The sequence below is a fragment of the Salvia splendens genome, chromosome 8 (assembly GCF_004379255.2).
Source record: "Salvia splendens isolate huo1 chromosome 8, SspV2, whole genome shotgun sequence".
Lineage (NCBI taxonomy): Eukaryota > Viridiplantae > Streptophyta > Magnoliopsida > Lamiales > Lamiaceae > Salvia > Salvia splendens.
Window position 1 is genome coordinate 10,447,734 of NC_056039.1, and position 71,763 is coordinate 10,519,496.

Sequence of the window (71,763 nt, forward strand, 5' to 3'; positions counted from 1 at the left end):
TTTAATCTATTGGTATGTAAGGTGAGATCTAATAAATTATGAAGAGTATGAAATTTCAACAAAAACCAGAGACCTAGTTTGTCCTCCTTATATTAATCATATCACTTGTTTCTTTGATTTTTTATTATTAATATATAACAAAATTTAAACTCATACTCCCCCGTTCCATGTTAATCTCTACATTATTGTCTCTCTTATTTTACCCTTTTTCCACTTTATCTATATATTAGTAGTATTATATTTTGAAACGAGTGCAGAAAATGAAACGTCTCTATTAAGGCGGAATGTGAGGAGTAACATGATAGATTCGAATATGAGACATTTAACTTTCAATATTAACAATTGTAGCACTGGACCATTATATACTTTTTATTTACTATTCCATTTCTTCTCTTAAATATGCATGCATAATTGGGTTTATATACAGTCAATAACCCGTATGACTTTTCGTTTGTAATGAACATTGTGATTCGGAGACCAGTCAATAACTCTCTTTAAGGCTAGCTAATTAATGCACGTGATATTTTCAAGCGTGTAGAAGCTTAGAGCATCCGCAACGCGTGCCGTTGCGGTGCCTTATTTCGTTCCGGAGGAACGGAACCGCGGCGGCACGCGTTGCAGCCGCCCGTGTCGTCGCCATTCCGTGCCGGTGACGTGCCGGGTGCCGTTCCCGCGAGACGCGGCACGACACGTTCCGCCACGCGCCGAGGCGACGTGGCGGCCTCCCATTCGACGCGTGACGCCCACTCGCTGCCCCGCGAGTGGGCGTCGTCACGGTGACGCAATAATTCGATTTTTTTAAAAAAAATCGAATTTAATAAAAAAAATATTTTTATTTATAAAAATTGTTTTTTATATTTAAAAACAATTTTTACAAATAAATGAATACTAGAAATTCGTATTAGCCCATATATATTTGATGGGCTTGCGAATTTATGAAACCCATTCTTGGTTGTCTCTCTTTTATAGAGACATCCTTGAATGTTTTTTGTTCCACTTTCGATGTGGGACAAACTCATCTTGGTTGTCTCTATTTTATAGAGACATCCTTGAATATTTTATGTTCCACTTTCGATGTGGGACAAACTCATTCTTGATTATCTCTATTTTATAGAGACATCCTTGAATGTTTTATGTTCCACTTTCGATGTGGGAAAATCTCTTTCTTGGTTGTCTCTCTTTTATAGAGACATCCTTGAATGTTTCATGTTCCACTTTCGATGTGGGACAAACTCATTCTTGGTTATCTCTATTTTATAGAGACAACCTTGAATGTTTTATGTTCCACTTTCGATGTGGGAAAAACTCTTTCTTGGTTGTCTCTCTTTTATAGAGACATCCTTGAATGTTTCATGTTCCACTTTCGATGTGGGACAAACTCATTCTTGGTTATCTCTATTTTATAGAGACAACCTTGAATGTTTTATGTTCCACTTTCGATGTGGGACAAACTCATTCTTGGTTGTCTCTATTTTATAGAGACATCCTTGAATGTTTTATGTTCCACTTTCGATGTGGGACAAACTTATTCTTGGTTGTCTCTATAAAATTGTATTTTAAATTATGTCAATTTTTATTTTTTTAGGATTTTAATTATGTCTTTTTCTATTTTTTTGAATTTTAAGTTGTAATGTTATTTTAATTTTATTAAAGTGTGTTTGTTTTAATTGAATTGAGTTGGAAATAAAAATAAAAAATGAAATTGAATGAATAGTAATTTAAGGAACGGTTAAGGAACGGTTAAGGAACGGAGGGTTGCAGGTTCCGTTCCTTAGTTAAGGAATGGAGTAAAAAAGTACAGTGGGGCCCGCAAATAGTAGTTTAAGGAACGGTATAGGAACGGTATAGGAACAGCGTTGTGGATGGCCTTAGGATATTTTGTCCATCCTTTTTGTTTATGTTTTGCTAGATGAAGGATTATGTCCACCTTGTTGATGTAATTGTTCAACCACTAACGCGGAATCTATAAATAATACTTAAATAATTGTAAAGAGATTCTATTTAAATAAACTTAGTTTTATCAAATTAGAAAATAAAGTAGAGATTGAATTACGATGTTCCTATACAATAATCTTGTGTACGAGAGAGGACCACTAGACCATCTCTCTCTATATGCAACTTTTATTTATTGATTAGGTTCACTTATTTAATTTAAGTTCCGTTTGACTTATTCCAATTGCTATAATGCATTTCGTATTTATATTAAGTTAGAGATGAATAATATTAAAAAAATCGGTTGAATATTGGTGAATTTTAGTAAAATATATACTACTTATAAAAACAGAGTGAATGAATTGTGTAGTGGAATGACAGAGCGTGAAGAAAGGTGTTAGAGAGATTTTCTGAATCGTGAATAACTGGATATACTGAAAGGCGTGAATAACACTTTCAGATCAAATCAATTTGGTGGTTCTACCAATATTTGATCGGATACTATTCAGGTTTAGAAGTTTCGTATGTTGATTCTGCGATTCTCTTTGAACCGAAAAAAGATAAAAAAGAAGAGGCCTGAAATGAAAACATCGTGTCTCTTCACGAATCATTGCGTCTCTTCCATTTCTTAACTGATTTTAACAGTTTTTAAGGAGTTTTGAAAATTGCAAATCAGTCCTTCGACTATCAGAAATTATATTTTCGGATGAATTTTCTACACAACAACTTTAATGGAAATAAAAAAATTCCAAGCTCGACCCCAGCCAGGGGCTCTGCCCCTTGGACCCCGCAACTCGGGGGCGCTGCCCCCGAACCCCGGTCTAATTATAATGAATTCAAACAAGCGTGCACTCAGCACTTCCAAACTTATATGATGTCTCATTATGATAATATTGATCAATCAAGTTAATCCAATTACATTAAAATAAACCAACAAAAGGGACGTAAGTCCAAATTAGGGTAGAATTCTAAGTGAAGAGAAGATGACAAAGAATGAAAAGCGGTAGGTGGAGAGAGTTTTGTACAAAAATGGTTGGCCCCGATTGCACTGCACCACGCCAGCCTACATACGCCCCCACAGCCCTTTCAAAGGAGCAATTCAGATTCATTCTACTCTCTTTGCTGCATTTACTCGATTTTGTCGCATTCTTTAGGCTGTTTTCCTTTTCTCTTATAGTACTCCCTATGTAATATGCATATCAAAGAAAAATTAATGACTTCAAATGAAATCATACTCATGTTTTAACTTTGAGATGTTTTTAGTCTATAATGTGAATGAGAATCCCCATAAGCTAAGAAACCCAGACCTTTTAATTTAAAGGTATACACGACATACATCCTTAAGTACGTGCGCGATGCAAACTCTCTATATTTCAATTGGAACATCAACAATAATGACATATTTTGAAGCATTGGTAATATACTTATAAACACAATTAATAATCTTACGTCCAGTCTAGTCAAATTTAAAAGCTTTTAGCTGTGGGGATGCCCTAAAATTCTACGTCAAAAAAGCAAACAAAGTACTTGTCAGAGGTTCACCTTTCCCTAAAAACTCATTGTGAGGACTTTCAACGAACAGGAATGACAGGCAATTTTCTTTGAGAAAAGAAACAAAACTTTTGAAATAAAAAAAGATTACTCAGTTCATAATTTATTTATTTCTTTTTAAAATATGCCTTTAGAATCATTTGTATGAATATTCACATGCGATCTGCTTTTTCATTTAATATATTCACTTCACTTCTAATATTCAATTGTTTTTCTTGAATTTAATTTGTTCAATATTAGATACTCCTATTTGAAGATGATTAACTAATATATTTAATTCAATAAAAAAATTTATAATTAACTTTTAGAAAGTTAAATGGGAGTTGGACATATTTTAATTTAAACGCAAGACACACAAAAAATGCAGTGAGCTAGTACTTAGGCCATCCGCAATGGGCGGACGATGGCACGCCCGATGGCGCGCATCGTCCGCGCCATCGATCGTCCGCGCCCATTGCGGATACGGACGATAGGTCGCGGACGATCGTCGCGGCCGATACTAAGGGCGCGGAGGATGGCGCGCCCGATGCCTATCGTCCGCGCCATCGTCCTCCCCATTGTGGCGTACACGGACGATGGCCGCGGACGATAGGCATCGTCCGCGCCATCGTCCTCCCCATTGTGGCGTACACGGACGATAGGTCGCGGACGATGGCACGCGGTTTGGTTTTCTATTTAAAGAGCGTTTGTCATTCATTTGTGCATACCTCTACATATTCTCTCTCACAAATCCAACCAATATGAATCCCGGCGACGACACCAATAGTTCTAGTTCCTCTGATGAGTCCAGTAATAGCATAGATATAGCATTAAATGCAGTCGTTGAAACGGCGATGACGCATTGCTATGCGTTGATGCAGCGCCAGGCGGCAGCGGCAGCGGCCTCTGAGCAAGTCCATAGACCTATTCGACATAGGTCGTATATCCGACGCGACCACGCGGAAGCTCACACACGTCTGGTTGAAGACTACTTTGCCGATCAACCGCGATGGGGCCCGGCTGTTTTTCGGCGCCGATTTAGAATGTCGCGGTACCTGTTTCTCAGCATTGTTCGGACATTGTCTTCACGTGATGAATTCTTCACGTTTCGGGAGGACGGCATCGGCAAACCCGGCCTTACACCATTGCAAAAGTGCACGGTTGCACTCCGTCAGTTGGCCTATGGCACCACGGCGGACCTTTTCGACGAGTACCTCCACTGCGGGGATTCTACAGGCCGCGATTGTCTGAAGCGCTTTTGCCGGGGGATAGTAGAGGCTTATGGCGACACATATTTGCGCAAGCCGACTGCCACTGATTGCCAGGGTCTGATGCAGATGCACGAGACGGCGCACGGGTTTCCTGGGATGCTCGGGAGCATCGACTGTATGCACTGGCAGTGGAAGAATTGTCCGACGGCGTGGAGAGGCCAGTTCACAAGTGGATACAAGGGCAGCCACCCGACGATGGTCCTCGAAGCCGTCGCTGACCATCGGCTATGGATCTGGCATGCTTACTTCGGCGTAGCCGGGTCGAACAACGACATTAACGTCCTCAACTCGTCCACCCTCTTCACCGATCAATGTAATGGCAACGGCCCGGCCATCGAGTTCACTGCCAACAGACGCCAATACCATATGGGGTACTACTTGGCCGATGGCATCTATCCACGGTGGCCTGTTTTTGTGAAGACGGTTAGCTGCCCAATTGGTGAGAAGAGGGTTTTATTTGCGCAAAAGCAGGAGTCGGCGAGGAAGGATGTCGAGCGGACATTCGGCGTGCTCCAATCACGGTGGGCAATTGTGAAAGGGCCGGCTCGTTTCTGGTTCAAGGATGTCATCGCCGATGTCATATATGCGTGCATAATCATGCACAACATGATAGTCGAGAATGAAGGCGGAAGCATCACCGATTGGAATGAAGATGATCGTGCATCTAGTTTGGCCGGCGCGTCGACCGAGCCACCCGATAGAGGGTTACCGTTAGGCTTCAACGAGGTTCTATCTAGACAGGCCTCAATGCGCAACCAACAGGATCATGCGCAGCTCATAAACGACATGATCGAAGAAGTGTGGGCTCGCAACCGCCGTTGTTGAGTTCGCGTTTTTTTAATTCGCATTGTAATGTATTAATTTTTATTCAATGAAATGAAGTTTTTGAAATTCGTATTTTAATGTATTAATTTTGTTAAATTCGTATGAGTTTTGTAATAAATATTAAAAAAATGATGATGTGGCGCGCCATAGGGCGCGCCTTAGGGCGCGTCTTAGGGCGCCCCACTGCAGGTGAGGAGGTAGGAGGATAAAACTGCTGACGTGGCGCGCCATAGGGCGCGCCTTAGGGCGCGCCTTAGGGCGCCCCATTGCTAATGCCCTTAGGCCATCCACAATAGGAATAGCCCAGCAATAGCCCAGCCATAGTCCAGCCACTGCCACATCATCAGCACTAAAAATTCTCCTGCCACATCATAAATAGCCCAGCTATAGCCTAGCCACATCATAAATAGCCCAGCCACATCAATAGCCACATCACTAATAACAATTATATAAACTGACATAATTAACAATCACACAATATACAGAATTTAATTTACGAGACATATACGGGAAAAGTTTAATAATACTATTAAAATTTAAAAAAGTACAATAATTTAAAAAAAGTACATTAATTTTAAAAAAAATACATTAATAAAAAAGAGTGACAATTCACTCCTCGTCTCCGTCGTCGTCGCCTCCGTCGCCACCATCGCCGCCGCCACCATCGCCGTCGCCTCCGCCGCCTACGCCGCTGCCGCCGCCGCCACCGGTCTCCCTCCGTATAGCCTCCAACTCGTCCTGCAGGCTCATGAGCAAGGTTTGAAGCGCGCTCTTCTCCACGGGATCCGTCGCCACCCGCCATTCGGCCATCGTCTTGATCAACTGAGCGCGAGCGAAGAATTTGAGCTCCTGGGTGGATTGGCCAAGGGGGGATGCCGACTGGACCTCCTGGGAAGCCCCGGCGTTCCCTCTCGCCGCCTGCTGAGCGCGCTTGCGCCCAATCGGGCGAGGTCGGCCACCGACCGAACGCGGCGTGGGGAACTCCTGCGTCGTCTCGGGGAGGTCGTGGGAACCTTCGCTGCTGCCGCTGTAATCGCCGGTGTAGTTCAGTCGTTGCTTCTTCGGCCAGCCAGAGTCGACACCTACTCGGAACTTCTCGGACTCGCTCAGTACAAGATAGCAGTTCCAGTAGGTGAAGTCCTTGTATAAACCCTTCAGTGGGAAGGCTTTCTCCGCTATTCTCCTGCAGTCATCCTCCGTTTGGCCACTGCTCATCATGCGGAGTGCGTTGGTGTACAAACCCGAAAATCGGGAGACCGCCGCCCTGATTCGGTTCCAGCCCTTCCGACAATCCTCCCCGTTGTGGGGCCTCCCCTCCGGGCAAAATCTCTGGTAGGCTGCTGCTATCTTGCCCCACATGTTGACGATCCTTTGCTCGTTCGAAACGAGAGGATCGTCGCAAACACTCACCCACGCCTTGCTGAGCGCGACGTTCTCGTCGTCCGTCCACCTCCTCCGTACCTCCTCCTCACCCGGCTGCGACGACTCGCCGACCTTCTTCTTGCCCTTCTCCTTTGGGGCGCCACGCCCCGGCACTGCCCCCCCTTGAACTAGAGTCTCCGGAGCTCCGAGAGTATCAAACCCCAACTCATCTAAGGAGAAACTATCAAACCCCAAGGGTGTTTGGGTCGATGTGTGCGAAGACCCAGTCGAAAAATCAAAACTGGGGCGATAGACATCCCCTGCCGTCGCCGGGGACCCCCCAGGAGTCCCCTGTGTAGCCGGTACGACCCCCGGAGTCCACTGTGTCGCCGGTACGACCCCCGGAGTCCACTGTGTCGCCGGTGCTCCCCCGGGCATCATCTGCATCCCGGGTACCCACCCCGGTATCGGCGGAAACCCCCCCGGCGGACTCCCCCCCATTGGGGCCCCGGGCATCATCTGCTGCCACGGGTACATGTTGTAGTACCCGGGCACCTGACCCCATCCACTTCCCACAGGGATCGTCGGAGTTTGTGACCCGCTACTCCCGGAACTAGGCTCGTTGTTGAGATCCATTTCCCGTTGTTGATCTTGAACAGAAATTAAGATAGAGAGAGTACTCGTTAAAACAAGTGGTGCGAATGAAAATGACGAGCAAAACGCGTATATATAGTGTTTCGGAAAAAAAAAAAAAATTTCGCGCTAGGCCGTGCGCTGGGCGATCCAGGCGCTGCAATAGCACCGAACGGACCGCCCAGCCGACCGCCCAGCGCCACGCGACCGCCCAGCGCTGCGCGGTTTCTCTCTCCAATCGCCCGCTGGGCGGCTGCAATAGATCGCCCAGCGAACCGCCCAGCGCCGGCGCTCGGCTGGGCGGTCGCTGGGCGCCTATTGTGGATGTCATTACTAATTGTCAAATCACGTGTGGGGTCAAAATTTTCTACCAGAAAAATAAATTAAATAAGTAAGTATTTCGCTTTCAACTTTCTTTCCATAAAACGCCTCTTCTTTTCCCACCTCTGACATCTCCATTTCTGCCATATAATACATACTTACATATATACATACATTTCCTCTCAATTTAGTTCATCGTTCGCTGCGAAAAATCTTCCTCCGCGATTTCTTTTGTTTCTTTTCACGACGATCGTCGCTCTCTTCTTGGAAAGGTGACGTCATCTCTCTCTCTTTTTGGTACAATCTTCGTTCTTTGCGCCTTGACTCTCTCCACAATGATTTTGTCTCATTCCTCCTGTTCGCTCACGAAACTAATAAATAAATCATTTTCTTCTTTCTCTCTCAGGATTGATTTCGTCTCTTCATTTCTTGACACGTTTTCTCCAGTTAGGCTGAAGAAAAGCTCAGGTATTGAGCTACATTTTCATGCCCTGCCTAAAACCTATTTTTTCTTCGTTTTATGTGTTTTTGAACTGTGAAATCCAATTCTTAATGCTTCATTTCTATGCTACTCTGTTTTTTTTAACTCTATGTGTAGAAGATTGTTGCAGTCTTCACTTTAGGCGAAATTCACAATACATTTTCCTCTTGTTTGACCTAAAATGTCATTTTTAATGATTTTTGTTGCCGAAATTAGCTACGATTTCTTTTGTTATAATTGGTTGATTTTTAGAGTAGATCACAACTATGGATATCTCTATTTGGAAAAATATCAAAAAATAAAAATAAAAAATTGTGGCCTTTGTTCATAGATGTTCAGTTTCGGTTATTTCTGTTTTCCTCCAAGCTGGAAATAGAGACGGATTCTTGAATTCTAATTTGTCGCCTATAATTAAATGTGATATTTGCTTTCACCTCCGTATTTTGTATGCAAACAGTCCTTTTCATGCTTTCGGCGGCTGATTCATTGTATAATGAAATGAATCCAACTTGCTCTTAAAATTATATTTCCTTTTTAAAAAAAAATCTTTGATCTCAATTAATAACTCAATGTGCAGATCTGTAACTATGTTGTTTATTTTAAGTTTTGCAAAAAATAATTCTTTTGAGCTCAAAGTAGTAGGGTGGGAGAAGCTCAAATCATGTATATCTTCATCTATAAAATAATGTTTTGGTGGTCACTAGCATTTATGTGATGATAATAACAACGGCGTTTAGGAGGCCCTTGAATTTCTGTTGCTTTTATGTATGTATTGGCCACTGTTGCATTTCTATAATGTAATGAGTGGTGTTGATTTTGATTTGATTAATGCTACCCGTATTTTCGTAGGGCCATAGTTTGTGGTAGCATTTGTTTTTCCCTTTGTTTCTACTCATGCATTAACAACGATTCTATAGTTAAGTTCTACGTGCAGATTGTTTTAGTTATCACTATTTCATCTCTTGATATGTGCTAGTGGCGAAACATCGTTGTTTATCTATTTATGCTGATAAGATATAAGATATCTTGGTGACTTGACTTAAGCTAGGAAGGTAGAAAGAAAGATCCATGACCAAGACTTTTATCTTCTGATTTTTAGTTCCCTTCCAACTATTTGCATTTGAATTTAAATGTTTTCTGATTTCTTTTTATGCAGCAGTGACATCTGTAATCTGAACTGGTCTTATTTGATAACAAAGGGTTGGTTAATTGAGTGAAAGATTTTAAGACTTCACTTGCTCGGGCAATATTTCGTGGTGTATATTTGTGCTTGAATATTGGATAGAATGGACCTCAATTCTGGCAGTACGTCCCCGGTTCTCACTGACAACACAAGGTTAGGCATTCACTCCGGTCTGCTGCCATACTCGCACAGTGGCTCTGCTTTCTCCCCTCTCTTCCTTACCATACCGAGGAAGAGGCCTGGACTACTTGATGATGTGAAGTCCAGTCTGCTTGATACTATGATATCTTCATCCCCGACTCATAATAAATTATTGAAAGAGTCCAACAACGACTGGATGGTATAACTATTTATGTTTCTGTTGATCTTAGTCCAAGCTTAATCTTTAGAGAAGATCATTGATGTGGTTTTCTCGTTATGTAATTTTTATGTTGTGCTGCAGTGCAAGTACCCGTCAGCGCTTGCATCTTTTGAGCAAATTGCTAAAAGTGCAAATGGAAAGAGAATAGCATTGTTCTTGGATTATGATGGAACGTTATCTCCAATAGTCGACAATCCTGATTGTGCCTTCATGTCGAACGCTGTGAGAATCTATTTATGTAACCATTATCTCTATATAATCGTTCCTTGAGTTGTTACTAAACTAGCACAGCTTCTTTCCAGATGCGTGTTGCTGTCAGAAATGTGGCCAAGTATTTTCCAACTGCTATAATTAGTGGCAGAAGCCGCGACAAGGTGCTTTGATGTCTTCCTGTTAAATGTTAATAATGCAGTATCAGCTATTTCAGTAAAATGGTATCTGACCTCTTTATTTCATTTTTTGTTGCACTGTTTTGTTCAGGTATTTGAATTTGTAGGTCTAACCGAACTTTATTATGCTGGAAGTCATGGTATGGACATCATGGGCCCAGTCAGTCCTTCCCACGGTGACAGCACTAACTGTATCAAATCCGTAGACAAGAATGTATAAGTCTTCTCATCTTTATGTCATAACTCGTTTTAAATCTGTAATGGATCTAACATTTATGATGTCACTTGTGGTAATAGGGCAAGGAAGTTAGCTTGTTTCAGCCTGCTAGTAAATTCTTACCCCTGATTGATGAGGTATATTCTGCTTAAACTATTTAGTGATATGCGTCCTTTCATGCAATATTGGTTATTCATCGAAATGAAGTGTTTTCATGCTATGCTAAACCCAGGTGCACAAATCTCTATTGGAGATTACCAAAGATATAGTTGGTGCAAAAGTTGAGAACAACAAGTTCTGCGTTTCTGTACACTACCGTAATGTTGATCAGAAGGTAACGTGGTATCTTTGTCTTGGTTGTGCTATTAAGTGCTCTTACCTTGTGTTTCTTAACTAATGCCTTTTACGTTTGGGTTGGCTTGAACATCTACAGAGTTGGAGCATAGTTGGTGATGCTGTCGAGGAGCTTCTGAAAGGGTATCCTCGTTTGCGGTTGACACATGGTCGAATGGTATTTCTCGCAAGCTTGACTTTATATTCCTGCTCACATATCTCTTTTTCTAACTTAATGTGTTTTTACTGTATTATATTGGTATGATATAGGTCTTAGAAGTTCGACCAGTCCTTGACTGGCACAAGGGTAAAGCTGTTGAATTCCTGCTAAAATCACTTGGTGAGTGGAAAATAGAAACCAGCTGTGAAAATGAAGTCTTCTTTTATCAACAATTTAATTTACTGTAAATCATATTGTAGGTCTGACGAACTGTGATGACGTTCTCCCCATATATATTGGAGATGATCGCACAGATGAAGATGCATTTAAGGTAACCTTGAACTTATCAAAGCTTAACATTCATTATAGTGATAAAATTGTGTGAAATCTTAACTAGACGGAAAATTTCCACAGGTTTTAAGAGTGGGTAATCGAGGTTATGGGATCCTAGTGTCGCCCATGCCCAAGGAAAGCAATGCATTTTACTCTCTAAGGGATCCTTCTGAGGTATTAGTGGTTTCCTAATTATTTTGTGTTGTAGAAGATAGTATTATAAGCTTGTGAATTAGGAGTATAATTTAATAATGTGTCGAATTAGGTGATGGAGTTCCTAAATGCGTTGGTGATGTGGAAGAAGAAAAGTGTGGTATAATTATATTGGACGTGGTAGTAAAACGGATGGATAAATTGGGAAGATATTCTTTGTTTCTTTTTTTCATCGGAGATTTAAACGGGTTGAGGAGCGGAGATGCTTGAAGCTATCGGGGTTTCTTTATCCTTGAGTATTCGATTTTCCAGCACCAAGGATGTCCTCACACCCAACTTATGTTGTAAGCCTCCCAAAGGGTTGCCTCTACCTATGTAAGGAGTTTATTGATACATTTGTTCGTTTATCCGTTTTTATTCGTTTCAGTTTCACTCCCTTCCTATCTATTGGTTGTGGTGTAGTAGGAAAGACATTTTTAAGCAAAATGCATATGATCCTTGTCAATGTTACCAGTTTGGTTTCTTTAATTTGTAGAAGAGGTTAAGATATGATTATGTTTCCAAGCTATACTCTGTTTGAATGTGATGTGGATTTGCACATAATGATAAGTTGGTTGCAATTTGCATGTTTACATTTACATAGTGGTCGATTTTGACTTTTCAGCATCGTTTACCCAGACCCCAACCTTAATAACCTGGTAATTTGGTCGAGAATGATCAAATGACACTTTTTTAATGTGCACTTCCAACTCAAAATTAACAAGAATCAGTTTCAATTATACCAGAACGAAGTCATATAGTCAATTTCCACCCATCTTTTTGTTATACATTAGTGTCTAACTCATATTTTCTATTGCCCCTAAATTTTGGAAAGCCTCACTGCAAAAGTTATCAAGATTTGATATATTTGCAAGACTTTAAAAGTGAGGCAGTGAGGTCAAGATTGCAAAGTAAGTATAAGTTTGCGAATTCATTAGATATACCGAATATATTTTTATGTACTATATATTAAACGTACTATATTTATATAACGGTATTGCGTATAACATACCGAAAAGGAGAACATACTTCCCATTTTGGGATTTTTTTATTAGAAATGAGTCACTCACCCCTTAAAAGGGCTTATAAGGGGAAGGGTTATCCACATCACCAAGTCGATGTGGGATAGAATTTAGAGAATTTAACACGCCCTCTCACGTGTGGGCCGGAAAGGACATCGGTCTTCCATCACGTGGGTAGGCAATGCATGAGATAAGAGAACCATCATCGATGTGGGCCGGAAAGGACATCAGTCTTCCACTCGTGAGGTAGATAAGAGATAAAGAGAAAACCATCATCGACTTGGACCTGCTCTGATACCATATTAGAAATGAGTCACTCACCCCTTAAAAGGCCTTATAAGGGGGGGGGGTTATCCACACTTATATAGAGGAGCTAGGTTCATCACCAAGTTGATGGGGAACAAGAATTAAGAGTTTCAATTTAAGGGGTGAGTGGCCCATTTCTAATATGGTATCAGAGCGGGCCCAAGTTGATGATGTATTTTATCTCTTTATATCTTCTCTTGCCTACCCACGTGATGTAAGTCCGATGTGTCATTCCGACCCACACGTGAGGGGGCGTGTTAAAACTCTTAATTCTTGTCCCACATCGACTTAGTGATGATTCTTGCTCCTCTATATAAGTGTGGATAACCCCCATTATAAGGCATTTTAAGGGGCGAGTGACCCATTTATAATAATATATAATCGTACGAAATCGAATTTCAAAATAACTACATGTATCCAACCAAATTGATCCATTTAATCCAATTATCCAGCTTCACTATGGTTTTGATTTTTGAACAATCCAATGTGGGGCATCTGATTTTTTTTTATATATTTGGAAATACGATAATAATGGTGTTTGATCCCTAAGACCAATTTCAATCATACATCAAAACTCATTTTTGATGTAAAAATTATCTCCAATCATATACCAAAGTCAATCTCATTTTTGGTGTTTTATACGGATTTATACCAAATATAGTGTTACTGCAAAAATTTATGAGATATTGCAAATCGATCCATTATTATTTAATTGTGTGAATTAAAACATGAAAAAAAATATAGATGCTTCATTTAAAAAGTATTTGACTTGATATGCCGTAAAAAGAAATAAAATGCTCCTCCGGACTTGCACTAGTTGATCAGTTGTGGGAACAAATACAAATTTCGAGTCTTGAATATTTTCAATTTTATATCCATATTGTGGTATATTTTTCGTAATTGTGATATTTTTAAATATGTTTTGATTTATGTTTTAATTTTATCACAACATGCGAAGTGTATTATTAATTTTTAAGTTAGTGTATTTTTTTAATATAAAGTATATTTAATATATAATAAGAAAGTTTATTTTATTATTTAATTTAATTTAAATTTTTGATAGTATAATGTTGTGGGATTTATGTGTAATTCAAATAAGTATGCATGTGTAATTGAAAAGGTATAAAAAATAGGTAGACATGGAATATTCGTTTGGATTTGAGTTTAGTGTAAATGAATGAAGTAAAATTACTTTTGGTGTTAACATATACTCAAAAATAAGTTTGAGTTTGAGTTTGGTGTAAATAGTTGAAGATGACCTAAACTTTCCTATTATTGACCCGAAATTACATCCTACATATGAAACCACTAATTAGCATACTTATAAATTGTTTTGACTGCTATCCAAATCATGAGTATTAATACAATTATTTAGCCAGCATTAGTTATTAGACAATTCAGTTCCGAATAATTGAATTCCCACCTCAGTTTATTTTATACGTGGCCTCTCTGCTCATCCTATTACTCATTTCTGAATGAAATGAACCAAATGATTCGACAAGATTTAATCGGTCGCTTGGACATTATAAATTCCAATCCCCCCACCCCCCCTACTATAGAAAGATCAGCTCATTTTACACTAGTCAATAATTAATTAGGAAATTGAACGCACATATCTTATCCAATCACGTGCCTTTCGCTACTCTATACATAAATAAATACTCACCAACATCCCGCCCCCATTCAACCACCGTGCCGCCAAATGGCCACCACCTCTTTCCGTTATGATGTGGAAGGCGCGGCGGCCGCGTACGCCCCGATTCCAGCTGGCCCCGAAGCGGAGCGCCCCAAAACCAAGAAACTCTTCTTCCTCAGCATTTTATTTACATCAATTTTTTTAATTCTTTTGATCATCAACCAAAAGCCGACTCCTCAAGCTGAAAAGCTCGATGTCTCTATTGCCAAAATCCCGCCGTCAAGAGGGGTGGCGCAAGGGGTGTCGGAGAAGGTTTTCCGGGGTGTGAGCGGCGGAAACCTGAGCTTCGCGTGGAGTAATGCTATGCTGTCGTGGCAGAGGACGGCCTACCATTTTCAGCCTCAGAAGAATTGGATAAACGGTAATTAATATAAACATAACTAATTTCAACCATTCACGCTCTTATGCTATACCATGATTCATTTTATTATTAGCAGAGTATTTGAATCAAATAAATATTTAGTATTTTGTTTTAGTAAAATATGCGAATTAGAACTTTAATGAATTCACGGACATGACTTTGAGCTCCATGTGAGTTATAGTTATACTTTAAATAAATGCACCTACTTTATATAGTAACTGAAATGTTTTAAGATTAAATTGTGTTTATTATCATGTAATTTTGAATCTGATTGAAGTTTCATTCCCCTTCTTCTGATATTTGATGCGACGCTTGTGGATTGGATTTGGTGACGCTGGTGGCTTCTTCAAAAGATCCTAATGGTACGTAATTTTCTTAATCATGATTATACTCATTATTATCATTAAGTTTTATCGATCATATACTGCATTTAGGGCGAGGAGAATATAATAATAATAATAATGTTTATTATTAAAAATTGAATAATAATAATAATAATAATAATAATTATTGTTATATTATTTCTGGTTTCCTGAACCTTTAATCATTGTCGAGACAAGTAGAAGTTTCAAGGAGAAATATTTTGTGGTGGGAATTAAAAAATAGGAGTATGAGAAATAATGAGAAATAAATGCTTGTGTCTATAATTGTTGTCGAGGGGCCAAAATAATTGGAAGCTAGGGTCCATCTATTACAGCGTAGATGGTGTTTTTGTGAACGGATATGATCTCCATGTCTCCATAGCCTTGTCTTAAGCTTCTAGGAGTATTTCATAGAAAAATATTACAAAATAATAAATAAATTATATATCAGAATTAGTGATTAATCTATTATCTAATGAACGATTATTAATAAAATAATGGAAAATAGTAGTACTTGGAATTAATCATGAACATGAAATGAGATGCCAAAAATTGGATAGAATCATTGACGAAGAACCTATTTTCCGAATTAGCCACTCCCAATACCATCTCAAGTTCCATCATCACTTTTTATCTAATAAATCATCAATGAATAAGCTTTTTAATTTGTTTATAAGATATACCATTTACATGCAATACAGAGAAAGCTTGGCTAAATTTTTAAAAAATAGTTATTATAGTATATATGACTGTTAAATTATGTACTACCATTCCATTTTATAACGTGCCTAAATTTGTTAGATAGTTTAGAGAAATTATCTACTCTATAAGGAGCTTCTTCTGGATGAACCTTGCTACCATTCAAACTTGACATAAATGACTTGATAGAAAACTTGTATTTTTAAAATGGCCTATGTTGGGAAGAAGGTTCATCTAATTACTAGGAGTATTAGACACTCACATATATAAGTCAAAATAACCGCTCAACCTTAATTAATTAGTATAAATCATGAATTCAAACTTAATTAATACTCCTCTTTGCCTTAAATATTTACAACTTGTTCACGTAATTAACGTGATGAGAAAATTTAGGTCTAATTATGCACGCGCTTAATTTTCAATTCTTTGGACTTAGCAGATGTTAATATCTGATTGGGCGGAAGCTACCTGCCACGAAAAATATGAGATATGAATTCCTTAGGTACATCAATAAATCATTTCCGTGTAAAATTAATGTTACTTTTAATAAAATTTAGGTCCATCTAAGTTTCATTTACGTCTTTGACTCGCTGATGCAGTTATTTTTTTCCCATCCGTTTTATCACATCACATTCAAAGAAATTGGCTCGTGTCACATTTAGACGTATTAAATTTTCGATTTTAAAAAACAATGAAATCAAAATAAGACCTAAGTGAAATAAATAATTTTGTAATTATTTACTTGTTGATCTATTTTCACTTTAATACAACTATAATATGCAGCCCCAATATCGACAACATATATAACAACACGTTTTCCTATTGATTATTGATTAAACAGGTCCATTATTCTACAATGGATGGTACCACTTATTTTATCAATACAATCCGGATTCAGCTGTATGGGGCAATATCACTTGGGCCCATGCTGTCTCAAGGGACCTTATCCATTGGTTCCACCTCCCATTTGCAATGGTACCCGACCAATGGTACGATATCAACGGTGTCTGGACCGGGTCGGCTACCATCCTACCTGACGGTCGGATCATCATGTTGTACACTGGCGACACACGTGACGAGGTCCAAGTCCAATGTTTAGCCTACCCAGCCAATCTATTGGACCCCCTCCTCATAGATTGGGTCAAAGACTCTAGTAATCCGGTATTGTTTCCCCCACCAGGCATAGGTAGCAAGGACTTTAGGGATCCGACAACGGCATGGCTTAGCCCGGGTGGCGACAAGTGGCGTATCACGATTGGTTCTAAGGTCAACAAGACCGGAATATCACTCATTTATGAGACCAAGGATTTCATAGAGTATGAACTGTCGGAGGAGTATTTGCATCAGGTTCCGGGTACGGGCATGTGGGAGTGTGTTGACTTTTACCCGGTTTCTTTGACCGAGGAAAATGGGCTTGACACGTCGGCTAATGGGCCGGGTATTAAGCATGTGCTGAAAACAAGCTTGGATGATGATAAGAATGACTATTATGCCCTTGGTGTATATGACCCGATAAAGAACAAATGGACACCCGATGACCCGGAAATTGATGTGGGCATTGGACTGAGATATGATTATGGGAAATATTATGCGTCAAAGACGTTTTATGATCAAAATACGAAGAGGCGAATCCTGTGGGGTTGGATTAGAGAAACTGATGCTGAGTCTGTCGATTTGTTGAAAGGATGGTCTGGCGTCCAGGTATTATTATGTCTTGCTACTATTTTTTTCTAGGAAACTGAACACCACCTTAACAAATAAGACGCAAATTTCACTAATTTGAGTTGCCTGCAGTCAATACCGAGAAGCATAGTGATGGACAAAAAAACTGGGAAAAACATACTTCAATGGCCAGTTGAGGAAGTGGATAGCTTAAGATTAAGCAAAGGTAGTGTTGAGATCAATGATGTGAAGCTTGCACCAGGAGCTCTTATACAACTTGCACTTGACTCCCCCTCACAGGTTAATTCATAAAACTCATGTAATAATATTTATAATAGTAGTTATATTGTGTTGATTGGTTAAGCTGATGCATGTAGTTGGATTTGGTGGTGACATTTGACATTGATGAGGCGACAGCCTCGGTCTCGGCTTCAAAAGACAACATGAGTTACGAGTGCTCAACGAGTGGCGGTGCTGCTAATAGGGGAGTTTTAGGGCCATTCGGTGTGATAGTTTTGGCAGATGATATACTATCGGAGTTGACTCCAATTTACTTCTACGCCGTAAAGGGGTCTAATGGCAACACTCAGACTCATTTTTGTGCAGATGAGCTCAGGTTACTTCATTTATTCCAATTTTGCTTCCTCACATTTGTATGCTCATTTTGACTATATAAACAGAGGGGAAAGTAAATGCTACTATGAAATCTCATGTGCATATATATAATGACAATCATAAAAAGTACAGTAAGTGTTAATGAAAAAGTTAAAAAAAATCCATTAAAAACATAGGTGAACAAGTTGGAGGAGCTGAGTATTGAATTGATTGTTACTAAATACTCATTAATTAACAGTACATGTTTAATTGTATTGGATGTAGGTCTTCTAAAGCTAACGATGTTGAGAAGATAGTGTATGGAAGCGAAGTCCCTGTGCTTGATGGTGAAAGGTTATCCCTCCGATCATTGGTATGTCTCAAAGTTGGTGTTTTCCAAAATGCATCCACATTGTTGTCATAACAACTTAGAAATAATCAACACAAAAAAACAATTTGAATCAAAATGTATGAGTTATCTTGCTTCTGTTCATAATATTTTATCATCTATTTGGTTTGTTAATGAAACATTCTAGGTTGATCATTCGATCGTGGAGAGTTTTGCTCAAGGGGGAAGAAGAGTAATTACATCAAGAGTCTATCCTACAAAGGCGATCAATAGCGCCGCACGAGTTTTCTTGTTCAATAATGCTACAGAAGCCACTGTTACTGCATCAATCAAGATATGGAAAATGGATTCAGCGGATATTCATCCATTCCCATTTGATCATATATGAATATATACGCCCAATAGCCTAGAGAGGCTTAACAGAATAATAGTGATATGATGCATCATGCTCACACATACATATGTTACCACATAATTGATTCTGCTGGATTTTGTTATATACTGAAGGTTTGCCAGCAGCTCTTGTTATATTTATCAAGCATCATCTGAATAAACTTATTGAGAACTTTTTTTTTTAATTTCTTGGTGTTTTGGGTCAATTAGTTCTGCAATATTAATGAATTTTTTTGTGATAAAATATTTGTTCACTTACTTGAATAATTACTTTTGTTCACTTACTTGAATAATTACAAAGTAATTGCTTATTTCATGATAAAATATTTGTATTCAATGGGTATTGTTACTATAAGTATACAATGTTATACTCTCTCCGTCCCACAAGAGTATGCACTCTTACAATTGATAAAGTAAGAGAGATATAGAAGGAAAATGTAATTAAAATATAGTTAGTGGAAAATAGATCATACCTCATTAGAGAGAAAAAAATTCTCAAAATTAAAAAGTGTATACTCTTATGGGATGGATGGAGTACTAAACTGTAAGACATAAATAGTGTAGCAAAATGTAAGCACGTGATATTGAATATGAGAACTAATAGTCAATCTCTACGTCCCAGGATAAGTGATACACTTCTATTTTGCACGAGTTTTGATAAATTGATAGTAATAAATAGTTAAAGTGGAGAGAGTATCGTAAGAGAAAAAATAACATAGAGAATAGTTCTCTACGTTATTCTCTTCTAACTATACTCTCTCTCCAAAACACATGCAAAAAAGAAGTGGCTTACTTACTATGGGATGGTGGGACTACTGTTTAATCAAATTGTAATGATAAATTATTTCTATTGGTGAAGTGGAGAAGATAATCGCCTCACTCGGTGTATGCGTATGCGTATGACATCTCGCTTTCAAATGAGGAGACAATGCTAGAAGATAAAGAGGAGGATGGTTCTATTGGTGAAGTGGAGAAGATAATCGCCTCACTCAATGTTGTTCAAGTGTCATCCCAAAATGTTGTTGGAAATTGTTTGGGCAAGAAAGGAGATGGTGCTTACACCGAATTGCCCGTAATTGCTTGTGTCAATGTCGATTTGAATGTCGGTGATGTTCCAAGTATGAATTATCGATCAACATCGCTTGACAAAGATGCAAGATTGATCCCTCCGAGTAATGACATGCCATGCTTGGGCATTCTGGGAGGCGTGGACAAGCTTTTCGATTTGGCAAGGAATTTTTCCGCCAAAGTTGGGTCTCCTTTGTTGATTTTTTATGGAAGTGAAGAAGGGAGACGTTCAACTGTTCGGTGTTTGTTTGATCCAGGAGGAGTTGCCTCACCGAAGCTTCTGCTTTCAACTCTCCTTTTTGCTTCGTGGTTCCCACCTTGAGGACAAGGTGGATTTTAACCGTGGGGGAGTTGATACGAACCTCTATTAGTTTAGATATTATATGGATTTAGCATATCTTTTTCTATATCTTTGTTTTCTTGTTCATTAAGTCAGTAGCATTATAAATAGGATAGACTGTTATCTTTTTTATTCATTCAATCAATTAATGAAATATTTTCTCTCCCAAATATAACGTGTGTTTTCCAATCCTAATTTTGGATTCCCTCTGCCGATCCTAATTGGACGCCAGAGTATTCTATCAATCGCCGAGTTATCTGCCCGACGGGAGCGACTCCCGCGCACAGAAACTCTACAATCGTCCGCCGAGTCTATTGGCCGCCGGAAATTTATCTCCACCGCCGAGCGAAACTCGCCGCCGGTGCTTGTTAAGGGAAACGTCCTTAACATATACTCCCTCCGTCTGCGAATAGGAGTCACGTTTTTTCATGTTAGTCCGTCCGCGATTAGGAGTTCCGGTTTATTTTTTACCATAAATGGTAATAGAGTCCCACCTTCCACTATTTCACTTCACTCACATTTCATTTAAAACTAATATATACAAGTGAGACCCTATTCCACTAACTTTTTTCCACCCACTTTTCTTAACATTTCTGAAAACTCGTGCCGCCAAGAAATGAGACTCTTAATGGCGGTCGGAGAGAGTAAGTTGTAAATAAAATTACGTGTAGGAATAATGTACTCAAATATTTCAAAAATTAGAATAGTTTATAATCATCCAATCTTAACATAATTTCATATATATTTATTCTCATTTTAATAGTATTAATTGCTATAAAATTTGAATACTGATATTTATTAATGAATTTTCTTAAAAATAATTGCAATAAAATAAATTCGAATAATAATACTTACTAGTACTATTTAATAAATATTAACATAATATTTCATGTAATTCTAAAAATATCAAACGAATATATATATACATACTCCCTCCGTCCCATTCAAGATGGTCACCTTTCTATTTTAGTTTGTCTCATTCAAGAGGTTCACTTTCTATAGGTAAATAAATCTCTCTCTCCTCATTAAAATATTCAACTACGTTTTTCTCTCTACTTACTCCACCTAACAAATCCTCCTAAAATCCCATGCCACTTAAAAATGTGGCCATCTTGAGTGGGACGGAGGGAATATGAATTTTGATTAAAATACTTTCTCCGTTCTATTAAAAATGAAACGTTTTCCTTTTTGAATTGTCCCTTTAAATATAAACGTTTCATAAAATGGAAACATCTCTATCTCTACTTTTTCATCTCTTTTAATTTACTCTCTCTTCATTGACTCACAAAACAACACTACATAAAAACCAGTGTAGATTCCTAAATGTTGCATATTTAACGGGACAGAGGGAGCATCAAATTTGTAAATAGTTTAATCATATAAATGAAAATATATTTTGATTTATAATATAGTAGTATATAATTAAAAAAATACTCGCACGAAAAAATAATTTTCACTACAATCCAACCAAACCCGGTCCAAGCCAACCCACTTTCCCGGTTGTCCTAGGCGGGGTCGGGTCCGAATTTATAGAAAGAAGCATGACCCAGTTCACTTCCCCGATGGGCATGTGATGGGTCGGGCCCTAATTGGCCTGGTCCAACAACTCTACTTGGAATCTCTTATAGAGGGCCAAAAGGGATTAAATATCTATTTCATCAACATTCACCGTTCAAATCACTTCATTTAAAGAACTCAACACAAATTAGCATAAGAAATAAAGGACGGAAGACAAAACAACTAGAGAGTGATAAAAGTATCAACTTTGAGATCTTATTCAGTTAAATTTAAGCATGCCATATAATGTTATCATCCAACGTTAGCCTCAGAATCGGCACATATATGGTCTACAAGGTAACATTGCCTATCAAACATACAATGAGCACTTTTACGTGCCCTGAGCGCTCAACCTCTCCCCATATTTCCCGCAAGGGTCAGAAATATCATTTGAAATAAACAAAACATTTGGTGTTATATCTTACATCAATTTATTGAAGTCTCTCGTAGAGAATGGCAATGTTATGAAAGTTCGTACCAGCGATAAAGTCGTAGATACATTGAAGAGTATTGGTACCTACAAATTATCAATGAACGACCTTTTACGTGTGGTCAAGATGAGGATTGATAGGCATTGCCGGAGCTGAGCCGAAACATGGATAGCAGATCTGAAGAATAATCACTTCAAAACTTCATGGACGGTGATTGCCTTCTTTGCCGCAATATTTGTGATCGGCCTCTGCATTGTTCATTCAACGTGTGTGGTCATATAGTCAAAAAATAATCAATATACCACTTTCCCAATATTTTCATTGTATAAATATTGTAGGTCTGACAATATCATTATAAGCTTCAACAAATTAATCAATTTCTATTATTTGTTTAACTTGGATATTTTGAACATGGAAGCTATTGAAACGCATGATGTAAAAGTATTGCACAACAACATTGTTGATTTGATATTATTTTAATTTTGGAATTTGAAACTATTTTTGTTCATGACTTTATTTGATTAAAATTTCTTATGGACTTGCTGGATATCATCAAACTTTTTTATTGATATCGAATGATTCGGTACATATGGTAAAAAACAACAAAGTTTAATAAGTCTACAAAATCGTAAATCAAAGCCATAAACTTTGTTGTCAATTACTAACAAACCTTAGATTTCTATTTTAACCTATCTATAGACAAAATAATTAAAACAATAATTAAATAACAAAACATGAAATACAAATTAGGAAAATTCCGTCAGACGAATTTCGATGTTGTCGATATCCTTGCCTTGATCCCTAGCCTTGGAGATGAAGTGAGATGAAACTATGAACTTTATGAATATAATGATTATGTGTGCTATGATTCCCCTCAATGAAGTATGGGATCTTGGAGACTCATTCTCAAACTTGGTAATAATTTCAGCCGAAAAAGTCAGAAGCCACCTGGCTAACCGTGCGACACAGAATCTCAGTGGACTGCTAAGCCATGGCCTGCTGATTGCTGTCAGGTCATCTCGGCTCGTAGTTGGCAGGTCGCTGATCTATCCTTCGGCGGGCGTTATTCGTGTTTGTCTCTCGGCGCATGCATTTCCAAAGCAGGCCATTACATGTGTCTTAATGGGTGCTTGTTGGTTAAGCTACCGCTGACTTGTGCTCAGCGGACCGTTGGCCATGCCCAGTTGCTCCGTTTCGTGGCATGGGTCATTTCTTCACCTTTTAAAGTTTTTTTGCCAAAATTGTGCATTAAAAACATGCAAATTTAGTGCTTATCAATATTCTACTTATTAAAATATTGAATTTCTCCGGCGTAAAACATACTCCTTCCGTCCCATAAATATGTGCACTGTCCATTTTCGTTCGTCCTATAAAAATATGGGCATTTCCATTTATGTTATCCCAATTTATTACCCTTACACATTAAGTTATTTACAACTTATACCACCATTGAAACACTAATAATAATGAGGGTCTCACTATCCACTAACACTACTTTAACTACCATTTTCCCTCTCTTTTTTACTTTACTAATTATATCTTAATTCTCATATTATATGCCTATATTTTTATGGGATGGATGGAGTATATATATTTATGTAAGTACTAGTATATGCTTACAAGGCTTAGGTAGCAATTTATATTAAGCTCAGGCTAACCTAAAATATTCGATAGTTATGAAGGTATTAAAGTCTGTTTAAGTTTAATACATTTAATTTTGTTAGAAACTTGAAATCAAAATTTAAGTAGCCATGTTGACTTGACTGGATTACGCATTTATTATCTTTCATTGCTATTAGAATAGACGATAGGAAAAAAATGTAAAGTAAATGAAATTAATTTCATGTGGGCTAAAATATGCCCAGGGCGAATTAGGACTTCATATATGAATAACAAATTATCTCATCCATTACCAAATTCATTTAATACAGTTCATCACGCCAAACAAGTTTTACAATTTCAACACATTTAGCAAAGCAAAAAATAAAATGAACACAAAAGAATCAATGAAAGAATAGTGCTGCTTAAGCACAAATGTAAATTATCAATATAAATTCTCATCAAAGCCCGGCGGTGAAGGGCACGCCAGTCGCCGGCAGCCAAGACCGGCCAGCGATGAAATTCGCGACGGTAAACCTCCCTGCCTCGGTGGCGCTGGTGATGACCCGGTATCCTCTCCACCGGACCCTCCGACCCGTGGGGGAACCCGGACCCGAATTCCTATACTCTCCATAGTACAATGTGTTGAGAGCGAAGTTGCCGTCCCATTCGAGCCAGCCTGCGGGGTCCACCAAGGAGCCCAGGTAGGTCTGCATGAAAACCGTCCTCGAGTACTCCTTCCACGGCCGCCCTAGGAACGTCTGGAACGACCCGAGGACGGGTACTAGGTCCGCGGCCGCCATGACCCGGGAGTCGTGGATGGAGATCCCGGTGTTCTGGTTCGGGTCGGTCCGGCCCTGGGCGGTCACGGCGATCTTCTGGCTCGCCATGGGGCGGCGGGCGTAGATCATGCAGTTCTGGAGGACGGCGGCCGCGTTGCCGAAGATGAAGTCGACTGTGCCGTAGATGTAGCACTCCTTGTAGAACTGGCGCTGTGAGTGGACGTACAGGGTGTCTTGGTACCCCTCGAAGCCACACCGGTAGAACACCGAGAGGTCGGCGCTCGACCGCATTGCCACGGCCTGGTGGTTCTGTGGGCCCGCCGTGTTGCGGAAGGTTATGCCGCGGGCGATGAATCCCTCGCCGGTCACCGCTGAGAGATTCAACCATATACTAATTCAGTATTTCATAAATTAATTGTATACCATAAATAATATTACATGCATTGCTAGGCACAAATTAAGAAGAACGTTACTAAATTGCGGTCTTTTCTCCTCATTGCTTCTAGAGATGATTGGAAAAGATCAACATGACTTCTTGTCAAGTATTCGAAAATCATGAATACATTTTCAAACTCATTAATTTGGCAGGCAATTTCAAACTGAAAATGACTTAGTTCCATCTTTGAAAACTGAAGTCTAGCTAACTGTTCCATATTTAAAGTTAATTAAGTATAACCGAACTTTCTTCTAGCGTGTTAGTTGCAACTTAAAATTTTGTACCTTAATATTGTCCTAGCTAGAGCCGTTATCACTTTCAAACTTACACATATATAATTAAACATATAAAAAATGCAATTGTGAAGAAACTTACCGACGGTGGCGGAATTGAAGGTGGTGGAGCCTCCTCCGACGCTTCGGCTGCCGGTGATAATAGTATACCTCATTCCATCGCCGGTCAACATTATATTCTTCAACTTGCTACCAATCTCCAAATTCTCCCTATAAACCCCTCTCCTCACATGGATGACAAACCTCCCGCTCCCGCTCCTCCTGGCCGCCACGTCCAGCGCCGCCTTAATCGTGCGGTGGTCCCCGGACCCGTCCTGCGCCACCACCAGGTTGGGCCTGACGGTAGAAGCCTGCAGCAGCCGCCTCCTGTCCCCGGGCCGGACCCACCCGGGGAAGCCGCCCTTGTAGTAAGCGCCCGTCTCGTGACTGGTCTCATTGCTCTCCCCGAGTGCCAGCGTGTTGCATATGAGCTTCGACACGTTGTTGGACATGAGGGGAAGAACAAAGTCGGTGGCGCCGAGCTCGGTGAAGCCGGTGCGGCACGTCTCGAGGTTGGTGAGGGCGGTGCTGAGCCAGGTCTGGGTGTCGAAGTCGGTGCACTTGGTGGTGGGGTCGACCGTCTTGTTGAGCTGCTCGATGGTCTCTTGGTAGAGTTTCACGCAGTCGGCCCACGCGGCCTTCTCGCGGCTGCTGCGGCACTTGCTGCCGAGGGCCTTGGTGGTGCCCTCGGCCGTGATGGCGCGCTCCAGGGCGAGCTGCACGGCCATTTTGCGGAAGTCGGATTTGTGCTTTGGGAGGAATTGGCCTTTGTTTTCGGACATGAAGTGCTTGCATGGCTCCGGGTAGGGGGTTTGGTCGCACCACCACGTGATGCCGGCGCCGGAAGGGATTTTTACGGTGGAGGGGATTTTTATGGCGGCGGTGGATAGGAAGAAGGAGGAGAGGGAGAGGAATAAAGGGATTAGGAATTTGAGGTCCATTGTTGAGGTATGCATGTCTATGAGTTTGAAGTGATTGTGATATTTGTGGGGGGAAGAAGACTGGTTATATATAGTTGAATTGAAGAATTGTGACAGGTTGTATAGTTTGATTATTATGTAGGAGTAGATGAGAGCGATAAAGTTGACATGAAATATTCAAATCCAATAGACGTGTTGTTGGCCTTGGAATATTGAGGGATGAAACTTATTAGTTCATTTAAATATCTCTGGCTTTAGAGCATCCACAACCGTGCTCTTGCCAGCGGCACGGTTATGGGCCCGGCCCCACTTTTTCTGTCTGTTCTCTGACAAGAGCACAACACCCACAGCTGTGCTCTTCCGCAAGGACGAGCACAATTAATTTAAAATTCAATTAAACAATAACATTTCCATAATAATAAAATTCATTAAAAAAACCTAAATAAAATTACAAATGACAAATAAAATAAAAACGACATAATTAAAAGCCTAAAAATTAAAAATTACATAATTAAAATACTAAAAATTAAAAAAACCACTACTCGTTGCCGAATTTCATCCACATGTGGTTGATTAGGTCTTCTTGTAACTGAATGTGGGTTCGGGTATCGCGCACTGTGTGCCTTGTCTCGATCCTCTGGCCAACCGTCGTATGCTCACCTCGGCGTGGGGAAGACCTCGCTGTTGAGCTTCCGGCATTCGGGCAATTCTTGCACCTCCAATGCATGCAGTCAATGCTGCCAAGCATTCCGGGAAAGCCATGGACTGATTCGTGAAGACGAAGCAACCGTTGGCAATCATCGGTGCTGGGTGCCCAAAGGAATTCATCCCCGAAAGCTGAACGAACGCCCTCGCAAAAATTCTTTAGACAAAGGATTTTCAGTGGACTCACTGATATGCAAATACTCGTCGAAAATGTCGGCTGTTTGCCCAGTAGCGAGTTGTCGGATGGCACACGTACACTTCTGCAACGGCGTGATACTTTGCCGGCCGGCTGCATCTGGACCTGTTTGGAAGAATTCAACATGTGCGGACAATGTGTTGACAATTCGCATGAACAAGCGCTTTGACATGCGAAAACGGCGCCTGAAATAATCTGTCGGAAACCGCGGCTGGTCGGCAAAGTAGTCGGCAACGAGCCTTTCGTGGGCTCCCTCCCGGTCACGATGGATGTAGCGGCGATTTGATCTAGTTCGTTGAGGAGGAGGAGCGGGGGTATTCGCCACGACATATGCTTCGTAAGCGGCACGATGTTGTTCGTAGTATTCTTGTTTTTCGCGATCCGCTTCAGCCATAATATGGGTGAAATCCATTTGAGGTTTGAGTGAGGGATGAATGTGTTGATAGTTTGTATGAGAATTATGAATGAGAGATGAATGCGAGATGATTTGATGTGATAAATGGATGATGAATGTGTGTATTTATAGATGATTTTGGGGAAAAAAATAAAAAAAATAAAAAAATTTAGAAAAACGGGCAAAAAAACGGCCATATTTTTGGGATTTGGAAAATATATTTTTTTTATTTTTTATCATTATTTAAAATTAATTAACGAATTTTTTAAAAAAATTTATTCAAAGGCAACGGCTATGCCGTTGCCCAATCGTGTGCCGCCACGTCGACTGCTCGTTGGCACAGCGCTGCTCGATGCATCGAGCAGCGCCGTGCCAGCGGTGGCAAGCCTCGTCCTCGCTGCTGGCACGGACGGCGGCCTTTTTCCCACAACCGTTGCGGATGCTCTTAGACTTTGGAATTTGGTGTAATTTCATGTTTTAAATTATCTTATTATTTCGTTTTCTTTTTCTTGGCTATGTTTCTTTATCTTTTGTCTACCTAACTCCAGCAATTTTGTTGTGTTAATTAAATGTTTCAGACAACTATAGCTTGATTTATTTTTCATGTTTTTCTAAAAGCATAATTTAAATATCCATTTTCATTCTATGCATTTGACGTAGCTAGATAAAATATATGCTACATAAATACCATTAGATTAAATGCGGAGGAAATGTAAGTGGTGAAGACCTTTGTGCGCAAGCATGTTCAATATTCTAAATTTTTAATTAGTACACGATAATTCTTTCCATTTTGATAAACTTCAATTAACTAAATTTTGTAAATTTTTATAATAAAACTTCACTTGCGGGGGGGCCCCAAACCAATGACCTTCATCACATTTAACGAGTTATAATAAAACTTTAAAATGTAGTTTTTGCAAATAAACATGTCATTATATGATATATCTAACTGAAAGGGGTAGGGTTGAAGAAGTGATAGTCATGAAGATAGTATTAGTGATGCTTAATCATATGGAGTAGTATTATACACCTCATTTCTCTAAATAGTAAACAGTCTCTTAATTAAAGATTAATTAAACATAATTAGAATAATTTCAGATAAAACGGTGTGGAGCATGCAAGCGTCAGCAATGGAAGAAAACTTCTTTTCTAAAATGAACAATTTCTATGTAGCTTCCTCTTCAGAAAATTTCTCATCCACGTGGAGTCAATTCTTTGGAACATCATCGCGCAATCCACTTTTACAAATTATTAGTACAAAATATCTATTGTTATAGATGCTTGATACTCCCTCCGTCCCACAAAGATTGTCTCATTTTGACCGGACACGGATTTTAAGAAAATGTACTGAAAAGTGAGTTGGAAAAGTTAGTGGAACGTGGGTTCTACTTTTATATATTAGTTTTATAATAAAATGTGAGTAGAAATAAGTTAGTGGAATATGGGGTCCACTACCAAAAATGGTAAAAAGTGAAATGAGACAAATTTTGTGGGACAGACGGAAATGGAAAAATGGGACAATCTTTGTGGGACGGAGGGAGTAAGTTGTTTATTTCAATCTCAACTTGAATTTTCAGTTGCCTTAGAGCATCATTAATCCAGCTGGCCGGACCGCAGTTGGGTCCTGGCCAGCGTAACGCAGCGTTGGAGGGGAGCATTTTCCGGCCTGGGCCAGTCCCGAGGACGCAGTCGCGGCCCGGGGCCGCGCCTGAGGTTCGTCCTAGCCGGCGATGGAGCTTCCGGGGCCATGACCCGTTGCGTCCCGGCCCGGCGTTGGAGGGGGTTCGGGCTGGTCCTGGGCCCCAAGTTCTGAATTTTTACACATTTGGAAGAGGAATAAGAGGGAGGGGGAGAGGAAGAAGAGGGAGGAAGAGGGGTGACGGGTTGACCATTTTGATTAGCATATTTTTAAATTTTTTTTGCACTTTTTTTAATATTCTAATTTTTGAATTTTTACAATTGCTCAACGCTTTTAATTTTTAAAAGTAATATAGGCTAGAGTTGTGAATAGTGCAATTTAATAGTTGTGGTCCGGGATGGGGCCTACAGGGTTAGAGCAGGTGTGGTCTGAGACTTAAATTTAAGGGAATGCTGACGTGGAGGGGACTTAAGGCCTGAATTGTGGATGGGGTCAATGATGCTCTCGGAGGAAAAGTTCCATTCATATATCGAATTTGTAAATGAAAATTATAAACCGTGTGCAGAAGAACTTAGTTTACTTATTCTTTCTTTTGTTTCCAAAAAAGTTTCATCTGGGTCTTTTAAGTTTTAACAGTATATTATAAAAAAATTCAGCTTTCACGCGTGGACAATATACTGCAGTGAAATGAATTGAATAAGGGTAAAAAGTATCATCTTAAATTTTTTTTGCAATTCTTTCTATGATATTGCCTCATAGTACTACAATAAATAATGAGCCACTCACCCCTTAAAAGGCCTCATAAGGGGAAGGGTTATCCACACTTAGGATCATCACCAAGTCGATGTGGGACGGAATTTAGAGAATTTAATATTTTTATAGTAAGTATTCCCCTTCTTATGACAATTACAAGTAAGTACAAATTAGTAATTTATAATAATAGAATATAGCATCGATCTTTATTTAGATTTGTCCTATATTTACTATACCAAAGAATATAGAGGAAAATATGAAGTCGCACGTTGGCAATAATTTTGGTTTATTAGTAGTAAATGATATGCGATGAGGAGGCGGCGCCAAACGCTAACGCGTACCAACTAAAATCTATTCTGTTTGTTTTGTATGAAAACCTGAAACAGGCACGTAAATAAGACGTGCACCCAATAAACCACCATTATATTCATTCAGTGTTGGTATTTCTTTTTTATTTTTAGTTACAACTTACAAACTTTTCAAATATTAAAACAATTCCTACCTTATCTACTTGGACCATGTTTCCCCGATTTTATCTTTTCTTTTCAAAAACCGCAACTTTGCATAAAGTGATAAAACAAGTTTTTGGGCATCATAAAACAATTTTTATTACAAGTCCATTAGAATTATACAAGTACAATTTGTTTACTTATTTAATCATCATTCCGCATCGGGCTAATGTCATGTGTTCAAATCATTACCACTTTATATAATACGACTTCTCTGCTGCATGAATTTTGACTATTAAATATTAAGCCAAAGCATACTTTATTGGGATTAATAAAAAATAATAATTTATGAAAAACCCCTGTTCATATTTTGGAACATATATGACCAGAGAACTTACGTCAGGTTGTAATTAGATTATGCTCATTACTTGGGACCATGTTGTTCTGTAAATTATAATTGGTCAAATACCCCAACTTTATTGAAAACATTCTATTTATTGTTTCTCAAAGATAGATTTAATTAATGGATTACTTCTTCCGTAGTTCTTCCTAATAATTAATCAGGTACATCGGCCAATGAATTAAATAAAATAAAAATGAGAATGACAATGTCTCATGATGAGTATTTTAACAAGGGAATAAATAAATGTTATCCTTATAATTATACATATAGTACTACTAATTAAGCTACAGGATATATATGATTGATAATAGCTGGAAACAGTAAATAATATTAAACTATTTTCAGGACTTGCTAGAAATCTGATTCTTATAATAACTCTATCTTATTATTTCTAGTTTAGAGTAGTATAAGCTTTAGAATATATACTTAAAATACTCTTATATTAAGTACAAATCACCAAATCAGTATAGCTATATATTGAATTCTTTGTATGATTTATGGATGTCTTGAGATAACATGTAACAGAAGTATCAACACGAATTTTGTGTAAGATCTGATATGTGATACGTCTAAATGTTTTTATGCTATAATCGACTTTTTTTTTAACATTTTAAATTGAAAAACGATTTATAAACATTAATTGATTTGAAAAATAAATTTCATATTAATCATTTTTTAACATTTCGAAAAAAAAAATAAAATTTTAACTTAAATATTTATATATTTAAGAAAAAAAATATTTTTTTACTAAATACTATTGTATAATTAATTCGAATCAAGCTCGAAACTATGTTACGATTTGATATAAAATTTTCATATCACTTCTTGTTGGTTTCTGGATTACAAGAGATAACAAAACCGGGCGTAATACAACCCAAAAGAAAGGAAAAGGAGGAACTGAACTTAAAAATTACAACGTAGAATCGAAACTACTAAACCAATATGATTAGCCGAGTCGAGGAGACCTCTTCCCGCAAGACGAGATACGCCCCGGTAGTGCTCTTCGGTTTGGCGTGTCGTCCCCAAAGGTAAAACGGCTACGTCTCTATTGATGCAGCACCGCAATCAGTAGAGCTCCGGCGAACGGGATGGAGGAGAGAGCAGAGCTTCGACAGAAAGACAATGCAGAGAGAGGGAGAGAGCTTATGCAGAGAATGCTTGTATGTGTTGTGTCCTAATGCAGTGGTATGGCTAGCCTATTTATAGGCCAAGCCACCATGCAGGGTCAACCAGCCATTGAAGGCTCATCATGGCCAATTCGTAACCGACGTCGGTTACAGGCGTGTGGCAGGAGTGTGCCATCCGTGTGTGGAGCGTGTGGATTTCTCACGTGGCACCCGTGACTGTGCCTCGCTTGACGTCGTGTCAAGCCACTTGGATTGCTGACTCGGTGGTGGTCCAAAAAGAATAGTTTGGGCCAAGCCCCAAGCCCAAAGACCAATTGCCAAGATCCAAGTCCAAGTCCAAGATCAAGATCGAGATCGGAATCGAGATCGAGATCGGGATCGGGCTCGGGCCCGGGCCCGGGCCCGAGGCCCGCGGCCCACGCCCACGCCCACGAGCACGAGCACGGGCTCGGGCTCGGGCGGGGCGGGCGGCGGCGGCGGCGCGCGCGTGTGCGCGCGTGTGGGCTTTTTCACCCATCTTGATCCACTATAATTATTAAGTAACATAAAGTCACTTAATTTAAACACATTAAAGATGTATTAATCTTCCAATGTGGGATAATTAACACTAGTTAATTATTCCCTAAGCACATGCTCCAAGCTTTAATTAAAAGCTAATTATGCCCAACTTTAATCCACTATTTCTCACTCACCGGAAATCGGATTTGAGAAAGTGAATATACTACATTTATCTACGTAAAATGTAGATCGACGCTATATCATTTAATTTCACAAAATTAAATGTCTCGTCACATTTATTCTTTGGTCAAAACCATTGACCGGGCATATTTAATCCATGATTTTTACAATCCCCCACATGAGTGGAAATAGCCAAATGCATATGCATGCAGACATAAGCTCAACCCTCGAGAGGTATATAAGCATAAGGATAGGTAGTTGTTGACTTTGAACCCTCCATAGTCGACACCATCGGATACACAGGCGGCTTAGTAGCGCGATGCTTTGAACTAATCCCCCACGGCGTGTACCGAGACAATGGTGTTAACGCTTAAACACCTCAACCTCATCCGTTCTCACGTTTTGTGTCCATTGCGGTCTTGGACACCACTTTGGATTCATAAGTACGTTTTATGAAGCGACCACACTTCGCACTTACATAGGTGATTCTTAGTCAAGTACCTTGCCATACTTGGTCTCTTTGAGAACTCCATCTCTTTGAGATCCTTAAGAATCATTAAAAGTCATAGACTTAGCCTTTACCACAAGGCAAGTTCTCCAACACTCTATTGCTCTTAGGGAATAGATATAGTTGAGTGTTTCTCTTGAACTCTCATGGCTTAGTTGTCCCTTTGAACCAAGTTCTTGGGATCTCCAGTCATCATGGTTGGGTTACCACTATGATAATTCTTTAGTTTGTGGATTTCAAACCCATTCCCTCTAGCAACTTATTCATTTGATCACGGTTTAACCCTTTGGTTAGCGGATCCGCTAGATTATCTATTGACTTCACATAGTCAATTGTAATCACCCCTGTTGTGATCAAATGTCTCACGGTGTTATGTCGTCGACGTATATGTCGAGACTTACCGTTATAGAAGCCATTGTTTGCCCTTCCAATAGCTGCTTGGCTATCGCAGTGGATCAGCACTGGTGGCACTGGCTTAGACCAACATGGAATGTCTTCAAGGAAGTTCTTAAGCCACTCGGCTTCCTCACCGGCCTTATCCAAGGCAATGAACTCCGATTCCATTGTTGATCGGGCTATACAGGTCTGTTTTGTGGATTTCCACGATACAGCACCACCCCCAATAGTAAAGACGTATCCACTTGTCGAAAGTGAGTCTCTATTATCAGATATCCAATTGGCATCACAGTACCCTTCAAGTACCGGGGGGTATCTCGAGAAGAGTAGCCCATGATTTTGAGTATGTTTTAGATATCTCAAAACCCTCACAAGAGCTCTCCAATGCTCTTTGCTTGGATTGCTCGTGTAACGACTTAACTTGTTCACGGCACAAGCAATGTCAGGTCGAGTGCAATTAGTCAAGTACATAATGCACCCGATGACCCGTGCATACTCTTCTTGAGCAACGGGCTCGCCTTTGTTTTTGCTCAAGTGAACGTCGAGTTCAATTGGAGTTTTAACCGGCGCGCCATCATAGGCTTTGAATTTATTCAATATCTTCTCAACATAATGTGATTGTGTTAAGATGATTCCATCATTCGTTCTTAGAATCTTCATTCCAAGAATTACATCGGCTAGACCCATGTCTTTCATGTCAAAGTTTCTCTTTAACATGGCCTTTGTATCGTTAATTACTTGAGTGTTGCTACCCAAGATTAACATATCATCAACGTAGAGACACACTATAACATGACCGTTATTAGTGCTCTTGATGTAGACACATTTGTCACACTCGTTGATTTTAAACCCATTTGATAACATCACATTATCAAACTTCAAGTGCCATTGCAATGGCGCTTGTTTCAATCCATAGAGGGATTTAACCAGTTTGCAGACCTTTTTCTCTTGTCCAGGTACTACAAACCCTTCAGGTTGTTCCATATAGATTTCATCTTCTAGTTCACCATTTAGAAACGCAGTCTTTACGTCCATTTGGTGAATCTCAAGATTGTGCAATGCAGCAATCGCGAGAAGCACGCGGATGGAAGTAATCCTCGTTACAGGTGAGTATGTATCGAAGAAGTCATGTCCTTCCTTTTGTTTAAAACTCTTTACTACTAGTCGGGCTTTATACTTATCCACTGTTCCATCGGCCTTAAATTTTCTTTTAAGTACCCATTTACAACCCAGAGGTTTCGCACCTTCAGGTAGATCAACCAACACCCACGTGTGGTTTAGCAAAATTGAATCAATTTCGCTTTGAACAGCTTCTTTCCAATGCAACCCGTCTGGGCCATCGAAAGCTACTTTTATAGATGTCGGTTCTTCATCTAGCATAAAAGCAATGTAGTCAGGACCAAATGTTTTTGGTGTTCTGACCCTATTACCACGTCTTAGTACTGTATCATTAGGATCGGGCCTTGCACGCTTGCGCGATTCAGGTTCCGCATCCGCTGATTTAGAACTAGTGGCTTCTTCTTCCACTGGTTTAGAACTAGTGGCTTCTTCTTCAATTCTTGTCTCAGAATTGGTTACGACCTTTTCTTTGTCTTTGCAAGGAAATGTATTTTCGAGAAATACGGCATTCCTTGACTCAATTGTTGTCCCCACTGTTATAGTCGATATTTCAGACTTGTGAACAACAAATCGATATGCACTACTGTTAAGTGCATATCCAATGAAGATACCATCAACCGTTTTAGGTCCGATTGTAACTTCTTTGGGCGGAGGAACCATTACCTTTGCCAAACACTCCCACACTTTGAGGTATTTGTAGGATGGCTTCCTTCCCTTCCACAACTCATAAGGAGTAACATCTTTTCCTTTGAGAGGGATCTTATTCAAGATATAGTTGGCTGTCAAAACAGCTTCCCCCCACATGTTATGTGGTAATCCTGAAGTTAGAAGCAGTGCATTCATCATCTCTTTTAGAGTTCGATTTTTGCGTTCTGCAACACCATTAGATTGTGGTGAATATGGTGCAGTTGTTTGATGAATTATACCACTTGCGTTGCATAACTCCTCAAACGGGGCTACATATTCTCTTCCTCTATCGCTTCGAATCATTTTGATTTTACAACCAAGTTGATTCTCAACTTCGTTCTTATAATTTTTGAACGCCTCTATTGCTTCATCTTTACTTCTTAAAAGATAAATGTAGCAATATCTTGTGCAATCATCTATGAAAGTGATAAAGTACTTTTTACCACCTCTAGTTTGCACCATCTTTAAATCACATACATCCGTGTGAATTAATTCAAGGGGTTTTGTGCTTCGTTCAACCGAGTGAAACGACAACTTAGTCATTTTTGCTTCAAGACAAATTTCACATTTATCTTGATTATCCACTTCATTAGCCTTTAGTAAATCTAAATTCACTAATCTTTTAATGGCTTTTGAATTTACATGTCCCAATCTACAATGCCACAAATTTGAAGACTCAGTCAAATAAGAGGAAGTAGATGCCTTATTATTATTGGCCAATGGCTTTGCAACACTGCGAGTTGCTACACTAAGCTTGAAAAGCTCGTCGGTTACATAACCTTTTCCGAGGGATTTTCCAAACTTATACAAGACAAACCTATCAGACTCAAATACAAGTTTAAACCCCTTATTAACTAGTATTGATCCTGACACTAGGTTCTTGCGGATGTCCGGGACATGCAGCACATCCTTCAACGTGATAGTTAGGCCAGACGTCATCATGAGAATCACGTTGCCAACGCCGAGGACTTCGGACGATGCTTGATTCCCCATGTTGATTTTCCTCCCTTCGACAGCAGTGTAGGAGGCAAACTTGCTCCTGTCGGAGCAAACATGTGCAGTAGCGTCGGTATCAATATACCAACCACCATTGTTGTTGTTAACAAGGTTGACCTCTTCAGTGACCACAGCAATGAGGTCGTTTTCATCCCAGTCTTTGAACTCCTTCTCAACGACGTGGGCAGCCGGCTTCTTCTTCTTGCTGCGGCAGTCCTTTGCAAAGTGGCCTTGTTTGCCACACTTGTAGCAGTCGCCTTCAAACTTCTTTGAAGGCTGCTTTCCCTTCCCCTTGTCATTTGGACGGTTTGGGCGAGGGCGTTTGTTGGAGGGTCCGCCCCGCTCCAACAGATTGGCCTTGGCTTCATTTGGGGTGAATCCCTTAGCCTTTTGATCACTTTTGCGCACGTCGGCCTCGATGCGCAACTTCACGATCACTAATATTCATAATTAAATTCACTGTTAGGATTTTTAATCTCTAATTATAATTCATTAACCAACATTAGGATTTAATCTCAGATTGTGCATGCATTTGCATATATAAAGATCACTACAGCAAATATGCTATTAACAAGGATTTAAACAATTTATTCATGTCTTTGCTCAATTCCTATTAAATCTGAACCAGCAACACCAACACTGCTAGTTGGCTGTCATTGTCTTATTCAACATTCATTCAATAAGAATTACACACAGAGAAACAATCAAACAAATAAAAGAATCACATAAACTAACAGCACACATATATAGTTACAATATTCACAAGCCAACAGTAAACGGAACACCGGTAGCAGGCAGCCACTGTCGACCAAATATAAGGTTCGCCACCGTGAACTGGGCCGCCTCGTCCGTGTCGTTTATATCGTGGTAACCCGTCCAATTAACCCGGTTCTCGGTAGAAGCCCCCGGCCCGAAATTCCGATACTCCCCATAATACAAAGTATCCAATGCGAAGTCCGAATCGCCCCACTTGGACCACCCTTCCGGATCCACCAGACCGTCCAGATAGCTCTTCATCACCACCGTCCTCGAGTACTCCTGCCACGGCCGCCCCAGATACGTCTTCACCGATTCCACCACCGGTCTCAGCTCCGGCGCCGCCAGGATCCGGCAGTTGTGGATCGAGATGCCCGTGTTCTGATACGGGTCGCCCCGCCCCTGCGCCGTGATCACGTTGGCCTGCCCGCCTAGGGGCTTCCGGGCGTAGATGACGGAGTTCTGGATGACGACGGCGGCGTTGCCGAAGATGACGTCCACGGTGCCGTATATGTAGCAGGATTTGTAGAGCTGGCGCTGGGCTTGCGCGAACAGCGTGTCTTGGTAGCCTTCGAAGCTGCAAGCGTAGAACACCGAGAGGTCCGAGGCTGACCGGAGCGCCACCGCCTGCCCGTTCTCTGCCCCCGCCGTGTTGCGGAAGGTGATTCCACGCGCTATGAATCCATTCCCGTCCACGCCTGCACATCAAATTAATTAAACAAAAATGAGAACTGAAATCAATATATAAATCACATGAGTCACTGCTTCTATCACTAATTGATTTAGGTATGGAATCCATGGATTTCTGTCATGGTGCTCCCTCCATCCGTGATTAAATGTCTCATATTTGACCGGCATGATTTTAAGAAATTGTTTGACTTTGTGTAGGGAAGTTGGTAGAAAATTTAGTGGAATGTGGGTCTACTTTTACATATTAGTTTTATAATAAAATGTGAGTTGAATGAGTTAGTGGAATGTAGGGTTCACTTACCAAGTAGAGTAAAAGTGAAATGAGGCATTTAATGACGGATAAAAAAAATGAGACATTTAATAACGGACAGAGGGAGTATTATATAATTATGTAGGGAGGGAGTATTATATAATTATGTAAGTACTTAAATTTAAGTGACCCAATAGTATATCTGTTCTTAGAACCCATGGATTTGTATGATTTAGTTGAAATGTTTATAGTTAATGTGAAGTTACCAAATGTGGCAGTGCTGTATGTTGTGAAGCCGGCGGAGCAGCTCCGGTTGGAAGTGATGATGGTGTTTCTGACTCCGTCTCCGACCAACATCACCTTAGTCATGGTTCTGTTGACGAGAACGTTCTCCTCATACACTCCCTTCTTCACATACACGATCACCCTCTTCTTCCCTAGCCGGTTAGCCGTCGCGTAGTTTATGGCCTCCTGGATGGACCCGAACTGACCCGACCCGTCCTTGGACACCGTCACGTTCGCTCTCGACGCCCACACGTAATCCTGCAGAAGCTTCCGCTCTCCCTCTCCTAGCATTCTACGATCAGTGGACTTCTCCAACAGAGGCGCGTTCGCTGCGAGGCTGTTCCTTATCATCTCGGAAACGTTTGCGGTGAGGATCGGAGAGCTGAACTCGGGGAGGCTGAGCTGGCGGGATCCGGACACGCAGGTCTCGATGCTGGTCAGCGCCGCGCTGAGCCACGTCTGCGCGTCGTGGGCCATGCTTGCTTTGATGTTGATGCTTTGCAGTGTAGTGTTTAGTTGGAGGATAGTGTTGTCTATGAGATCTTCGCACTCTCGTTGCAGCATCTTCTTGCTTGTGGTGTCGGCCGTGGAGCTGAGCTCTCTGGCTAGGGTTTTGGCCGCCGCGGCCGTCTCCATCGCGGCCGCAATGGTCATGGTCCGGAAATCGTGGTGGGATTTGGGGTGGAGTTGGTTCATGTGGTGGTTGCAGGGGTTGGGGTGGGGGGTGGTGCTGCACCAATATTCGATGTTTGTAGTATTATCATGAACATGTGCCAATGCTTCATGCCAAGATGTGAGATGAAGGAATAATATTGGTAGTATTATGGTGGAGATTTTTGGGATTGTAGTAGCCATTGTGTTCTGATATTTTTGTTTGAGTTAAGAGATGTTGCCAAATTGGTAATTGGAAATGGTGGGAAACAAGGAGGGTTTGTGCAGTTAAATACTAAATGGGATTCAAATAGAATTAGTGTGCTTACTTTATGTTAAGAAGAAAGAGATAAAGTATATCCTTGTTTTATGGATCACTGCTATTGCAATCAAGCCGGCTGTAGGAAGTAGTGATTTTGTGGGCAGTTGAATACATGGAATTTGATCACTGTGACAGCATAAAACCGTGTGATTTTAGATTTGGAGGTGAAGCAACACGAATGGAAGAGGTAGTAAATCAATTAAATAATTAGAGAGGATATGGAGTAATGTTGAAATAGGAGCCAATAATATAGGAGTATATGAGAAATGTCTGAATTCAGGCGTTTATTTTGGTAAGTCAGCCGTCATAAGATGAGTTTAGCTTACGATATCTTACAAATAATTTATCTTTGGTTCGAGTCCAACTGCAACAACGTTAATAGTTGACCGATGCTGTTAATTTCTTATAGAAATGCGGTTATTTTCAAAAGGCGATGCAGGTTATTGTGGTTCTAAGATTTTAATGTGAATATGTGATTTAGTTTACGTGAATTTATTGCACCTTCTAAAGCCACTTTACGTAAGTGAAGAGTTTGGTGAGGATTTAGCAAAATATTCTGCGAATGCTATAGTATTACTTTATTTAATAATTAATGCTTATTTTCTGAGCCAACTGAGGATTTGAATAATTGATTTGATTTTGCTACAAAAATATACGTTTCACTACAAATCAAATATTCACATTATCACCGCCCGCTGGGAGACTTTCTGCCTTAATCTGCAAGCCCGGTCAGCAGGATTAATCCGATTCCGCTGAAGGCGGATTCGAAACACCTGTGGTCAAACCCAAAAAATAAATAAAAATATTCACATTATCATTTTTCTTATAAGAGCATCCGCAATGGCGGACTTTGCCGCGGAATTCCCATGGATTTGCCGGAATTCCGTGGCAGACGTCCGCCATTAGGCACGAATGGCGCGGATACAGAATTCAGCTGAGGACGTCGCAGGTCCGCGGCCTTCCGCGGAATTCCACAGGGACGTCCGCCATTGCGTCGACTCCCGCGGAATTCCGATTTATTTAATTTTTTTTTGTAATGTCTATATATACTGCTCGTTGAATTTCACTTCATTCGCACTACTTGTTTTAACAAATTTCTCTCTCTCTAAATTTCTTTTATATAATAGTAATGGCTGGTAGTGGTAGTGGCCATCACGAAGACCCTATGGCTCGGATTTGGGCACATGTGTCGGAGGCTGCAGCGAGAGAGGAACAAGCGGCCTTGGCGCCGGGGGTGCCTCGACCCATCCATCGTCGCACTATAGTATCCCGCGACCATCTCGCGGCCCACTGTCTGTTGTACGATGACTACTTTGCGCCGGAGCCACGGTTTGGGGAGAACCTATTCCAGCGACGGTTTAGGATGCATCGGCCTCTGTTTATGCGTATCGTTGGCGCTTTGGAGCGTCGATACAGGTATTTCAGGGTGCGGGAGGATGCAGCGGGTAAACCCGGGCACACGCCGATCCAGAAGTTCACTGCCGCAATCAGGCAGTTGGCGTACGGAGGTGCGGCGGACATGTTCGACGAGTACCTCCACATCGGCGAGTCGACAGCCCGCGATTGCCTGAAGTATTTTTGTCAGGGCGTGAGGGAGATATTCGGGGATAGATATCTTCGGAAGCCTACCCCCCGAAGATTGTCAGGCTCTGCTAGATATGCACGGGTCTCAGCACGGCTTCCCGGGGATGCTGGGCAGCATTGATTGTATGCACTGGGAATGGAAGAACTGCCCCGCTGCCTGGAAAGGGTTGTACACTACCGGTTTCAAGGCCAAGAATCCTACGATGATCCTTGAAGCGGTAGCTGACTACCGGTTGTGGATTTTGCATGCCTATATTGGAGTAGCCGGGGCGAACAACGACATCAACGTCCTCCGGTCATCGCCCCTTTTCAACGAACAGTGCATGGGTGTAGGTTCGGCAGTCGACTTCGTCGCCAACGGCAACCAGCACAACATGGGCTATTATTTGGCGGATGGATTATACCTAGGGGTGGCACGAACACGATACGACACGAACACGATAACAGCAAACACGAACACGACCCGTTAAGAAAACCTCAAACACGAACACGAACACGACACGAAATCCTCAGACACGAACACGACACGAACACGACACGAACCCATTAACGACACGAACCAATTCGGGTCAACACGACACGATAACAACACGTACACGAGATGACACGATAACGACTCGATAACAACACGACCTGATAACGGTTAAACCTATTAAAAATGAAAATAATAAGAATTAATAATATTAAAATATTATTTGTTAACGGATAACACGAACACGACACGAACACGACACGAAATTTTCGTGTCCTTAACGGGTCGACCCGATAAGGACACGAACCCAATAAGCTCTGACCCAAACCCATTATATTCGTGCCGGTTCGTGTCGTGTTATCGTGTCGTGTCAAAAATTGCCAGCCCTAATTATACCTGATGTGGCCCGTCTTTGTGAAGACAATCAGATGCCCAACGGATGAGAATAAGGTATACTTTGCGCAACGTTAGGAGGCAGCGCGCAAGGATGTGGAGCGGGCATTTGGTGTGCTCCAAGCTCAATGGGCGGCAGTGAAGGGTCCGTCACGGTTGTGGTACGTTGACAGCATCGCCGACATCATGTACGCATGTATTATCATGCACAACATGATCGTCGAAGATGAAGGCCCAACACTGACCGATTGGGCCAATGACGATGCTGACGCTGCGGGTCGAAGCCACGGCGTGGCCACGAGCAATGTACGCATGGGGATACCTCATGACGACGTCGAGCGAGTCCGTGCATTTGCCGACATGCGCCAAAAACAAGCTCACGTTCGACTCCAGAACGATATTATCGAAGAAGTGTGGCAGCGTAGAGGTCGTCGTTGATGTAGTTTTTAATTATTGAAATGTATTTTTTTTAAAAATTTGGTGAAATGTTCTTTTCTTTTTTTAATGGAATTTTTTCCCTATTTGTGTCGAAATTTTAATTCCGTAACTTGTTTACTTCCGGAAATTGGTTAATTTGTGAATTTGTGATTTTTTTAATGTGGGAATTCCTTCGGGAATTCCGCAGGGGAATTCCGCCACTGTGCAGTGGGAAGTCCTTATGACGTGGCAGAGCAGTGGGAAGTCCTTATGACGTGACAGTGGGAATTCCGCGGGGAAGGGCGCCGGGACATCCGCACCACTGCGGATGCCCTAATAGAGACTCTAGCAACATTCCCGAGGCATTTACAATTAACCAGCAATATAGGAGGAGCATCATTTTGAAGGATTTGGCAATCACCCATTTTTTAATTCATGGACAAGTGCATAAGCATAAATTATTTTGAATCGTTAGCCACTTTTAGTTTATTATTCTTTCGCCCCATCCCAAATCCCATTATAAGTGATTGATATTTTTTTATTGTATAAATGATCAATTTTCATTTTTAATAAAAAGAAAAAAATACATTTATCTTTCCTACTCTACTCCCTTTTCATTTTTCTATAGCATTAACTCTTTTAATCTATTCTCTCTCTATTTAATTCAATATAAATCATTTTCTCAAATTTCATACCCAAATGATCAATTATATATTATGGGACCTCTTAGCATGCCCAAATTATCAATCATATATATATGGAGATGATCAAAATAAAAATGCATTTAAATCCAGAAATGCAGCCCAAATCTTGGAATGGTCAATAATTAACCAAAAATACGGAAGGTCATAATTAAGCAATTTTAGGTCATATTATAATATTTGAGTTTAATGTCATGCTAAGATCATTTTAGGTCATGCTTTGTTAGCATGACCTAAAAATTAACTAACTATGACCTAAAAGTGCCATACGTATGATATTGTTCTGCGTTTCTATATTTAAATCTAGTTTTGCATTGATCAAAACCATATATATATAAGGATGTGAATATAGGAGAGTCTTATTCTCCTATTCATCCCTTAGATATAAGTTTCTTCTTAATCTGGATCGTTAGACTGATGCATCAAGGGACCGGATGGACTCTTGTTTTTTAAACCCGTGTTGCATTATATGGAGGATTCTGGGCATTATAAGGGTAAACTAGTAAAAATACAAAATTGAAACCGCCAGAAACGGAAGGTGCGAAATTTAAGCGGGCTATTGATACACCCTTCCATCGACTCATTCTCTCTCATTCCAAACGCTCAAACTTCCTCTCCACTCTTCTGCCTTTCCGTCTCCCCATCTTCCAGTAAACGTCAAACCCTAGCCGCCACCACCATCAAAATTCGTCGTTTTCACCGTCCCACTACGATTCAAAATTTGTCTTCACTCTTCTGGATTCCATGTACCCATCCTCCACAACACTTCAAACCCTAACCGCTGCCACCGTTGTCGTCGTTTTCACCGTCCCACTTGCACTCCGGTAGCGCGCATTTGAATTGTTCATCGCGTCGACAAGGTATGGCTGAAAAAGTGTTCTTGTTGATTAATTGAAACCGGTAGACGACGCTAGACCCCGACTAGTGGTCGATTTCATTATTTTAAACACGAACATCAATGATTTTAACATCGACTTGGTTGCGATATTCCGAAATAAAAAATTGGTTGTCGTTTTAGTTATGGTTTTCTCTTACTCCGAAAACTGTAAATTTTTTCTAGCTTAAAATGGTGGAATCAGTAATTTGATATGTTGTTTGTGACAGATTTACAATGACAAAGATAGGCCGTCTGTCGCGATCTCAACCAACACAGGTTGCAGGTAACCAAGCAATTTATTGCGTGTGTAATTACTTCAGTAGTTGTAGTACTGGTTTGTGCATTATTTGATTGCTTTGATACATGATTAAATATGGGCGTACACATTATTTATCGTGTGGTTTTTCCATTTAAGTGCTTGTACACATGGGAGATTAACTCAGTGAAGTATCAATGTGCGCATTAATTGATTAAAAATTTACATTATTTATGTTCTGGGATGCATTATTTGTCTAGTATTTGGAATTATTTCTATGTTTACTGGCTAGTGTGGGGAAATTGGTGAATGAAATATAAATATATGCATTATTTGATTGAGGTTGTGCATTATGTATCAAGTAGTTGTCATTATTTGCAATATAGTATGCATTATGAGAATTATTGTGTATATGGGTGAATTGTTGCTTTTGTCATTATCAGTCGTGTGGTTTTACCTTTTTAAGTGCTCTTATACATGGGAGACTAACTCAGTGAAGTATCAATGTGCGCATTAGTTGATTAAAAATTTACATTATTTATGTTTTGTGATGCATTATTTGTCAAGTATTTTGCATTATGTGTCTGCTTACTGGCTGGTGTGGGAAAATTGGTGAATGAAATATAAATATGTGCATTATTTGACTGATGTTGTGCATTATGTAGCAAGTAGTTGTCATTATTTGCAATGTAGTAGGCATTATGAGAATTATTGTGTATATGGGTGAATTGCTTCTTACCATAACTCAAAAGTTTGCATGTACATTATCTGTTTGAAACTGTACATTATTCATTTGGTACTGTGCATTATTTATTTGGTACATTATATATCAAATATTATGCATTATTATGTTCGTTATAATAATAATGTTCTAATGTTGTATGTTGATGATTCCACAGCAGAGAAGCAGCTGCGACTGGACATAGACGATGTTGTCGATGACATAATACCCGTGGCACTAGCCACGAAATTGAGGGAAAGATTGGCCGAGGCAAGGCCAAGTACAGCGCCCGAAGAGTGGGTCGACCATTATGGGCTGGAGTGAGTGAGCGTGTAGGCTGGGGTAAGTGAGGCTATGGCTGTTGAATGGATAATTATTAGCTGGAGTGGTTCTTTAAACTGTCAGGTTTTTTATAGAACTCGTGTTGGAAAGTGGACACAGTCGAATTGTGGCTTGGTATCTTTTGAACCATTTGTTATGTGCTTTTTGCAAACAGAAACAATTCTTTGGTGATAGTGTTTGATGACATTAACTCGGCACATGTAATTGTTCTACTTTAAAGAATATTGAAACATCGCTCCATAGAAACTTAAATAGGAATAAAGTATATAGATAGAGTTAAATTTATTTTAATAATAATGACCAATAGACTGAAAGTAATGGATATAAATAACCCAATAATGATAGTATTGGCCGTAGCAGTAGTATATTCATAATGTACAATCCATTAAGTGCGTGTGCATAATAATGTAAAACTTAAAGGCCAACAATGTACATTATCGGTTTCGTAATGCAATGTATAATGTACATAATGTGTCTAATAATGAACTGTAATGGAATAACTATATTGGACAATTTCTTGAGTCGTTATGGCCCATCTCATCGCACGCCTTACACCGTCTAAGAGGCCTAGTAGCATCCTTTATAGCCTTCTCTCTCTTGGAAATCAGACGGCTTGCTGAGCTGCTAGCGTGGCCATTGATTTTCACAACATCCGGAGGATGCACCTCAACTACTTCAGGCCTTGCGAAATCTAGGGATTGGAATTTCTGACCCACGACAGGCTTCAACTCGGGAGAACAATCAGGTACAACCACCACTGTACAAAAACAGAGAAAAAACGGCTCAGCAAACATATACATTACACCTCATGTCTCGTCCATTACTGATACTAAAACAACCATTACATTATGTAAATCAGAAACAACTACTCCCTAGCCGAGATGATATCTAAACCCTCGTTGAATGACTGAAACTTGTGGCGTTTGGTAATGATTTTGTTACTTAGTACACACTACACCCTAGCCCCAAGGATTGCTAAACCCTTTGGGAAAATAAGAAACATGCACCGAAAAAGCAAACACGGCCAAAATTAAAGTAAACTGGTAAGAAAAAATGTACATTATAGATCACAAATCGTGCATTACAGACCCTAAAACAACCATTATATAATATAATATGTACATTATGTGTATTAGTTAAAAACTGCTACCTAGCCGATATTATTTCTACCCCCTAGATTAATGACTGAAACTCGTGTACTTTGACGACGGTTTTAAGAATTAGTACATACTACACCCTAGCCCCAATAATTGATAAACCCTTTGGGAAAACAAGAAACGTGCGCTGAACAATCAAACACGGCCAAACTTAAATTAAATTGGTGAGTTAAAAAGTACATTATATATAAAAAAACATGCATTACAAAACCTAAAACAACCATTATATACTATAATATGTACATTATGTAAATCAGTTAAAAACTACTACCTAGCGGATATGATTTCTAAACCTTGGATGAATGACTGAAACTCGTGGACTCAATGCGTACTACACCCTAGCCTCAGGGATTGCTAAACCCTTTGGTAAAACAAGGAACGTGCGACGAACATTCAAACACGGCCATACATTAAATTAAACAGGGGGATTCCCTCGCTATGCTCCCTAAACCCTAGATCATTGACTGAAACTCGTGGACTTGGACGACGTTTTTAATTTGTACATAGTAAACCCTAACTACGATGATTGCTAACCCATTGGCATCAACGAGATCGGTGTGTCGAGCAGTGAAACTAGACGAATAATATATTACTCGTGACTTTGGTAAACAAAATAAAACATAACGTACGATAGACTAATCCACCAAATCTGCATTTCTGTGAAACAGTAGGAGTACAAAACGTTGCAACGGAGAAAATATGTACCTTCTTCCATTGTTCAGCAAAACAAAGGCACCGACGAAGCGCTCCAAGAAATGGCGACGTTAGCCATAAATACACAAACAGTTTTCTTCACTAAACAAAATCAGCGGTGAACTTCAGATGTAATGATATCAATGGAGTATAGATGCATAAATTTTTGTGAGAAAGAGAGATTGAAAATGTGATCTGAATTGATAATAACCACATAGATTTAGGGAGAGGAAATCATGGGAGTTACCATAACAACCAACTTTGCATATACCAGATTTAGCCTTTTTCGATTTTTAATAGCTATAATTTAAATTCAGTTGGCAATAATTGGGGCCGTTAGATCTCCAGATTGAATGGACGAGATTGAAAAGAACAATAGAACAAAATATACAAAAAGGATATGAATACATCCCTGTGAATATATCCCTATATATAGGGGAGCCTTATTCTCCTATTCATCCTTTAGATTCAATATTCTTCTAAATATGGATCGTTAGATCTGATTCATCAAGGGTCCGGATGGACTCTTGTTTTTTAAACCCGTGTTGCATTATAAGGAGGATTATGTGCATTATAAGGGTAATTTAGTAAAGACACGAAAATTGAAACTGCCAGAATATGGAAGGATCGAAATTTAAGCAAGCTATTGATCAACCCTTTCATCGACTAATTCTCTCTCATTCAAGACGCTCTAGCTTCCTCTCCACTCTTCCGCCTTTCCCTCTCCCCATCTTCCAATAACCATCAAATCCTAGCCGCCCCTACCATCAACATTCGCCGTTTTCTCAGTCCGAAGCCGACGCAAAATTTGACATCACTCTTCTAGATCCCGTCACCCACCCTCCACAAAACATCAAACTCTAACCGCCACCACTGGTGCCGTCGTGTTCACCAAGTCGACAAGGTATGTGTGGAAAAGGCCGACTAGAAGTCGATTTCATCAATTTTTAGACACGAAAAGCAATGATTTGAACATCGACTAGGTTGTGACTTTCGAAATCAAAAAATAGGTAGTTGTTTTGGTTAGGGTTTTCTCTGTATCCGAAGCGCAGACATTTTTTGAGTTTAAAATGATGGATTCGGGTATCTTATTTCCTGTTGTTATGACAGATTTACAATGACTAAACGAGGTCGTCCGTCGCGCTCTCAACCTACACAAGCTGCAGGTATTCACACAAGTTGATTGAGTGTATAATTGCGTCAGTAGTTCGACATCAATTAGGCTTGCATTGTGCATTAATCTACATATCTGGTTAATGGCTGGATGGATAATTGCATGACTTGTTTGTGCGCATTAGTTAACCTAAAATTTACATTATTGATGTGTTGAGATGGATTATTTGTCAAGTATTTTGCATTATGTACCTGGTTACTTGCTGGTGTGGGAAAATGGGTGAATGGAAGATACATATGTGCATTATTTGGTTGAGGCTGTGCATTATGTAGCATGTACTTGTCATTATTTACAGCATATTATGCATTATGAGAGGTATTGTGTATATGGGTGAATTAACTCAGTGAAGATTCAAAGTGCGCATTTGTTGATTAACAATTTGCATTATTGAAGTTTTGGGATGCATTATTTGCCAAGTATTTTGCATTATGTGTTTGCTTACTGGGGGTTGTGGGAAAAGTGGTGAATGGAATATACCTATGTGCATTATGTATCAAGAAGTTGTCATTATTTGCAATATATTATGCATTATGAGAATTGTTGTTTATTAGTTTCTCAAAAAATTTACATTTTTTATGTTCTGTGCTGCATTATGTTGCAAGTATTGTGCATTATTTTCCTGCGTTCTGGGTGGTGTGGGAAAATTATTGAATGGAATATAAATATGTGCATTATTTGATTTACCTTGCGCATTATGGGTCAAGTTGTTGTCATTATTTGCAGAATAGTATTCATTATGAAGAGTATTGTGTATATGGGTGAATTAACTCAGTGAACTTCAAAGTGCGCATTATTTGAATGAATAAGTGCATGTTGTCATTAGTATTATGCATTATAAAGCTCATATCATGCTTTATTCTGTTTTTAATGATAAATTTCTGATGTTTTATGTTGGTGGTTCCATATCAGAGAAGCAGCTACGACTCGACATCGATGAAGCAGTCGACGATGTAATTCCAGTAGCACTTGCAAAAAAATTTAGGGAAAGAATGGCCGAGGTAGGCCCAAGTACGGCTCCAGATCAGGGTGAGCCGAGGAATCCTAGAGGAAGAAAGGGCGATCGTCTCTATTGTCGACGAATGGAGACCCCCATCAGAATTCCTCAGCTGCTTGAAACAGTTGACTCCAAGACAAAAGTTAGCCATTTCAGAAATTGGCTTTGGGGCGATCCTTCATTTCGACATAAAGGAGATCCCTGGTTATCTGGCCTACTGGGTGTTGAACGCCCTAAATCTAGCACGATGCCAAATTCAGCTGACGGGGGGGGGGGGGGGGTGAGACCCTGACCCTAGACGAGGAAGACGTCCATTTGACGTTGGGGTTTCCGCGAGGGCCGACACCAATCTCAAGGCCGATCGACAAACAAACCAACTTCGCCTTCAGCGACATGGTTGCCGAAAGGTGTCAGAAAGGTCGTTTTAAGATGACCCCAAAGGACATATCTCAGCTCATGATGGCTGAAGTGGATGGTGGGGAAGAGTTCAAGAAGCTCTTCATGTTCCTCCTAGAGAATGCATTAATTGAGACTCCCAGCGACGGCAACTGCAGGCCAAAGATTCTGCATTTCATCGACGATGTTGATGAGATAAGAAATATGAAGACGTAGTTCGGGGAGAAGGAGAAGGATTGGGATTGCGGGCTGAGCGCAAAATGAACAAAAAGCTTAGAGATGTATAGAATCAAGTTTGCCAAGACGCTCCTTACTTGTGGGCACAATACCAGAGGTGCCACAAACCAGTCTAAAGCCACGAGGTATTGGAAAGAGAGACCGGCCAAGTTCAACTTTGAACAGTGGGTCGAGAATTATGGGCTGGAGTGAGTGAGAGTTTCGGCTTGGGTGATGGAGGTTGATGGGTTAATTGATAGCTTGAGTGATTATTTAAACTGTACGTTTTTTAGTAGACGCATGATGGAAAGTGGACGCAGCCACCTTGTGGCGTGGTATATTTTTAACAACTTGTTATGTGCATTTTGCTATAAGAAACTGATTTTGGGACTATGCATTATGAATCAAGTATTTGCCATTATTCAGCAATATAGTATGTGCATTATTTGTTTGAGGATGTGCATTATGTATAAAACAGTTGTCATTATTTGCAATATAGTATGCATTACGATAATTATTGTGTATATGGGTGAATTGCTGCTTTTGTCATTATCAGGCGTTTGGTTTTACATTTTTAAGTGTTTTTTTACATGGGAGATTAACTCGGTGGAGTATGAATGTGCACGTTAGTTGATTTAGACTGTGTATTATGTATCAAGTAGTTGTCATTATTTGCAATGTATTAGCCATTTTTAGAATTTTTGTGTATATGGGTGAGTTGTTGTTTTTGTCATTATCAGCCGTGTGTTTTTAGTTTTTTAAGTTCTTTTTTACTTTGGAGATTAACTCAGTTAATTATCAATGTGCGCATCAGTCAATTAAAAATTTACATTATTAATGTTCTGGGATGCATTGTTTGTCAAGTATTTTGCATTATGTGTCTGTCTACTGGCTGGTGTGGGAAAAGTGGTGAATGGAATATACATATGTGCATTATTTGGTTGAGACTGTGCATTATGTATCAAGAAGTTGTCATTATTTTGAATGTTGTAGGCATTACGAAGTAGCAATGGGCACATTGGTACTTCAGTGAGTTAATCTCACAGTTATATAGAGTAATTGAAGATATAGAATCCAATAATGAACGAAAACAGTGTACTAATGCAAGAAAAATCATTGGATGAAAACAGGACGACTATGAGCAAAAAAAACAGTGATGTTGTGTTTATCGAAACTGAGTCAAGCTGGTCTCTTGCCCTTCCGCGTCTCTTTCTCCATCGCCATCTCTTTAAGCATTGGACAGTTACTGGAGTCGTGATGACCCATCTCAACATTTAATATGTATTAAATGTTGACAGTGGGAATACTAATAATACTAAGACAACCAAGTGAAGTACAAGACTGGCCTTTTGCTCCTCCGCGTCTCTTTCTCCATCGCCATCTCTTTAAGCATTTCTAGAGTCGTGATGGTCTATCTCATCGCACGCCTTACACCGTCTAAGAGGCCTAGTAGCACGACAAACTTAAATTAAACTGGCCAGTAAACATTTATATTACAGATCACAAATCGTGCATTACATAAGCTAAAATAACCAATATAGAATATTATATGTACATTATGTGTATCAGTTAAAAACTACTACCTAGCCGATATGATTTGTAAACCCTAGATGAATGACTGAAACTCGTGTACTTTGACGACGGTATTAGTACTTACTACATACTAAACCCTAGCCCCCGGATTGTTAAACCCTTGAGGAAAACAAGAAACGTTCGCCGAACAAGCAAACACGGCCGAACTTAAATTAAACTGGTCAGTAAAAATATAGATTACAGATCACAAATCGTGCATTACAGAACCTAAAACAACCATTATATAATATAAATTGTACATTATGTGTATCAGTAAAAAAATACCTACACGCTATGCATGTTCAACCCCAGACGAATTACTGCAGCTCGTGTATTTGGACAACGTTTTTTAGACTTAGAACATACTACACCCTAGCCCCTAGGCTTGTTAAACCCATAGGGAAAACAAGAAACGTTTGCCAAATATCGAAACACGACACAACTTAAATTAAACGGGTCAGGATAAATGTTCATTACATATCACAAATAATACATTACAGAAACTAAACTACGCATTATACTATACAAAATGTACATTATGTGCAACCCTAGACGAATTACTGCAGCTCGTGTATTTGAAAAATGTTTTTTAGACTTAGAACATACTACACCCTAGTTGATAGGTTTGTTAAACCCTTAGGGAAAACAAGAAACGTGCGCCAAACATCGAAACACGGCACAAATACATCACATATTATGCATTACATAACTCTCTACAAACATTACATACTAGAGTGGTATATTTTTTTAACAACTTGTTATGTGCGTTTTGCTATAAGAAACTGATTTTGGTTCTATGCATTATGAATCAAGTATTTGTCATTATTCAACAATATAGTATGTGCATTATTTGTTTGAGGCTGTGCATTATGTATAAAACAGTTGTCATTATTTGCAATATAGTATGCATTACGATAATTATTGTGTATATGGGTGAATTGCTGCTTTTGTCATTATCAGGCGTTTGGTTTTACATTTTTAAGTGTTTTTTTACATGGGAGATTAACTCGGTGGAGTATGAATGTGCACGTTAGTTGATTTAGACTGTGTATTATGTATCAAGTAGTTGTCATTATTTGCAATGTATTAGCCATTTTTAGAATTTTTGTGTATATGGGTGAGTTGTTGTTTTTGTCATTATCAGCCGTGTGTTTTTAGTTTTTTAAGTTCTTTTTTACTTTGGAGATTAACTCAGTTAATTATCAATGTGTGTATCAGTCAATTAAAAATTTACATTATTAATGTTCTGGGATGCATTGTTTGTCAAGTATTTTGCATTATGTGTCTGTCTACTGGCTGGTGTGGGAAAAGTGGTGAATGGAATATACATATGTGCATTATTTGGTTGAGACTGTGCATTATGTATCAAGAAGTTGTCATTATTTTGAATGTTGTAGGCATTACGAAGTAGCAATGGGCACATTGGTACTTCAGTGAGTTAATCTCACAGTTATATAGAGTAATTGAAGATATAGAATCCAATAATGAACGAAAACAGTGTACTAATGCAAGAAAAATCATTGGATGAAAACAGGACGACTATGAGCAAAAAAAACAGTGATGTTGTGTTTATCGAAACTGAGTCAAGCTGGTCTCTTGCCCTTCCGCGTCTCTTTCTCCATCGCCATCTCTTTAAGCATTGGACAGTTACTGGAGTCGTGATGACCCATCTCAACATTTAATATGTATTAAATGTTGACAGTGGGAATACTAATAATACTAAGACAACCAAGTGAAGTACAAGACTGGCCTTTTGCTCCTCCGCGTCTCTTTCTCCATCGCCATCTCTTTAAGCATTTCTAGAGTCGTGATGGTCTATCTCATCGCACGCCTTACACCGTCTAAGAGGCCTAGTAGCACGACAAACTTAAATTAAACTGGCCAGTAAACATTTATATTACAGATCACAAATCGTGCATTACATAAGCTAAAATAACCAATATAGAATATTATATGTACATTATGTGTATCAGTTAAAAACTACTACCTAGCCGATATGATTTGTAAACCCTAGATGAATGACTGAAACTCGTGTACTTTGACGACGGTATTAGTACTTACTACATACTAAACCCTAGCCCCCGGATTGTTAAACCCTTGAGGAAAACAAGAAACGTTCGCCGAACAAGCAAACACGGCCGAACTTAAATTAAACTGGTCAGTAAAAATATAGATTACAGATCACAAATCGTGCATTACAGAACCTAAAACAACCATTATATAATATAAATTGTACATTATGTGTATCAGTAAAAAAATACCTACACGCTATGCATGTTCAACCCCAGACGAATTACTGCAGCTCGTGTATTTGGACAACGTTTTTTAGACTTAGAACATACTACACCCTAGCCCCTAGGCTTGTTAAACCCATAGGGAAAACAAGAAACGTTTGCCAAATATCGAAACACGACACAACTTAAATTAAACGGGTCAGGATAAATGTTCATTACATATCACAAATAATACATTACAGAAACTAAACTACGCATTATACTATACAAAATGTACATTATGTGCAACCCTAGACGAATTACTGCAGCTCGTGTATTTGAAAAATGTTTTTTAGACTTAGAACATACTACACCCTAGCTGATAGGTTTGTTAAACCCTTAGGGAAAACAAGAAACGTGCGCCAAACATCGAAACACGGCACAAATACATCACATATTATGCATTACATAACTCTCTACAAACATTACATACTAGAGTGGTATATTTTTTTAACAACTTGTTATGTGCGTTTTGCTATAAGAAACTGATTTTGGTTCTATGCATTATGAATCAAGTATTTGTCATTATTCAACAATATAGTATGTGCATTATTTGTTTGAGGCTGTGCATTATGTATAAAACAGTTGTCATTATTTGCAATATAGTATGCATTACGATAATTATTGTGTATATGGGTGAATTGCTGCTTTTGTCATTATCAGGCATTTGGTTTTACATTTTTAAGTGTTTTTTACATGGGAGATTAACTCGGTGGAGTATGAATGTGCGCATTAGTTGATTGAGGCTGTGTATTATGTATCAAGTAGTTGTCATTATTTGCAATGTATTAGGCATTATTAGAATTTTTGTGTATATGGGTGAGTTGTTGTTTTTATCTTTATCAGTCGTGTGTTTTTAGTTTTTTAAGTTCTTTTTTACTTTGGAGATTAACTCAGTTAATTATCAATGTGCGCATCAGTCAATTAAAAATTTACATTATTAATGTTCTGGGATGCATTGTTTGTCAAATATTTTGCATTATGTGTCTGTCTACTGGCTGGTGTGGGAAAAGTGGTGTATGGAATATACATATGTGCATTATTTGGTTGAGACTGTGCATTATGTATCAAGAAGTTGTCATTATTTTGAATGTTGTAGGCATTACGAAGTAGCAATGGACACATTGGTACTTCAGTGAGTTAATCTCACAGTTATATAGAGTAATTGAAGATATAGAATCCAATAATGAACGAAAACAGTGTACAAAAGCAAGAAAAATCATTGGATGAAAACAGGAGACTATGAGCAAAAAACAAAACAGTGATGTTGTGTTTATCGAAACTGAGTCAAGCTGGTCTCTTGCCCTTCCGTGTCTCTTTCTCCATCGCCATCTCTTTAAGCATTAGACAGTTCCTGGAGTCGTGATGACCCATCTCAACATTTAATATGTATTAAATGTTGACAGTGGGAATACTAATAATACTAAGAAAACCAAGTGAAGCACAAGACTAATCCAAAAAAACCCCAATAATGATGTGTGGAACAAAATACATCAAGCTGGCCTTTTGCCCATCCGCGTCTCTTTTTCCATCGCCATCTCTTTAAGCATTTCTAGAGTCGTGATGGCCCATCTCATCGCACGCCTTACACCGTCTAAGAGGCCTAGTAGCACGACAAACTTAAATTAAACTGGTCAGTAAACATTTACATTACAGATCACAAATCGTGCATTACAGAAGCTAAAATAACCATTACAGAATATTATATGTGCATTATGTGTATCAGTTAAAAACTACTACCTAGCCGATATGATTTGTAAACCCTAGATGAATGACTGAAACTCGTGTACTTTAACGACGGTATTAGTACTTACTACATACTAAACCCTAGCCCCCAGATTGTTAAACCCTTGGGGAAAACAAGAAACGTGCGCCGAACAAGCAAACACGGCCGAACTTAAATTAAACTGGTCAGTAAAAATATAGATTACAGATCACAAATCGTGCATTACAGAACCTAATACAACCATTATATAATATAAAATGTACATTATGCGTATCAGTAAAAAAAAATACCTACACGCTATGTATGTGCAACCCCAGACGAATTACTGCACCTCGTGTATTTGGACAACGTTTTTTAGACTTAGAACATACTACACCCTAGCCTCTAGGCTTGTTAAACCCATAGGGAAAACAAGAAACGTTCGCCAAACATCAAAACACGGCACAACTTAAATTAAACGGGTCAGGATAAATGTTCATTACATATCACAAATAATGCATTACAGAAACTAAACTACGCATTATACTATACAAAATGTACATTATGTGCAACCCCAGACGAAATACTGCAGCTCGTGTATTTGGACAACATTTTTTAGACTTAGAACATACTACACCCTAGCCGATCCCTTAGGAAAAATACAAAATGTGCACCAAACATCGAAACAAGACACAAATACATAACATATTATGCATTACATAACTCTCTACAAACATTACATACTAGACTATGTACATTACGTTTATCAATTAAACCAAAGTAACTAGGGTTTAGGCTCCCTAAACCTTCGACCAAGGAATGAAACTCGTGAACTTTTGTTAACAACACCAAAAAAATAAATACGATTGAGCAGTGAACCTACATAATTACTATAGTATGCGTGTCTTTTGTTAACAAAACCAGAGATCACATACGATTGACTAATCCAGCAAATCTGCAATCTGCGAAGAAGTAGCAGTACACAGTGTTGGAATAGAAACAATATGTACCTTCTTCCATTGTTCAATTAATAACAAACACCAACGAGGCACACCCAGAAATCGGCGACGAACGGTTGCAATAGACTGCACAACTACTGTTGAAATATATAAACGAACGGTTTTCTTCAATAACCAAAACCAGCGACGAACTTCAGCCTTAATGATATTTGTGGAGTGCAGACGCATAAATTTTTGGAAGATACCACAGAATGAACGTGATCTCAATAGAGAATAACCGTGATTTTGGCAGAGAAAATCATGGGATTTTCCATAACAACCACCAACGCATGTACCTAAAATAGCCTTCTTGCTTTTTTAAATAATTTAATTTAACATTAGTTGGCATTATTTGGGACCGTTAGATCTTCAGAATGAATGGCCGAGATTGAAAAGAACAATAGAACAAAATATGGAAAAGAAAATGAATACATCCCTATATATATAAGGAAAATGATCAATACAAAAATTGATTTCAATACAAAATCCAGACCAAATCCTGACCATGGGATTTGGCAATCTAATAGTCAATAATTAAATAAAAACACGGAGGGTCATTATAAAATAGTTTTAGGTCATATTATAAAATTCGGGTTTAAGGTCATGTTAAGATCATTTTATGTCATCATTACTATAATGACGTAAAAACAAGCTTATGATGACTTAAAAATGACCTTTGTGTGCTTGGTTCTGCATTTTTGTATTAAGAATGAGCTTTGCTTAGATCAAAACCCCTTCAATTAGTCATTTATCTCTTTAACTTTTTACACATTATGTTGATAAATTCAAAAACGTTCATAGAGTTTTTTACTATGAGACAATTGAGAAAAAATATTAAAGTTATATTAATATAATTGGCCATTTTTTCAAAATTGTGATCACGGGTCTATCTCTTATCCTCAACACTTGAGTCGGTCAAATAGTGACACTTTAGCATGTGCATCAATGTCGGTCAAATAGTGACACTTTAGCATGTGCATCAATAGTATATACACTTCAATTATACAGTAGTACCAAACTCTCAACTTTAAATTTCTTCATAGAATCCATTAACTAAGCATTCAAATCGTACACACATGACCAACTTATACACTTGCAAATTGCAATTGTACTATACTAAAAAAAGGCACATGCATAGACAACAATTAAACTCAATATCTAGCAATATTTATGAATGGTAGTATAATCTAAAACACATGAATCAATGATGAAGAGTAGTAGCATAGGTATTGAGAAGAGACAAGGCGTTGCTAGTCATATGCGCCACATTCACAATCTTCCCTCTCACCGCCGTCTTCACGACGCCGGCCATAATCTTCCCGGCGAACCCTTCCATGCAGGTCTCCTCTTCCGTCAAGGCGGCGCTGAGCCACGTCTGAGCGTCGCCGGCCACGGCCTCGAAATCGGAGGCCTCGAAATGGGAGAGCTAACTCCGCCCATGGTAGAAAGTTCGCTCATTTAGAAGGGCGGTCCCCGGCAAAAGTCCGCAAATATTGTTCCAATCCTCTAGTGTGAACCTCGGTCTGGCCATCCGACTGCGGGTGGAAGGCGATGGAATAGTGATGTTTCGTCCCACTTAATTCTAGCATATTCTTCCAAGCGTCACTAAGGAAAACAAGGTCTCTATCCGAAACCAACGTCAACGGAAACCCATGATGCTTAACCACCGTCTCAATAAATAGACGGCATGCCAATATAGCGTCGAACCGAGTAGGTAGCGGGGCGAAGTGGGCGTATTTAGATAGGCGGTCCACGGTGACCATGATAGTAGTATACCCCCGGGAAGGCGGCAAACCCACAATAAAATCCATAGAGACATCCCCACATACCTGCGATGGGATAGGGAGTGGCTGCAGTAACCCTGCAGGCTTCTGCGTCGAGTATTTAGTCGTTTGGCACTCTACACATGACGCTACAAACTGTTTAACATCGCGGCACATTCAAAACCAACAAAAAAGAGCCGACAACCGCTTTAAAGTCCTCTCAAAACCTAGGTGACCAGCCTGCAGGGTACTGAAGTGGTCATACACTAAAGCCTCGCGTAGGGGCGAATTCTTACTCACCAATACTCGGCGCTCGCAATATATCAATCCATCCAACAGTGAGAACTTAGGTGCCGCGCTGCCCTCCTCAATCGCCCGCTGCAGTTCACACAAGTCCGTGGCAGCCGCAGTTTCCTCACGCAACAGGTTCAAAATTTTCGGCATCGGGTGGGCGACACTTATGAACAGCTCACCATCAGCCACCGCGTCCTCATCACGACATGAAAGGGCGTCTGACACCTTATTTGCCGCCCCACGCTTGTACTCAATAGTGAATTTGAAGCCCATTAACTTTCTGACATACAATTGCTGCTCCGGGGTCTGCCTGCTGCACAAGTTCCTTCAAACTCTTTTGATTACTGCGGATGATAAACTCGCGACCAAGTAAATATTGACGCTATTTTTGCACCGCTTCGACAATAGTGTAAAGCTCCTTATGATAAGTAGACGCGCTTCGTCACCTGGGGCCCAATTTCTTGCTAAAGAATGCGATCGGGTCGCCTTCCTGTATAAGTACTGCTCCAATACCAAAATCATAGGTATCCGTATCCAAGTAAAAACTCTTTGATAAATCTGGCAGTCGTAACACGGGGGCTGCTGTCATAGCGCTTTTTAGCGCTTCAAAACTGGACGTTGCGGCCTCCGTCCAACAAAAAAATCCTTTTTCAACAAATCAGTCAACGGGGCTGCAATGATGGTGTACTGCGCTATAAATCGAGGGTAATAACCCGTCAGACCCAAAATACCCTGAAGTTGCTTGATGAAAGTGGGTACCAGCCAAGCGACCATCGCCTCAAGTTTTGTTGGGTCAACCATGAGTTGCTCCTCCGTGATCAGATGCCCAAATAATCCACCGTAGTGCGACAAAACAAGCACTTAGACAACTTAACAAAAAAATGGATGCTCCTCCAAAATTGCTAACATCTGACCTAGGTGAGAGCCGTGACATCCAAGGTGGGGCTATAGACAAAAATGTCGTCAAAGAACATAATCACAAACTTCCGCAGCCACTGCTGGAAGATACAATTTATCGCCGACTGAAAGGTGGAGGGAGCGTTCGTCAGGCCAAAAGGCATAACTAAAAACTCGAAATGGCCATCGTGGGTGCCTAATGCGGTCTTATAAGTGTCCGCCGCATGCATCCTGATCTGATGGTAGCCCGAACGCAGATCCAATTTCGTGAAATACCGTGCTACACCCAATTCATCAAATAATTCATCCACTGTCGGTATTGGGAAGTGATTTGGTACGGTGGCCTTGTTTAGAGCTCGATACAGAAATGGAAGGTACCATCCTTCTTCCGCACTAGGAGAACTGGAGAGGAGAACGGGCTGTGGTTGCGCTGAATCACGCCCTACACCAACATTTCCTTAGCCTGCTTCTCGATCTCATTCTTCTGGAAGTACGGATAGCGATAAGGTCTGACATTCACCGTCTTGGCATTCAGGAGCAGGTGAATGCGATGGTCAAACTGGTGAGCCGGGGGAGCCCAACCGGAGCCTGGAAAACTAAGACATGCGCTTGCAGCACATCACTGATTCGCGGGTGTAAGTCTTGCGGAAACTCCACGTCTGCCGCGGCCGCATCAAGTAGTGAGGGCACCTGAACCACCTCATACATCTCAAATAGTGATGCCCGGGACATAAAGGCGGCCAGGGAGTGGAGAGAAATCTGCCTCGGCTTTTGGGACGCCCCAGTGAGAATTACCAACTTGTTTCCCCAAACAAATTCCATCGATTTCGTCACAAAGTCAGTAGTTACGCGCCCCAACGATTCGAGCCACTCCATACCCAAAACCACATCCGGGCCATGGAGCGGAAGTATATGGAGGTCAATGAAGAATGACGTCCCCTGCATAACTCGGTGGCCTTGGAAATGTGGGAGCACAACAAGGACTCTCCGTTCCCGACATAAACCCGAAATGGCCTCACCGCTGTGAGCGGAAGGTGAAGCTTCTCCGCGATCCGCGGATGGAGGAAATCATGGGAGCTACCGGTGTCCACCAAAACATGGACCGCCTCAGCCCCAATCGTACCAGTCAAGGTGATGGACTTCGACCTCCTCGTGTCGTCCATCGTATGAAGGTGCGAAAGGTCCGCTGTAATAACCTCGTCGAGAGGTTTGGTGTCGGCTTCCTCAACCGGGTCATCTTCATCAGTTTTGACCCCCATGTAGGCTAGGAATCGATGCTTACACACATGGCCGGCAACCCATTTTTCCGGGCAGTAGTAACAAAGTCCCTGTCTCGACCGCTCCGCCTTTGGACCCTCCGACCGGGGCGCCCCCTGTCCCGGGCGACCTGTGGCAGCCGGCGATACCTGGCTTAGGGTCGAAGCTGGTGGGGCAGCCCCAAGTGGGCATGAGTCGCGGTGCTGCCATGGACGGTGTTGTGTGACAGGCGGAGTTGGGTTCAATTCCGGGCGGCAAGCTGCAAGCTGGACTGCCAAGGCAAATGCCGACACTAGTGTCGCCGATTGGTGTAATAGGACTTCGTCCTGCAAGGGTTGTTTAAGACCCGCAACATACAAATCCAAAAGCACATGATCAGGTACCCCAACAACATTATTTTGCAATTTCTCAAAAGCCAATTGATAGTTCGAAACCGTACCTGTTTGGTAGAGCTTTTTGAAGAGGCCAACATGGTTGGTATAGCATTTAGGGTCGAAGCAACGACGAACGTCGTCCAAGAATTCGAACCATGTAATGTACTCGTGGCAGGCACAATAATTCCAAATCCAGTCAGTTACCACCGGCTCGAAGAGCATAATCACATAGTGGAGACGTTGCGCCTCAGGGGTTCCAACATGATCGAAGTAGAACTGAACACCCCGGATCCAATTGTTCACCTCCGTGCCATCGAAACGTGGAGGTTCCATCTTGACCCTCATGTGAGAGTGTGGGTCGTGGTGTGCCTGAGCAAACTGAGGGCGTGCATTGGGCGGACCCCAGCAGGAAAGGGGGTTCACCATCTGTGGGCGGCGCAGTGGTTTGCGATCTGGAGCACGATAGAAACTTGTATTAGGCAGAAGGCGGAACCCCGAAGTGGCCACACCTGTGGAGTCTGAGAATCCCGACATCGGTAGGGAATAGGGTCCTGCGGAAGATATGAAGGGGCCCAGGGATTGTGGCAACGTCGCATGAGTCGCCAAGGAAAACGGCGCCGACAGCGGTGGGCATGAAGATGGCGATATAAACGGTCCCACCGAAGGGGTTGGCATATAGGTGAAGATCTGATAATGGGTCGAAACTGGTTATGATTGCCGATCGGGGAAGGGAGGCGCTGGCTGTGGCCGGGGCGCTACAATCTGATCGTTCACATCCATCAGGGATCTCATCTCATCCACCGCGGAGGTAAGGTGTTCCAACTGCAACATAATCTCCGACAACGGCGGTTGGCTGACTACTGGCGGCGTCGGTTGTGGAAGAGAAACCACGAAGGGATCCTGGCGACCGACCGTCAAGCTGTTCGTAGACATCAGGAATGGGAAGAGAGTGTGAGAACCGGTGAAAGCACCAAATGATATTGTTAAGGATAGCCTTCCTTAACGTTCGAATTCCATGCACAATCAAGAAACAAGACCGTAGTCGTCGAGCGCCCAAGAGGTTTGGTTCGGCGAAGACTTCCGGCGAAGGAGATGGCTGGGCGTGAGTCGTGACTCGTCGGCAGCCTTAGGGAAGGTTTCTTGATGCACAATCAATTGAGCCAAAATATTAATTTCATATATTCATTGACTGAATATTATGGAAGACTCCACACATATTTATAATACGTGTGGATATAAAAAGATATGCTAAATCCCTATAATATCTAAACAAAGAAGATATGCTAAATCCCTATAATATCTAAACAAATTAAGAATAATAGAAATACTCGTATCAACTCCCCACAGTTAAAATCCACCTTGTCCTCAAGGTGGGAAACCACGAACCAACGACAAGAGTTGAAAGCAACAACTTTGGCGAGGCTTCTCCTCCTGGATCAAACGCAAACCAAATAGGCGAACGTCTCCCATCATATTCTTGCACGAAATGATTGCTTACCAAGCAGATGTCCCACTCGTCGTGTGTATGTCCCTGTAGCAAACACATGAAATCCCCGTCGACATCCGACAATAATGCAGCAGCAGGCAGAGGCGCTGTTGAGAGGATGTTGTTCACATCGGAGCTGCACGACCAATATATTTCTTTAGAAGCTGAAACTTGGTGGTCTGCAGGACTTACAGCTCTATCCTCCTCAACTTCATGCTTCTCACCAAGCAAGGCAATAGACGAAATCAATACACCAGTAGCATCCGAATTAGAAGCATCATCGCCACATACATCTTCCACTTCTGTCTCGGATTTAGAGTCCATAAAAAGCATACTGCCCAAATTTTCACAACGCTCCTCTTTATCTTCTAGCAATGTCTCATCCTCTTCACCAATCTTCTCATCATATACCCCGACAAGCCCTTGCAGCGTCATATTGTAGTCTTGACGATCTCTTCCATGGCCTCGTCGTTTGGAAAATCAAGATTAGCGCCCTCATTGTTAGCGGCATTGTTGGGAACATCCTCAACTAGATTTTCGTCATCAATATTCTCCTCAAATACCCAATTCAACCGGGCGAGGAGGACAGCTTGCTCCAATCTATAAATACGCAATTTCTCGTTGAAATCACTTACGACATCTAGTTGGGCCGGGCAAGGCGAACGAACCTTGAGACTGGGAGCAACAACAGGCAACGTCGTTGTGCGGTGACCCAACGATCGGTCGCACTGCGGTGGCTGGTACATAGGCTGCGCGTGCAGCACTTCCGGTGAATCCCAACAGGTAGGCGAGCATGGAGGCTGGTTCGGAGTTTGACTGGTCACACGCGCGGGCTGACTATACAGGTCCCGCGGTGGCTGTTCGGTGGAGTAGCGGGGCTGGACTCGCAGCGCTCTCGCCTCCTCCCGAAGGTGAGGTCCGTCCCAGCACGTCTCCGAGCGTCGAGGCCGGTCAAAGGTCAGGTAGCCGCGGTCCTGCTGTTGCGCCGGTGGGTCCCAGCACGTCGGACGGTGCCACAGCGTTGCGGGTGTCCAGTGGCGATCAAACCCTAATTGGGTCTAATGATCTCCGCGATCAGATAGGTGGCCACCCCTCTTGACGTAGCCATCGCGGTGTCGGGGCCAAGCGTCTTGCGCGCGATCGCGGTACCCGATGGGTTGGTATCTCGGCCGTCGGCGACGATCAGGTGGATCCAAGTGGTGTGAGACGTAGGGTGATTCTGGATCAGGCCACGACAGCGAACGGAGTACTTCCACCCGGGTGCTCGGAGGGTCCTAACAGGTTACACGGCGAGGTTGGACCGGCTGATAGGGACGGAATGGCTGTGTGGCCTGAGGAAAGTCGTATTGACGACGGCGATAGCCGGCGTAGTCGTATGACATGTCGACGGACTGAAGCGTTGTTGTGGTAGAAATGGTAGTTATGCAGTTGAATTTTTGGTGATTTGTTTTGGGGATATGGATGAACGCAAACAAAGGATGAGCACTGGATGAATCCGTCGGGCAACGGCGTGGCTAGTTGCTGTGTGCGGGTGGATTCCCGTCGGGCAGCGGCGTAGATGTGGCTCGATCGATGTGGCTAGTTGTTGTGCGCGGTGGTTTCCCGTCGGGCAGTGATGTAGCTATGGTTCGATCGGTGTTGTGGAGGGTAAGCTCTCAATGAAAGCACCAGTTGTTAAGGATAGCCTTCCTTAACGTTCGAATTCCACATACAATCAAGAAACAAGACCGTAGTCGTCGAGCGCCCAAGAGGTTTGGGTCGGCGAAGACTTCCGGCGAAGGAGACAGCTAGGCGCGAGTCGTGACTCGTCGGCAGCCTTAGGGAAGGTTTCTTGATGCACAATCAATTGAGCCAAAATATTAATTTCATATATTCATTGACTGAATATTATGGAAGACTCCACACATATTTATAATACGTGTGGATATAAAAAGATATGCTAAATCCCTATAATATCTAAACAAAGAAGATATGCTAAATCCCTATAATATCTAAACAAATTAAGAATAATAGAAATACTCGTATCAGATATGGAGAGGTTCCGTATCTGACGCCGTCGACGGGAAATACCGAGGGGGAGGTTCGTTCGCGGAGTCTTCCTCCGTCGAGTAGCCGCCGTCTGCTAGGTTTTCTCGTGAAGATTTTGTAACTTGTAAGGAAAGAAAGGAGCAATAAAAATAAGGGAAGATTTATGATATATTGATAATGATTTTCAATGTACAGAATCCCTTTATATACAGCTAAGGACCCTAGGCTTGGTTCGACTCGATCAATTCCGGAAAAGAACTAACAAGAAAATCCGAAACGGAGCTTATAGTTACGCTCGACTCTAGAATAATAAATAATTAAAAAGTCTTGACAATAGAAACAAAAATAGCTTAAACAATTAAAATAAATCTCAAACATAATCTGCGAACTTCGCAGGCCGTCGGGATTGGCTTTTTGGAAGCTCTAGCCAAGGTTCGCTCGGTCTGGTTTCCTCCGTTTCATCGGAGTCTGCCTCTGTTTCACTCTCTCCCGTCTCTTGGTGATCTTCTTCCTGCACTCTCACCATCTCCTCCGGTGTTGTACTCACTATGCCCGTATCATCGACCGAGTCGGCCAGCTCCTCCACGCAGTCCTGCATGGCGCCGGCCTCGCGGGGCGTCATGCCGGCGGCGCGGGAGAGCCTGGCCATGTCGGCGGAGGTGGATACGGCTGTGGAGAGGAGCTTGGGGTTTTGCTGGATGGCGGCGGCGTGGGTGGAAAGGGAGGAGTAGCAGAGTGTGGGGTAGGCCGTGGCGGAGCAGGATGTACGGATGAACTCCGTGCTCCTCTTCGACCTGCCCACGCCTCTGCTTTCGCTGCCGGAAGCCATGACTGCCGCCGCTACTATTACAACGGTTGATATGGCTCTCCATTTCATCATTTTTGCGCTAGTTTTTGGTTGTGGGAATATTAGGAGAGAGAGTCTATATATAGAGAAACTTTGAAATCTCATTAATTAGTTAGGAATAATGTGACATGTCAATTAATTTAAAATAAATAAAAATTAGTACATCTTTTTATAATTGGGCAATAATGTGACGAGGTGGGGCTCTCGATCACGGGCTATATTGTTAAAAAGGTTTTAGATTTTTAAATTATAAAAGTGAGTTGATTGACAATTTTCAAAAAATGCAAAACCAAAGTTCAAAAAAAATCTATTTAAAGTTCATGTGGGCGTTCTATAAAGTGATTTATCATTCTATCCTGGATTCTGAAATTTTCAGGCCATAAGTTATTTTAAGTTGAGGAGTTTTGAAAAATGAACATAAAATTGGTATTTTTAAGAAAAAAAAAAATAGAAACACACTATAGTGATCTCTTAAATAAATATCAATATAACCCACGTAATGTGGAAAGTTACCATTTACATTGCATTCCTCTATTGACAGGAGTCAGGACTATTGCCATTGTGCCATACCATTCATACACATTTAATATGCTTGTTCTTATTGTTATTTACAATCTTTTGGACCTTGTTGTAAATAAATCGTACTCAACTTTTAGAACAATTTATAGTAAATTCAGTCCTTCTAATCTTTTTGCATGAGATTCAATATAAGTTTCACATATTCATCACATCTCATATTTATTAGGGATTTCGTAACTCATTATCTTGATTGTCCTCATTTTTGTTAAATTTATGGCACCATGTCCGGAATTTCAAATCGAGCTCTAATTCCATCGCACCAACTTCCAATTCACTGTTTCAATTGCTAGAAATAAGTCAATTTTAGGAGCATTTTCGTCATCTGATGAATATAAATTACCAGATATTTTTATGAAAAATAAATATAATAAAATAAAAATACCTGCATTGAAGCAAGTGGCTGTATGATAGTGCGAGTAGTATTTAAAAGTTCAGATGTGATTTTGAAGACCGGGCTGGGCCTATAGAACATGGAAAATTAATTGTTGGTAATTGAAACTATTAAGGATGAGGTGAAGGTGCCCCATTATATACAATCTTTCATACAAAAAATGTAATAGAATAGTACATGTTTAAAGAGACTGTATATTGATATTCTTTTTAGCCGTCGGAAATATGAACCCGATTATTTAGTTATTCGTGACATTAATCAAACAAGTAGGCCTCTATAATTTCGCAATTGGAAGAGATTGATTGATCGCCATCATCTTGGACCAAATGTGGGCTGGCTCCCTTCATATTTGATGAATATCAGGCGTGGCGGCCGCTTATATTTGAGTCATTTGACAACTATCTGGAAGGCAAAATGCATGAAATTAATTTTAAGGGGTTAAAAGTATTACTGAAAAATTCGGTAAGGGAAATGGAGTATATAATTTTTATTTATAGAATTTTTGGTGTGGTATATAATACTATCACAATTTTGGTACTGACCGACTCATCCCTAGCAATACTTACCAAACCACATAAAATCATTTGTGTTCTATAGTTCAATATTATAGATTACATATTGATTAACCTCAATCTGTCATCATTCAGCACAGATAATATAGTCTCGATGGTAATCTTCAGCTACATACGTCCTTACTAAAGACTTAACATTTCAATACTTTTACCTGTATATATTTGAAACATAAATTACATTACTATTGGTCTAATTAAGCATAGTATTCAAGACCTAAGAAGTCCATCAATCGTTGTAGAAATAGTACTATTCCTGAGGCCCCCATATTCGTCCACAATTCGCAAGAAGAATTTCACAGAAAGAATAAAGGTTAACTGCCTATAAATTCACATACAAGTATTATTATTATTTTTAACTCAATTTATTTTCTTGGACAAAAATACTTACTAAAAACTACTGTATTACTTTTTTAGAATTCGCCCAAATTAGAATACACCTGGTTTGAGACAAGCTTGTGTGAAAATTTTAATGCAGAAGCAGCTGATCAAACATCATACTACAATTATATGTACAAGTACATCTACATGTATATCTGGTAAGTAGGAAAAACAAGGCTAAAGCATCTCTCTAGACTTGTAAAATTTTACTCTGCCACCAGATTTTTGGTAAAACAAATTATTGTGTTTAATAGATCAACAAGAGTTGTCATCTTCTAGGTGTTTTTGTGGTTTCAGAAAACATGGGATCACCTGGCATTTAAGAGCATATTATAAGTTAACAGGTTCAACAAATACAAAACAAATAAAAGTAAAGGCATGTGCGATTCGGTCGCCATCTAATTAATATATGAATAACCAATGTGAGACAGTACATTATGATTTTACAAGAAATGAACACTGAAAGTGCAGACAATTAATTTCAGCTGTATGAAAAGATTTACTTGCATATTGGACTAATAGAGAGTACTAGTGCACCAACTAATACAAAAAAATGGTGTATCCAGCAAAAATGTAAATTGTAAAGGGAAAATACCGGGAAAATGTTTTAAACTTTTTTCAACAATGTCATGCCTTCTAGTTTTCATCATTGGTACATTTTCAGCATTTTTGTTAAACAATAACGACACATGAACCCACACATGCTTTATGAAAAACAACATTTTTTTCACGAGGATGTATTGTGGCCAATATGTCTCACGTCACATTCATACAGCGATACATACATTTTGGTGTTGGAAAATTGACCTTGTGACATTATTGAAGAATATGGATGGTGAAACTTGCGAACCAATTAGACAAAAATTGAAAAGCAGGACATAACTGGAAAAGGTTAAAAAATTATGACATTATCTTGTGTTCCAGAGGTGAGATATGCATTGATTTTGGTACCAAGATAAAAATGGAAGTAACTAATAATAAGCTCAAGAAAAGCTTTACGTTCCCCTACATCCTTAGGCTTACAAGTTATACATTCAACTTTGACATTACCACACATGTTCAATTTTACAATTATAGTTTTTCAGATAAGTTAGTATGATTTATCAGAGAAACGAGGTAATCATAGGCTGGTGGTCCTAGAGCAGCTAATTGGATTAAAGATGATATATAGCATTTTCTAAACTATCAAAGAGCCAGTTAAGTAACACTTTTCAATAAAAAACTACAGAAAACTGGATACCTCAATGCAGCAAATATTGGGAGAACCCTTTCATATATTTCATCTTCTGTTCCAGTACCATCGATCTGCAAGTGCTTAAAATGTGTTAAAACTGAATAGATTCTAGAGGGCTATTGAATGGGAACAAATTTTCCAACCACATATAAAATAAGGTACATAAGCAGATTGTTTTTTATGTGAGTGTGACAGTGTGTGTATTTCATCTTCCTTCCATCTCAGGATAAACAGCATCTGCAGCTAATTAGCTGGTGTCGGGTGTCCACAGCAGAAAAAGTAACAAATACAGTGAAATTACAGTAATTTAGCTGTCACCAATATATACCAAATTGATACCTTGTGAAGTATTCCTTTCTCGGAGTAATACTTGATCACAGGAAGATTGAGTTCTTCAAATACGGTCAACCTTTCCTTGACTGTATCTATATTATCGTCAATTCGCCCCTGCGTATTAAACTTTCTTTGTTAATAAGTAAATGACAGGAGAAAATATATATGTGGAAAGCACCTGATTACGGTTTAGCACTCGTTTCACCATTTCTTCTTTAGGGCAATCAAAGAAAAGCACAATGTCTGGTTCGACCCCACCCTACAAATATAATTCACACTTCAACTCATGCCAATGGCACAGTGATAGCAGGCATTGTATGCAGCCAGAATTCCAGATACCCTTGTAACATGCCACATAGCAATCATATGGGCGCAGATAGTGTGAAAGGAGATGAGCATAAATGCTAACAGAAACTAAAAAGAACAAAGAGACTCAAAACTGACTACTTACAACTCGCTCATATGCTATACGGTTCTCTTCACTTCTTGGAAAGCCATCAACAAGAATTCTATTGTTATCACCGGCTTCAATGGCTTTTTTTATCAGTTTAACAGTCACTTCTGAGGGAACAATTTTCCCTTCCTTGATTGTATCAAGAATCATGGAACTGCAACAGGATAGGACATGACATACATTATATAAAGTTGCATCAACTTAGATATCCACATTATAAAATATGTATAGTTTTACTTCTTACCCATTTTCACTATCAGAATAGATTTCTTTCCTCAACAGATCCCCAACACTCAAGTGGGTAAACCCAAAGGTATTAACAATCCTTGTACACTGAGTACCTTTTCCACTCCCTGGACCACCTGCATATACAAATATAATATCAGAACCAACCTCTGGATGTTGATGTGTATCATGATATTTCTGTGTAACGAAGTCTTGTTGTATAAATTTGCCAACTAAATTTCAATAAATGAGAAGAAAAAGGGAGATTTGCTTATCCACATTCAAGTGGCTGATTTTTCTAAATTAAAGCATTAAGAAAACCAGAAACAACCATGATCCATGATCACTACAGCAGTTAGGGAATGCTTGGTGCATGCAGATTTTCTTGGAAGTTTCTTATGATAACTGGTTAGACAGTATGATGTACCAATAATATGCACAAGGAAAATATACACGTGTTTGACTGCATTTTAGTAAAAGAAATTGGAAACCAAGTCTGTCTCAGGGAGACAATCAAAACATTACTTTATAGACTGAATACAATCTTATCCAGTAAAACCTTCATTTCCATAAGCATAACAAGGCTTAAGGCTAAATAAAAGCACCAACTTGACATTATCTACGAACAATGAGGTCATGTGCTACAGTTAATTATTACTGGCAAGTGCAACAAGACCATCAATTTGGATTATCAAACAGAATATCAGTAATGATTATACACATAAGCAGCTAATATATTCTTTACTACCCAAGACGAAAGTCACAAATGGTTTCCTTCTTGCACCAGAGACTCCATCTTCTGCCTGTGTCAATTAAAGAAAAGGCTCAACAATTAAATCATCAAAATATCTTTATTAATAATAGTAACAATATAGGACTCTTGAATTACTAAACAGCCTTCCATGTGAGAACATAAAATAAACAGTTGCAACTTACAACTTTGGGTTAATAAACATCATAAGCTTGTAAAATCAAGAAAAAACAAAGAAAAATTCAAACACCAAGCCTAGATAAAGGACCATCGAGTTGCAACTCCTCTGCTACCGTAAACAATAATAAACAGGTAAAAAAGGTGAAAGAAAGTAACTTACAGCTCAGGCACCCTAAATAAAGAGCGTGTAGAATAGAAACATAATGAAATGCCTGACGATAATTAATTACGCATAACTCTCAGAATTTAAAGCTAATAACCATATAACTTAAGGACGGACTAAAATCAGATAAAATCAACCTAACCTAAGAAAATAATTTACAGAGAAATTAACGTAGAAAAGGAACAGGAATTCCCCCCAGACTTTCAATCCTAGTTGAATGGAAACATTGCTTATCGAAGTATTCGCAGTAAGATGAGGAATGAGAGAAAAGAGAGCTCAAAAATAATGATTAATTTTCCAAAAACTCGATAAAATGGAAGAAAATGAAGAGGTGAAACAACGCAGTACCGGATTCAGAACATGAGTAGAGAAAACTTGGCAAGCATTGAATCCATATGCCACCTGCACCTGAGGAGGGAAGAGAGTTACTCAATCGCGCCTAAATTTCATAGAACAACAACAATCGAAGAAGTAGAAAAAGGCGAATGTTGAAATACCTGATTTAGGAGGCGCGATTTAGACGAAGAAAGCATAGACGACAGAGAAACACCGCGCCTCCACATGACTGATTGTTTGCGAAGACCACGACGACGCAGAGAGAGAGAGAGAGTGTGAGAGAGGGAGATGCGAGTGAGTACTAGCAGTTTTAAAAGAGGTTTGTGTGTTCAGAGGAGAATCTTTTGTCAAACAGATCGTGTGTATACACTGTCCCTACCATTCCTCTCTCTATAAATATATCAATGGAAAGATCGATTAGAGAGATAACTATTCCTTCGGTTTCACATTTTCACTTCTCTAAAACATAAACGCTGATGCAATGCAATCAATCATCCTTTCTTTCTCTATTAGTAGTAATACACACTAAATTAACATGTAAAATATTGTGTAATGTGTATCAATCAAATATGGAAATTAATCCAACACGAAAAGCGTATGCAATAAAGTCATAAAAACATGTCCAAGTTTCACGAACCGTCGGTTACGATTCAGAACTGTCAGCTCCAGCTCCAAAAAATCTTGAACTGAAACCGAACCTTAAGCGTATTTTGCAAAAACCACTGGTTTCGGTTTCAGTTCCAAAACTGCCAGTTTCTCACGGTTCGAACCACTGGTTTTCTTGCTGCTTTTCGTGGTTCCGGTTCGGTTTCATAGTTTTTCTGGAGGTTTTTCACGGTTCCAG

General features: G+C 40.1%; 6 protein-coding genes across 9 annotated transcripts; 2 read left to right on the forward strand and 4 right to left on the reverse strand.

Annotated features, from left to right (window-relative positions):
• The first annotated feature begins 7,991 nt into the window (after positions 1–7,991).
• Positions 7,992–12,087, forward strand: LOC121743316 (trehalose-phosphate phosphatase A-like). 3 transcript variants are annotated; one of them, XM_042136583.1, is made up of 13 exons: positions 7,992–8,146; positions 8,281–8,342; positions 9,512–9,878; positions 9,981–10,121; positions 10,202–10,273; positions 10,380–10,502; positions 10,586–10,642; positions 10,738–10,839; positions 10,939–11,016; positions 11,109–11,178; positions 11,259–11,329; positions 11,413–11,505; positions 11,597–12,087. In XM_042136583.1, exons 3-13 carry the CDS (start codon positions 9,642–9,644, stop codon positions 11,648–11,650), a joined length of 1,098 nt encoding a protein of 365 aa, XP_041992517.1. In that variant the 5' UTR covers positions 7,992–8,146; positions 8,281–8,342; positions 9,512–9,641; the 3' UTR covers positions 11,651–12,087. The 3 variants fall into 3 exon arrangements, with proteins under 3 accessions (XP_041992517.1, XP_041992520.1, XP_041992518.1); XM_042136586.1 differs by having other exon boundaries at positions 9,515–9,878; XM_042136584.1 differs by having other exon boundaries at positions 8,002–8,171.
• Positions 12,088–14,417: 2,330 nt separating this feature from the next.
• On the forward strand, positions 14,418–19,211 carry LOC121745631 (beta-fructofuranosidase, soluble isoenzyme I-like). Its single transcript, XM_042139613.1, has 7 exons — positions 14,418–14,908; positions 15,262–15,270; positions 16,811–17,670; positions 17,764–17,931; positions 18,009–18,247; positions 18,511–18,598; positions 18,762–19,211. The coding sequence occupies exons 1-7, from the start codon at positions 14,554–14,556 to the stop codon at positions 18,960–18,962; spliced, it is 1,920 nt and encodes a 639-aa protein (XP_041995547.1). The 5' UTR covers positions 14,418–14,553; the 3' UTR covers positions 18,963–19,211.
• A 5,036-nt stretch (positions 19,212–24,247) lies between these two features.
• On the reverse strand, positions 24,248–26,581 carry LOC121743169 (probable pectinesterase/pectinesterase inhibitor 17). Its single transcript, XM_042136395.1, has 2 exons — positions 25,556–26,581; positions 24,248–25,115 (listed from the first exon to the last, which is right to left on the reverse strand). The coding sequence occupies exons 1-2, from the start codon at positions 26,466–26,468 to the stop codon at positions 24,424–24,426; spliced, it is 1,605 nt and encodes a 534-aa protein (XP_041992329.1). The 5' UTR covers positions 26,469–26,581; the 3' UTR covers positions 24,248–24,423.
• Positions 26,582–37,241: 10,660 nt separating this feature from the next.
• On the reverse strand, positions 37,242–39,318 carry LOC121745719 (pectinesterase-like). The gene is made up of 2 exons (XM_042139691.1): positions 38,445–39,318; positions 37,242–37,936 (listed from the first exon to the last, which is right to left on the reverse strand). The coding sequence occupies exons 1-2, from the start codon at positions 39,316–39,318 to the stop codon at positions 37,242–37,244; spliced, it is 1,569 nt and encodes a 522-aa protein (XP_041995625.1).
• Positions 39,319–64,626: 25,308 nt separating this feature from the next.
• LOC121743052 (pectinesterase inhibitor 11-like) lies at positions 64,627–65,375 on the reverse strand. The gene has a single exon (XM_042136232.1). The coding sequence runs from the start codon at positions 65,354–65,356 to the stop codon at positions 64,847–64,849; it is 510 nt and encodes a 169-aa protein (XP_041992166.1). The 5' UTR covers positions 65,357–65,375; the 3' UTR covers positions 64,627–64,846.
• Positions 65,376–66,324: 949 nt separating this feature from the next.
• LOC121743051 (UMP-CMP kinase-like) lies at positions 66,325–71,389 on the reverse strand. Of its 2 annotated transcripts, none has more exons than XM_042136231.1 (9): positions 71,081–71,389; positions 70,932–70,991; positions 70,238–70,292; positions 69,509–69,626; positions 69,262–69,418; positions 68,989–69,069; positions 68,817–68,924; positions 68,484–68,548; positions 66,325–66,695 (listed from the first exon to the last, which is right to left on the reverse strand). In XM_042136231.1, exons 1-9 carry the CDS (start codon positions 71,144–71,146, stop codon positions 66,692–66,694), a joined length of 714 nt encoding a protein of 237 aa, XP_041992165.1. In that variant the 5' UTR covers positions 71,147–71,389; the 3' UTR covers positions 66,325–66,691. The 2 variants fall into 2 exon arrangements, with proteins under 2 accessions (XP_041992165.1, XP_041992164.1); XM_042136230.1 differs by lacking the exon at positions 66,325–66,695 and adding an exon at positions 67,307–67,555 and having other exon boundaries at positions 71,081–71,387.
• Between the last annotated feature and the right edge of the window lie 374 nt (positions 71,390–71,763).

Bases quoted from the DNA above. Each gene is read 5' to 3' on its own strand.
- LOC121745719 (XM_042139691.1), bottom strand. From the start codon at position 39,318: ATGGCTACTACAATCCCAAAAATCTCCACCATAATACTACCAATATTA. The intron at 37,937-38,444 runs GTAACTTCACAT...TTTGATGTGCAG, and splicing joins ATACAGCACTGCCACATTTG to GCGTGGACGGGAATGGATTC.
- LOC121743052 (XM_042136232.1), bottom strand. From the start codon at position 65,356: ATGATGAAATGGAGAGCCATATCAACCGTTGTAATAGTAGCGGCGGCA.
- LOC121743316 (XM_042136583.1), top strand. From the start codon at position 9,642: ATGGACCTCAATTCTGGCAGTACGTCCCCGGTTCTCACTGACAACACA. The intron at 10,274-10,379 runs GTGCTTTGATGT...TGTTTTGTTCAG, and splicing joins GTGGCAGAAGCCGCGACAAG to GTATTTGAATTTGTAGGTCT. The intron at 11,017-11,108 runs GTATTTCTCGCA...GGTATGATATAG, and splicing joins GGTTGACACATGGTCGAATG to GTCTTAGAAGTTCGACCAGT.
- LOC121743169 (XM_042136395.1), bottom strand. From the start codon at position 26,468: ATGCATACCTCAACAATGGACCTCAAATTCCTAATCCCTTTATTCCTC. The intron at 25,116-25,555 runs GTAAGTTTCTTC...TGAATCTCTCAG, and splicing joins CTTCAATTCCGCCACCGTCG to CGGTGACCGGCGAGGGATTC.
- LOC121743051 (XM_042136231.1), bottom strand. From the start codon at position 71,146: ATGTGGAGGCGCGGTGTTTCTCTGTCGTCTATGCTTTCTTCGTCTAAA. The intron at 70,992-71,080 runs GTATTTCAACAT...TTCCCTCCTCAG, and splicing joins AATCGCGCCTCCTAAATCAG to GTGCAGGTGGCATATGGATT. The intron at 70,293-70,931 runs GTACTGCGTTGT...TAATTGACACAG, and splicing joins CTACTCATGTTCTGAATCCG to GCAGAAGATGGAGTCTCTGG.
- LOC121745631 (XM_042139613.1), top strand. From the start codon at position 14,554: ATGGCCACCACCTCTTTCCGTTATGATGTGGAAGGCGCGGCGGCCGCG. The intron at 17,932-18,008 runs GTTAATTCATAA...TGATGCATGTAG, and splicing joins CACTTGACTCCCCCTCACAG to TTGGATTTGGTGGTGACATT. The intron at 18,248-18,510 runs GTTACTTCATTT...TATTGGATGTAG, and splicing joins TTTTGTGCAGATGAGCTCAG to GTCTTCTAAAGCTAACGATG.